The 70958-nt window shown below is 43.6% G+C and overlaps 3 protein-coding genes across 7 annotated transcripts; 2 read left to right on the plus strand and 1 right to left on the minus strand.

Annotated features, from left to right (window-relative positions):
* The first annotated feature begins 589 nt into the window (after nt 1-589).
* Nucleotides 590-40919, plus strand: tnrc6c1 (trinucleotide repeat containing adaptor 6C1). Of its 5 annotated transcripts, none has more exons than XM_075454841.1 (21): nt 590-665; nt 6497-6607; nt 7453-7474; nt 18250-18627; nt 27196-29676; nt 31475-31669; nt 32273-32442; nt 32569-32646; nt 32998-33216; nt 33596-33742; nt 33953-34072; nt 34326-34409; nt 34573-34813; nt 34897-35061; nt 35526-35702; nt 36720-36869; nt 37311-37421; nt 38151-38369; nt 39211-39284; nt 39414-39553; nt 39649-40919. In XM_075454841.1, exons 2-21 carry the CDS (start codon nt 6545-6547, stop codon nt 40043-40045), a joined length of 5631 nt encoding a protein of 1876 aa, XP_075310956.1. In that variant the 5' UTR covers nt 590-665; nt 6497-6544; the 3' UTR covers nt 40046-40919. The 5 variants fall into 5 exon arrangements, with proteins under 5 accessions (XP_075310956.1, XP_075310958.1, XP_075310959.1 ...); XM_075454843.1 differs by having other exon boundaries at nt 18250-18606; XM_075454842.1 differs by lacking the exon at nt 590-665 and adding an exon at nt 671-755.
* A 5863-nt stretch (nt 40920-46782) lies between these two features.
* LOC142371300 (uncharacterized) lies at nt 46783-51437 on the minus strand. The gene is made up of 4 exons (XM_075453943.1): nt 51225-51437; nt 49545-49901; nt 49360-49457; nt 46783-47429 (listed from the first exon to the last, which is right to left on the minus strand). Exons 1-4 carry the CDS (start codon nt 51319-51321, stop codon nt 47211-47213), a joined length of 771 nt encoding a protein of 256 aa, XP_075310058.1. The 5' UTR covers nt 51322-51437; the 3' UTR covers nt 46783-47210.
* A 3102-nt stretch (nt 51438-54539) lies between these two features.
* Nucleotides 54540-57778, plus strand: LOC142371134 (zona pellucida sperm-binding protein 3-like). Its single transcript, XM_075453745.1, has 10 exons — nt 54540-55605; nt 55722-55837; nt 55916-56019; nt 56090-56264; nt 56583-56700; nt 56785-56867; nt 56947-57095; nt 57218-57364; nt 57451-57531; nt 57603-57778. The coding sequence occupies exons 1-10, from the start codon at nt 55225-55227 to the stop codon at nt 57776-57778; spliced, it is 1530 nt and encodes a 509-aa protein (XP_075309860.1). The 5' UTR covers nt 54540-55224.
* The last annotated feature ends 13180 nt before the right edge of the window (nt 57779-70958 follow it).

Raw genomic sequence — 70958 nt, forward strand, 5'->3', positions numbered from 1 at the left:
TGTACTAACCCCTTGACAGATCAAGTCAAACTTTGGCACAGCCCTCAAGGCTTTTGGGGTCACTGTGTATATGGTGGTTATCAATGAGTTGGATATATTCTAACCCAGAACAATGAAAAAATGACAATAATAATCAGTTCCCTCTTGGATATTTGGGGGATTCAGAAGTTCTTTTAATCATCAATGTTATGGGTGGGTTTAGGACGATGCTTGCTTCATAGATTGTAGTGTATTGACAATATAAATTGTGCCCTCTGTTGGTGTTACAAGACATCACAGGTTCCATGCTGCACAAACTGCAAACAGTTACACAGCTGAAACATTTTTGCATGTTTGGGCCTTTCTCCATTGAACAATTCACTTTTCACTCGAAGTTTGTTCACTTCTATACTTGCTTACTTTCGTAATATATCTTTAGGTGGGCTGATCGCATCGGCCGCTTTGCAGTGATGGAGGGGCTGCAGTTGTTATGGAAACACCGGGGGTGGAGCGTTGTGAAGTGGGACCAGTTTGTTTTGTTATTGATGGTCACATGGCACGCTGAAGCTCCACCCACCTTCCCCCGTTACCACCGATTCAACCGTCTCGAGCTCCTGCTCCGGTCAGTTACTACAAAATGGCTGCAGAGGCTCCGCCGTCGATGAGAACCTACTGAACGCTCTGTGGTAGGAATTACATACCGCCTTGGCTGCTAAAGCACGCAAGATTTGCTCCTGTGTCGCTTTCAACTTGTGCAGATACACGATATTTTGACGGTAAATGCAGCATCCGGATTGGGGATGAAAATATTTTTAGCTCAGCCCACTTTGACATCAGTGTTGTCTTCGCCGCGGGTGCTCGGTTTTTATCGCAGTTGTTGGTGGTGTCGGGGGTTTGGTTAGCATACGGCTGCCCAGCTGAGCATGGAGGTTTTCTTCATGGCGGTGCCACAGTAGCTTGGACTGGTCGACCGCAGCGCCGCAGTTTGGATAATCCAAGCCCAGTGTTGTTGCTTGCCGAGCTGTCGTATTTGCAGCTCGGCAGACATTGGTGGGACGCTTGCCGCTTGCGCTGCCGTGCAGGAGAGGTGACATGGATGTTGTTGGCGCTCATTCCCACAAAATATGCTTTGTGCCTCAGAGAGGACTAACATGCGTCACCTGACTGGCTTTAAACGCATTAGCAAGCCGAGTTTACCTACAATGCACGAAAGCCTGCACAGTGTTACTGAGAACATTAGTGCGCTCATCCATCTCCATTCCTCACTTTGTGAACTGATAACTGCCAGCCTTCATTTTGAAATAACTGCTGGCCAGTGCATACTTCTGGCACTGAACTATTCCGTCTTCTTCGCTTTGATAAAGTCCCGATGCACGTAGCCAAGCTGCTTGATATTCCATCTGTGGGAAATCCAACTTGTCAGTTCTTTGTTTGCTGAGTGTGAGCATTAGAGAGCTGTGTAATCCCTGAGATATGATGCCTCCATCCCCTACAGCCCGGCTTGTTCTGCAGCTTGACATCATGCAGGGACACACACGCACGCACACACTCCCCTTGTGAGGGAAGTGTGTGCAGACTGGGAATGCCAGTGTCCTGATGCATGCAGAGGGCAGGCTGACTCAAGCTTTGATTCCTGCTGGTTCTACAAATGTGTCGGGCTTCCTAATTTGGGTCTGAAGGTGGTGGCGGTTAAGGGAAGGGGTCGCTTGGGTCTTCTCTGTCCCTGCTGGGTCGGGGGCCCCGAGTCAGCACCCAAGCCTCTGAAAGAGGCAGTGTGTATTCACAGAGAGGCACCAAAGGGGGCTTGATAACAAAACCAGAGCGCTAAATGCTGTGATTACTATACGGCTTAGGTCATAGCTTAACTTTCAGTTCAAAACCCTCAATGGCTCTTTGCATGCTGCTGGACTGGAGGGGGGGCATTTTGCCAGATAATGTCATTTGGTTTGGCGGGTTCTTCAGATGCTAAGCTGGATTCTTGGGTGGAAATGATGAGCGTTGATTCTATAAAAAGCCCTTTATTGCTGGAAAAATCTCTAATCTCTTTAGTGTAAAACTTAAACATTTGCTAAAAATGCCAGTTCTGCTCATCTTGCACTAATAAAGATGTTGTAACTCTTGGAGTGGTAGCTTTTGTATGCAGACTGTGCACAGTTGCTAGACTTTTATGGATCTATAAAGACAAATGCTGAAATACTGATAGAACCGCATGATTGGGTTTTAAGAAGACGCTCGTTGAGGTTGTTCTTTGATCTGTTGGACCAGATAAATTATCATCCAGCGTTGTGTACATGTTCCCATTATTTCTGATGCACACAGCTGGCTCTTGTACTGCAGATGAAGCTTTTGGAGTGTGTCCACAGAAGTTATTTAAGTGCCTTTCATAGCACCAGCAGTTGCAGCATAAGTTTCTCTTTTCCTCGCCATTAGGCCGGGTCAAAAAGCATTAACGTGACCACACTGAGAATAGCTTCAAGTAGTACAATCCTCTTTGCCGAGCACAAGGACTTTGTGAGTGCTTACCGGGCAATTTTTAAACCAAGTGAAAGGTACGTGTGACACGTTTGCTGTTTTTCTTTCTGTCTTGCTGCTGAGCTCGGTGGCGTATGCAAAGGTTTTTGATGCGTTGCCCCAAAAGCAGATGAGCAGAGGGTGCTCCATGCTCTGCCACGGCTGTAGTGGGTGTTGCTGTCCTTGCTAGTGTGCCTTTTCCCCGAATGCTTGCCGTTCTCTTGTTTGGCTTACAGCGATGGCATTCCTGGCTTCGTGCCCGGCGACTGCCGTCTACCACCCCCACCCCCCCTCTCTCACACATCCACAAACAGGCCTCATCATTCGTAGAACCCTCATCTTCCTTTTTTGTTCCAGCGTGGGGCATCGAGGCATTTACGCGTGGCTTTCGAACGTGTCAACTCCATCTACTCTTCATTTTCAACAAATTTTTACACCTGCTCATTTGAGCCTGTCCTTGATCTCTCATCAGTCTTTTTTTTTTTTTTTTTTTTTTTCCCAGCTTTCTTTGTCAGCGCAGTGAGCATCTGGTTTAAAGGGGGACACCGAGCTCTAATCCTGTTTTTCTGACAGGAGATTGTAATTCCACACAACAGAGCCGAGCTTTCTGGCCCATGTGCTTCATAATATGTACACAAGATGTGCTTTCCCACTGCAAACTTATAGCGCAGCTCTGTCCAAACTGCGGGGATTTCTCCTCCTTGTGATAACTCATTTTCAGAATTTCTTGTGTTTATATTTTGTTATCATGTTAATGCACCAATTGGCATTCGATGGTCAAGAAATGTCTAAATAGTTACAAACGGTGGTTGATAATCATAGCAATGTCTAACTTGCATATTCAGTCCACGTGCTATTATCAGAAGTGCTGCAGCATCCAGGTGAGCAGGAGTCCGAGGGTTGCTCTGTTGTCCACATGTTTGGAAATAAAATGGCAGGTCTCGCTGAAAGAGCTTCAGTGTCCTGCTCGGGGACCAAATGTCTCTTGAACTGAGATGATTTTGACGCTTTGCTCAGCGCTCACTCTCCCCGTCTAGGTCAGAGGCCTATAGCTGCTCACATTAACTGGAGCATCTCTCTTATCCTCTGATCCTGCATGACACAAGCCCCACTCATGCCCTGGAAAGGAGCAGTCCCTGCTATATTTAGCATGGCAGCTGCACCAGCAGGTTCCATATCAGCCTGCTGGATGCAAAAACAAATAAAATAAAGCGTGGTTATAAGTTGCCGGTGCCTCCCACAATTAGGGATGCAGAATTTATTGTGTCGCTCTTTTTTTAGTGTTGCTCTTTTAAAGCAATATTTTTACTGGTACAGTATTCTAAGCTGGCAGTACTTTCAGTTCGACCCGTTTGATTTTGCTGCGATAACAAGCGACTGGTTGTCTTTGTTTCGTTGCTGTGTCTTTATCCTCGTAGGCGAGAAGATGACCGTCATCTTTCAGGTTCAGCTCATTGTTCAGGAGAGTTTTTTTTTTTTTTCTTCAAATAGTTTTATTCCTCTCTCTTCATCCACCTGGGGCTATTGAGGTGAACACAGAACAAGGATGAGCTCTGTGAGGTTTAAAGTTGTCCAGATATACGTGTATTGACCGTAACTTGACACGACCGCTCCTAAGAGTTTGAAAAAGCGCATCTGATCTTCTGCTCTCGGCTCTTGGAAGACGTCTCACCTCTCATCGTAAAAGGCGTCTTCAGTTGTAAGTAGTTGATGGGGAGTTTTGGCTTATAAATTGTGGAAGGACCATTCACACTGATGGGGGATTAAGGTCACGTGTGTCCCAGACTTACCTGGCGATTAGGATTACCGTAACTTGGATGGCTGAGAATCTACAACAACACCAACCCATTCACTTTGAACGCCATTTCTGTTGGTATCTGTTGACTCTCTCACATTGAAGGTGGTGGGGCTGCACCTTTAGTTGGTCACTGAAAAATTATATAAGGACATGGATGGTCAGTGGGCGTTTAAAGTGCAGTTTATCAGCTTCATTTAACATAAAGCACACTTACAAGACACCAGACAAAAAAGACTGTAATTGTGTACATCCGATCACTTTTGAAATGAATGTAGACTGATTGATCAGGCCACAATGCTGGACCAATACATCCAGTTAATGTGAATGGGCATTGGACATCTCTTGTACAGCTCAACTTGAGTCAAATGAGCTTAGGCTGTGCACATTCTTCATCGTTCACATCCAGTACGCAGAAGAAGAAGCCGGTAACGGCTAATAATAACCACGAGGGATAACATGAATCTTTTTGTAAAAAAACAAGAAAGTGTCTATGTAAATGATATAACTGAATTCCCAATAAAGCTGCTCTCAATCACACATTTTCTTTTGTCAAATGGCTTAACGCGTCAAAAATTGGGACTGATAATCCGCTCATTAAGACCACGTTTCGACTTGCAGGTGCTTAAAGCGTTTCCACGCTGTCGCACCGCTCCAATAAAAGCCTGATTCTATAACCGCCGCGTTATCTGACAAAATCCTAATTCACATAAATAGTTAAAGACGGCGCCTGTGCATTGATTTCTGTTACGCCTGCTCGTGTGATGATCTGCCACACAGAAAGTTGGAAGCGGCACAATGTCTCGAACATTTTCTCACATGGTCCACAACAGCATGGCATCAAAACAAACTCCGGTCAGTCATATGGTGACAGTTTGAATGTATTGTGTACCCACAAAAAGGTATCCAGCTGTTAAAACACGTCTGATAATGCCTACTTGGATGGAAACCTCTGTCCAAGATGTCCATGAAATTCCTTTCCATGAAAAGAATTTCATGGACTTCATAAAAATGCATATTTGTGCCTCGTATTCAGTGATTGCAGACGCACACAAAATGCCCTCACGGATGTAGCTGACATTTGCAACAAAGGGCACGAACAGGGCAGTCAGAAGCCAGAGTAAGGACACGGTTTTTCTTCTTCACGTAAACTTTGTTGAACCCGAGCTCTCAACGATGTCACCCAGCTGTTTTAGTTGATTGATGCTTCACCGTGGACTACTTTCCCAGATTCAGCTTCACATTTTTCTTGTTCCACAGTCGGATGAAACTGATTTCAGCGCCGTGTTTAAGGGTACTGTCTGTCTCCACCTGACTGCTCGCCGGGGCCTTTGGGAGTTCCTGTTGCCAGGCAATGGCACATGTCGCCGTCGCCTGCAGCGGGATAGCCTTGGCAGGAGAACGGGCTGACGGTTTCATGTACATATCACATTTTAAGGTTGAAGGATTCAGCCGAATGTATTTTTCCAGATGTGATCTTCCTCCGTCTTTGTCCTTTTTGCTGAAAAAACACAGCTTGCGTTTAAGAAAAACAAGGATTTTTTTTAATTTTTTTTTTCAGTGGAAGCTTTGGGCTTGGGTGTAAAGCGGCTCCCAGCTGGTTGCCTTGTCATATGAAACAATGCTGTATTGTAGGGTTGCTTTCAGCTTCAGTGTGTGAATGTTGTCAACACTTTGATCCTCAGCACCGGGTGCTGAAGCTTTACGGTGCAACCAGTAGGGTTTAGAGACGTTGTCAACAATCCAGAATGCTGTCATGAATTGTGTCTCTGTGGTCTGCCCACACATTAGGTTTGTTGGGGATCCATTTCCCTGTTTGGGTGTGTCGGCTGAAGACTGGGAGCCTCGTCTCCAGGGGCCCCAGCATGCTAGACCTACCAGGCTTCCCTAATAGTTTCCAGAACCAAAGACCGCCAAAATATAGCACACACATGCTCTGTTTGCACACTTTAAACATGTTGGGAATGTTTGTGGGTTTATGTTGCACTCCGCTCCCGAGCTGCATATGTCTTTACATTGTGATGTCGAGCGGTTGTTTAATGACCGTGCGCATGATGTTCCACATGTGTTACTGACAAAGAGAATAACAATTGAACGCTATAGGCAAATAAATCACTTCGGCAGGTGCTCGCCTGCTGAGGCGAAACACTCATCACCCCCAGCAGGTGCTTGGGATTAATATTTCTCCTTCTCTCTGTTTTTATGTTCAAGCTGTGAAAAGAAGCAAAAAAAAAACAAACACGAGGAGAGAACCATTTGATGGAAGATAAGAAAAAGAAAAAACAAGAAGAGAAGAAAAAGAAAGAAGCTGCTCAGAAAAAGGTAATTTTATTTCAAAACCCACCTCCTCCCACGTTTGAAGTTGGATTGTTTCTGTCTGCCGTTCGACAAAACTCGATGCGTTAAGATAGTTTAAGCTTCTGTGATTAAAGCTGTTGTGGTCAGCTGATGAACTGGTCTTATAACCAGTTTTTAAGAAGATCAATTAAAGCTCCTTGTGTACGAAATTGGAGCTTTTCACACCAAGAAACATCTTTGCTCTTTTGTTTGATTACTACTTTACGACTTTCCGTTTAACCGAAGATTTAGTCACTGAAATGCCAAGCAGTTTATTTCATAATGGAAAAAGCTAATCAATGAATTGAGAGTACTTTCATTCTGTTATAACGCAGCACAGCTCTGCAACAGGTGCTTTCATTGCAGCTGTATTACACCCAACATGTGGATACTGAGCGCATGGATTTTGTTATGTTTCCTCAGGACACAGCTTTATGCAGTCCTCGTCCTCGTTGTGCCTTCTTCTACCTTTACTCACTACTTTAACCTTCAGTGGGTCTTCTTTTTACAGTGTTATGTCGCATCCGTCCTCAACCTTTTGTGTCAGTGCTGGTCAAGGTTTGTGTGTGTGTGTGTGTCTGTGTCTGTGTGTGTGTCCAGTAAACCCATTCACCCTCGAGCACTAAGAATGAACATGAATCTTTTTAACATTTCAAAACAAGAACAAAACTAGACCCTGAAAATTTAGTTCTGATAGTTGTCGATAGTTACTGCACAGCTGGTGACACAGCACACAAAAATCTATTTCCTGTTTAAAAAAAAAAAAAAAAAAAAGAAAAGATGCTTATTGTTGTTTTATGAATAATTTCTGTTTTTCCTTTTTTTTTCAGGCCACAGAACAGATAACCAAAGGTAAGTTTTGACTGTGTGTTTGACTTGAATCAATATATGTTGTATCTGGTTTACAAATTTCTTGCATATTCACCTTTGTCTGCATGGCTAAATGGTAAGGATCCTCTGTGCAGGCAAAAATGATTCTCTTCAAGATATGTCTACTATGTGTTTGTGGAAATTGTGCATCGACCTATTTAGATGGCTATTACCTGGTAAGCCTGAAAAGCTTCGATTTGAGCTGACAGCTGTGTGGGGACAGGAACCATTAGATTTAGTTAAAGTAAAGCACTTTTAACTGGAATTGTTAGCAGCAGCCAGGTGGTCTGAACTACCTGAGCTGAAAATGGAAGCCAGGTGCCCATACGAGACTAATAAGGAGCACAGGGAAGGTGCAGCTGCTCCTCTGGTCTCCCTATTGGCTTCTCGGGCATACCTAGGAGGGAAGAGGTGAGGAGGGGATCTCAGAAGAAAAGAGAGCAAAACAGCCAACAAACAAACACGAGAAAGATGAATGCATAAATATGACTGAAAGATTGCTTTTCTTTTGGAGAGTGGGCTTCGTTTTCAGGTCTTGATCTCCAGCTCTTATGGCAGCTGCACTCTTCAGTTTGTTTCCCCAAGCCGGTGTTCTTAATGACCTCAGAAGCCACGAAGGTTCGTCAGTTAGACGGGGCGCTGATCTGTTTGTTTGGATGAGCACATTTAAGGGGGGGGAGGTTCGGTTCAGGATATTAGAATATCTGGTGCAATGGATGCCCAGTCATGTGTGTGTCTTTGTCCAAAGTTGTGTTAAGATAATTGTTGATTACTTTTGGTGGCTAAATTTGTTTAGATGTGTAGAAAGCGGGAAGCTGACTTGCGCCGGCCGTCTTAATTCAGCTGTGAACTCTGAGCTTTGAGGAGTCAATTCTTTGACCTCCAACTCCCTCCTTGAAGGATGGGCTAATGGAACTATAATGTCAAAGACATGCTCCCTCCCACCCCCAACGCCCTATGTCAAACGAGGCTTTAATATGCACAGTTAATCCCTTTTCAGACATCAGATAAGTAACATCAGTGGCAAGCGATGACATCCAATCATTCAGATATTGACTTTTTCCTTAATGTTCCTCACCCCTCGTTCTGTGAAATTAATGAAAGGAGCAACGGCGCGTAGTATTTGCCAAATGTCAAAATGTGTCCTTTCGCTATAACGGTTCATATTAGCCAGCGACTCACACCGCTGTTGCGTAAAACATAGCAATGGTTGATGAGGTTCTAAATGTTTAAGACTGTCGGTGTTATACTTGTGAAGTGTTTCATTACGCTGGCAGTAACAGTGTAGTTGTCATCGACTTGAGTAAAAGGAGATCTTTAACCTTACTGGAGGACCGTCTCCACCGTCACGGCTGCAGAGTTACTTTTTTTTTCTCACATATCAACATATATCATTTTGCCATAAAGATTCATGTGAAGCTAACAAACACGCAGCATAATGTTAGGTGAGGCTGTGCTGCATTGCAAGCAGTTGTAACAGTATAGCTGGACAGAAAATAAGTTTCAGTTGCATCTCAAACAGCCAGACAGTTTGGACTCTGGTGTTATTTCTAACACAAGTTATAACACAATTAGTCCGATTCCTCGGAATGCTCGCCGCTACTGTTCATGTCTGGCCTAAAATGTGATTGCTTCCATGTCTAAAGTGATATGTGTATGTTGCCATGTCCGACCTCCTCACGTTGCCTTTTTAAAGCACCGGGGGGGATAATTCACACATTATGTTCAGTTGCTATCAGATAAATGGGAAGCAGTGCATGTCTGAAGGGAGTTGTAGTTTCTTGGCTGCTGCTCATAACAGGAAAAGGATGTTACCTCATTTTAATGTCAGATTTGATTGTTCAGCATGTTCTGTGAATTTTTGTGCACTGCCGTTTCAAAATCATGCTCTAATTCTGACATGTACCGCCCACTTTCTTCACATTCGGACTATTTATACAATAGTTTATCGTTTTTGTTCCTTCTCCCGCCCTCATGTTAGCATGTTAAACACGTTCACAATCAGAAAACTCTACAGATGTGAAGCTGTACAGCTTTACGGTAAAAGCCTGCTTTCATCTTATTATCAAGTTCATTTGTTGACTCCGTTTCTGTGGTGAAAGCTAGCTAAATACCAGAGCCGGCTGGACTTTTCTGTCTGTGTGTGTGTGTGTGTGTGTGTTTTGTACCACCTGTTCCTATGTGATTTGTGTCTGGTTCCTTGGGACCCACCGGATCTCAATCCCAATGCTGTTTGCAACTCCATTGTGCCCCAGCATTCAGTGACACCAGTGAAATCTAGACTAGATGATGAGTTGTAGCATTTTCGTCCACTGATTAGTTGTTGGATTAAGTGAAAATCATTAGGAAGGTGAATTTGGTCAGGGATGCAAAAGGATGTGTTTAAGTGAAGAGCTTAAACTCAATGAAAGCCTCAGCTGTCACATGTAACATGACAGTTGCGTGTTGGATTTTTTAAATTTTCGTTATCAGTCTCAGGAAACCGTAACCTCAAATAATAAATTCTAATAATTTATTGACAAATGAAAAGAAAGATGCAGATTGTCTGTGATACTGATATAAGGTGCACTGGGACCTAATTAGGAGAACAGGGCAAGTGTTGGGGCTGAATAAACATGCAGCCATACACAAGAGGTTTCCAGGAAGACCCCAAGCATCATAGTAACACTACACCACCTCCCATCATGTCTAGCAGAGAGGCCCACCATGGGACCAGAGGAGGACAGCAAAAGGTGGGCTGCAAGGAAAGAGATGGAAGGAATTGTTATGGTTACTTCTGTGCGAGGAGTGAGGGAGGGGGGCTGCTGAAACACGGGGGCCTCGGTTTGATTTGAGAGGGCTGGAAAACTGTGTGCGAGAGCAAAAGAAACAGATGGAGCCACGTGAAACTGTTAGATTGCACTCCAGTTTCCTGTTTGCCGACACAGCTGAGGGGGCCCTTTGTAGGTTATTTCTACTGGTCCATTTCTGTGAGACGCACACAAACGCACACACACATACTCCCTCTCCTTGTCCCCTCATGTAACAGTCAAACACCAGCTGCATGTTGTGCGTGCTTTTTGTGTCTGCACAAACACACAAGTTGCTGCTTCGCTCCTATTAAGTTTTATAATGGCACTCAGAAAACCACCCCGTGACTCTCTAGAAAAGAAATTCAGATTTTTATTAGCAAACATTCGCCAGCACTTCACACCGTGGCTGTTCGGTTAGTACACTATCTGGTTTCTTTAGCGGGCAGCGGCCCATCGACCTCTGCTGCAGACTACACAACTCAGCCCAGACTGCCTGAAAAGCAGGGCCTCCCTCTGTTGAAAGTAGTTCATCTGTGGTTTAAAAGCTAAATGAACTCCGCCTAAGGATTTACAAAGGGAGATTTGTAATTTATTTATTTATTTTTTTAATTGCATTGCACGATTTCAAAAGCCAAACTACTATTAAATCCATTTGCATATTATGAACTGCTAAGTAGGTGAATTAGCCATGTGTATGGAAACATTGTTAGATGTCTGCCTGAGTGAAAACAGGTGTGTTGAGCTTTCTGTACTTTAGCAGTTCATTTACAGTGAGTGAAATGTGGACCACTCTGCAAGCGCCCTCCTAATAGCAGCCCACAAGATAAGTCTTTCCATTGCATTTGTCTCCTAATCATTTTTCATAAAATTAGAGACAGTCCAGTTTAGCATGGCGTTCTCCTTTCTCTTTTTTTCTCCTGTGGGCTCATATTTCACTGATGATGCAGGACAACATCCCCCAACAGTATCCACTTGGTGGCTTACCTGTCACGACTTGTAACTTGCTGCTTACAGTAAAAATAGCTGTCTGAATGCGAAAAAAACTTAAAGGCAAGTGTCCTTTGTATGGGCCGGATGAACCGAGCTCACGGTATCTGGAGGTCTTTATCTTGCTGTAGGCAGTGAAGTAAGTTGTAACATTTTTTTTTCATGGGGTTGTGGAATGCCAGGAAACATTATACTGATATAAATGAAAAGTCCTATTGTTGTGACAGTCGACTGCATGCTGGAGGCTGTTTCAGCTGGACCCACTTGTGCCTACAATCACTGTGAAGCACGTTGTTTTTTAGTATTAACATAAATGAATAATTTTACGGTATTATATTTAATCCACCCATCTGTTTTTGTTGCTTATAGGGGTCTCGTTCCTTCACTTCATTTCGTAACCAGAAATTAGATGTACTTTAGTTTTGTTACGTTAAAGTGGAAGTAGGCTGAAATCCTGAAACTGCTAAGGCAAAATCGTCTGAAAGTATATCTTAACATAAGATGTACACATCCACTTATGCATTCGCTTAAAAAGTCAAACTCAGTTAGCGTGGATGTAGTTTTATTTCAGTTACTATTTAGATATCAGCAGTCTGAAGAAGAGCAACTGTGGTATTTGAATTTCAAATTTCGGGAAGTCCCGTTTAGAATTGAAATCCCCCTTTTTCCTGCAATGAAGATGCTGTCTGTCATGATTGCATCACATTATAGAGTCAGACCTTTCCTATGTACATGTGCCCAGCAAACAGTAACTTTAAACAGTCTGTTTGTGTGTATTGTCACCGATCAGCTGAGGCATGCTGCTGTCAACGAGCTACACTAGACTTCATTTCCAAGGGTTAATGAGCCATTGGGTTTCTATTCTTGCAGTGAATTCTCATCCCTATCAATGGCAGGGCATAACAGACGCATACATCAAGGCGCACATTTACGTAGCGTAATAAAAGATAACATTATTATAAGTAGCGTCGCCGCAGTCGTTTCATAACCAATTAATTTACCGTTTCGCATTCGCTTAATTACGCCCAGCGCTTTGTGTTGGAGAGCCATAAATTGTGGTGCGATCAGGGAGGGGGGGATTTATACCGGTGCACCTCTTGTAATCGTCACCGCCTCTTTCAGACGTCTTATCCCAAGGAGCACAGCTGAAATTAATGCAGCAGTCGTAATGATAAAGTGCATTTCAAAGCTCGAGTGGAGGAAGCGTTGGATTCAGCTGCTGCTGAATGTGCACGAGTCTCCTGCCAGCACATATTGTCACTGCAGTCATTTTTGACTCGCCATTGCCTCATCTGACATATGGGCCCGATTTCACCATGAGGGTGCAATCGGAGCACTAAAGACAAGTTAAAGAATTAAAGGATTTATCATGGAAATTGGTGTTTATGCTGTCTTTTAGGCCACGGTGTGGAGGGATGTCGCCTTTCAGACATTTAGCTGCCATCTGTGCTTTAACAGAGAATGTTTTTCACGTTGAAAAAGCTGACCATTTAAGAACAAATTAACCAAAATATTCAACCACTGGGGTCCAACGCAAGGGCCGAATGAGATTTCTCCATCGCAGACCTTCCCTGCCTCTCGCTGTTTCTGTGGCGGCCGTCTGAGTTGGTGCGGGCTCAGCAGGTGCTGCCCAGGTCAAGAGGACATGATGTTCCACGCTCTTTCACGCTTCACTTCCTCCAAGTCATAACACAGTGGAATCTGGGCTGCCTACAGCTGTTGGCACAAAAGGCCATGGGCAGGGGAGTGATGAGTCCAGGGAAATGGTTTGTTTCTGCCCTCCACCTGCCTTCTGAGACCAGCAGTCTCCCAGAAAGCTCTCCTTTAACCTCTGAGCTGTCATAGGATGAGGAAACTGTGTTTGGCCAGAGATTATAGAGGGTGAATATATCTAGTGTTACCTCACAGTGTCAAGTGTCCGATGGTGAGAAACGGTCTAATCTGCTGAGTCCTTTTCATTGTACCGTTAGATATTTAGCTCTTTTAAATTTCTAAGTGGAGTCTGATGAAGGGAGGGTTCCCTCTTAACTACAGTTTCACAATTTTTTTCATTTCTAATTAAAGCCTTTAATCGTCTCTCTTGTGAGGTTCGCAGCTCACATTTCAAAGCCTGTGGGAAGAATGAGACGGAGACCTCTGCCGACATGCCTCCCCTCTTTATCCTTCATTCGTTGATACTTTTTCTGCTACGTTTTTCAGTAGAAGTCCGATAAGTGTCCAATAGTGCCTGTATTTCCTTTTTTTTTTTAAATGTTTTTTTTAATCTAAGTTACATTGAGATTTTGAAGCAGTTTGGACACAAAGGCAGCAACACATAATACACTTGGAAATATTTTAAGATGGCATTCATCCTGAGAAATTTCTGGAAAAGAAAAAAGAAACTTGGCTTGAGGTTCAACTGGTGGAATTTTTGCCAAAGACGAGGCTCCGAGTCTAAACAAAGGAGGGGGTAGATGTTTTACCCTCCTGGTTTGGTTTAGATGCTGCACTCCTATTTGCTGACTTTTGTGCTATAAGTGTTTCTAATTGGTTTGATCAGATAGCCCAACAGATTTTTAATATTCTCTGTTCAAACTTTTAACCTCTCTGCCAGCTATTTTTCTTTCGGGCCATGTTTTTGCTCATTTCTGAATACATGAATATTTAGCATTATTTGTTTGCTATCCAAAATCTCTTGGTGGGAGATTTCACAGCCTGCAATCCTGTCAACAAGATTTTCGTTAGGTGGTTTGTAAATGCTGTAGTCATGCCTTAACTTGGACAAGGGTTAGGGTTCAAAGCCAATAATCCGTCCCAAACTGAACTTCTCTATATGGTCCGTCCAAGAGTAAGGTCACCTGAATTTGGCACAAAAATTGGCACCGGACCTCGGATAAGTTCTTTGAATAATGAGGAGGCCGCCTCTGAGGAAAGGGCTGTTGATATGCCTTTGTTTGGAAAAATCCCTGCCAAAGCCAACTGTTTCAAAGCTACAAACAGACAGTAGTTTGGATTTCAATAGCAATCCGTCACTTCTGCTTATTTCCAGACCCACACACAAACCAGGAGTTTGTAATCTGATAAAACTCACAGTTTTTACCTCTCTGTTATTTATTGTCTTTACGGTTACACAGCAGGTGTAACCGCTACACGACATCATGACTGATTAAAGTAACCTGCATGCTTTTCACATATCCTCATGCCACACATCTGTTTTCTCATGCACTGAAAACCAAATTCACAAAAGGTGAGACTGACGCTGCTGGTGTTTCTGCTACTTTTTAGATCCCTCCAGTAACCTTTTTTTCCAAAGTAGTGACAAGTGACACATCTATCAACTTCTAAGGGACATCGCCAGTGCTGCCCGACAAGGGCAACATCTCTCCACAGCTGCAGGACGACCTTTTCTTGCTTCTACTGCTCCGCTAAAGGCAACAGTACCTGTGAACTGCTTTCACATGCGCAGTGTCGTCCTCATTGTGTGACAGGAGGCTGTGGAATGCATGAGAAATACGTCAGAGACGTTATGTTGCTTCCAACATTCTCTCTAGGAGATCATTGTAAGTGTTAACATGCACAGATGCTCTCTTTAAACTATTGGATTTGTCGTTTTAACGGGATGCTTTTCAGTGACAGTTTTGGACATCTTTAGCTGTCAGAAGATTAAATATCTCGCTAAGCTGAAGTCTAGACTTGAGAACTCTGCCAGTCTGCCTGGTAAAGTGTAGGTTTCTCCTGTTGGTCCTCAATGTCGCCATCTGTGCACATCCACACATGAAGCTTGCACACAGACATATCCTCCATCTTCAAGGTCACGCGGCCGGTTTTTCAGCTTTTACCCGAGAGCCGGCGAGACCGTTGATACGTTCCACCCTCTCCCTCTCTTTCACCTACCTTCAGCTCTTTGATGTCTCCCCAGACAATCTCCCCCCAACCTTCAAGGTCTTAAACAGTCAGGCAAGCATGCTATCATCTTTTCTCTCAGAAAATTAAGATCCTTTAAAAGGGGAAAATGGGATGTCTTCCTCTGCATGGAGCACACACAGCCCCAAGGCCGACGTTTGATGTGCATCTTTGATGAACTGGGAATTCTTCTGTGCAGCCTCACAGCTGAGGACTGTGTTTTTGCAAATATGCTGTCATAGAGAGTGAGTCTGATCTCTCTTTACTCCATTTCACTTTTTCAGCAAAGTGCTGCCTTGGGAGACACATGCTCAATAAGTCACGCCTGCCAGAAGCATTTATTTGTTTTTCTGCTGATCGATCTGGCATTTTCATTAATAACTACGGCTAAGAGGAAACGTTCACTGTAATCAGTTTGGTGTCGTTTGTGTTGCTAATTGTGCGGGACTTGTGTCGTTCTTTGAAGGGCGGGGGGGGGGGAAGCAAAGCAGCGTGGCACGGTATTGACAAATAGTGGTCTAATTGTAAGCGGATTTGGAGCCAAGCTGGTTTCAGGCTGTGAGACGGGAGCTCACAGTGGAGCTCACAGTGGAGCGCGCAAGGGGGTGGAGACTTTTGTACATGCGCGCACACACGCCGGCGCACACCGTTCTCTTCATCACTTACCCTCCCTCCTCTGCCTCCTTCCCTTCCTCCTGTACGCCGGCTCTCTCTTTCGTTCCCCCTCCCTGACCCTCCTGGTTTCTTTCCTCCGATTGGCTTACAGAGCAGCCAGCCGTCTTTCCCCTTCCCCCCAGCTTCCAGAAAAATCGACGTCACACATCAGAGAGTCCTGATCGCCTCCATAACTATTATTATACATTGTGGCACAACCACAAAGTCCTCTGTTTTTACGAGGAAATCACCTCTTAAAACCAGCTGGGCGAATTGACCGGGTATTACTGCATCCATCTGCTGCCCTTAATACAGTTATAACGACAAGAGGATAATAGTAGATCACTGCGAATGAAGGAGAAGGGGAGAGGGGAAGCACAGGAAGGTGGGGAGGGATGAAGCACAAGAATGGAGAGGAAATGGAGCAGATGTAGAGAAATCTGATGAGAGGGAAGCTCCAGCACCAGAGCTACAGGGAGAGGGAGACACAAACAGATACAGGCTGTAGCCAATAGAGAGGCCGCGCAAAAATTACATAGGAAAGCCACCCCCAAGTACCCGTGTTGTCATGTTAGACACAAAAACACACAGGAGAAAAAGGGATAAGGAGCATTCGGTCATGATGTGAGAGCGAATATGTCTGTATTCACGAGGCTGTGTTGGCTGCATGTTCCACGACACCATTTTGCCCTCTCCCCTCAGCGTGGGCCTCAGCATTATATAACTCTTTGTTTTTGTATGTGACGCGCTGGCCGCATGTGCACAACTTATTCACTGCTTCAGCGCACACACTCAGGATGGCAGCCAATGGCGAAGCACTGCTCTTTGTAACTCATTTAGGCCGCAGAGAGATTTTCTCTTTCTTTTGATTGTTGATTTCCTTGCCCCCCCCACTCACCCCACCCCCAGCTAGAACCCAAATACCATTTTAGCTCAGTGCGCATTATGTCCAATCAGCTGATGTTTGGGTTTGCTCACAAACAGTCTGTGTAGGTTTTAAACACGTTTTTGCTTACTGTTTAGATTGTAGTTTACCAGCTTATTTTATTATGTAATGATGTGCGCTGAGGCGATTATCCACAGTGTGCTTTGTTTCCCATAATGCACCTCAGGCTGATCCTCCTGAATGATTTAATGATGACCCTTAACCTTATACCTTCACATTTTTTTTTCCGTTTCTTAGCGGCATTTTAATGCAGCTGCAAACGATATCTTCAGAGCAACTTGTCTAACGACAGTCGTTAACATCAGACATGACATTTTCAGAAATGTATCCGGTGCAGCCCGCCTGAGATGCACGACGTTTAAGGTTGATTTATCTCATTGTTTAGTTGTCCAAATGCAGTGTTTGTTTGCTGTTGAGCAAAAATAAAGTATTTTTCTATTCTGTTCTACCTGCTTGGCAAAATGTACAATGGTGAAATGTCACCGCACCACGTCGCACTGATTCCAAGTTGATGGTAAATTAGTTTTTCGTCGATTCAAGAGCGACATGCTGCTCTTAAGGTTGGCTGCTCCGCTGGAATATTCCGTAAAGATAAGATGCAGAACTCAGACTAAGCGCAGACCATTGGAAATGGCTGGTCAGAGCTGACAGAAAATCACTCTCTGTTGCCAGGGGTAACTAAAGCTAGTGGGACACGAGCACTCGGCTTCAGCAGCTGTGCCAGCAGTTAATATCCAACAGCTTTGGTTGAGCGCTGAGAGGTGATCATTTTGGAGGCTATAACCTGCCACAAACTATGAATAGCTTATGTTGATGGGGCTGAGCACTCTTTACATCACTGTCCTGGTTGAGACAATAATGAAGAGGCAAGTCCAAGTCCATTATCTGGTAGTTGACCTCTTTATCACTTCTAATCTGTGAACAGGCCCCATGGCAGTCTGTGCAATCCCTGAAGGCATTTTTAGGTGCCACACTGGCATTATTACAGTCCACTGTTCTCCAAAGAGCAATCATGTGTTTAGACTGATCACTGCCTAGAAAAAAAAGCTTTAGGCACTGAGTAGGGACAGCAAATCTTGTGCGTTTATAGAAGTGTCCTGACTTGCCTTTCTGTATTTAACCTTCTAAAAGTGAGCATGGGTTTGAAAAGAGGCAGCGGAGGAAATGCTCTCCAAAAAAGACTGGCGATTGCTACTTTTGTGTGTGCGCTGTGGCTGTAACTTACAGCGGTTTCATTTATGAACAGATTTCTTATTTCATGTTGTTGTTTCTTGAAAATATCAGATATAACAACGAATCCAAGTAAACAATGTTCAAGTGTTTGTTTTGTTTGTTTTTTTCAAAGTGGCGTACTTGTTGTCAACTTATCAGCCATTTATTTATGCTAGAGTGCTCTTATCAACTCTACTTGTGCCTAATACCCTCTCATCCCTGCATTTCTGCTCTGTTTTTTTTGTTTTTTTTCACCTGTCTCCTCCATCCTCCCACTTCCACAGTGCCAGACTCTGCCAACCTCGATCCCACCCCTCCTTTTCCCCCCGCCAACCCCGGTGCCATCCCATCTGTACCCCCAAGCAGTGGAAATGGCAAGCGCGTCCCCTCCGGAGGCCAGCCGCAGACAGCACAGCAGCCGCAGACTCCGCTCCAGCAGCGCTACCCGCCCAGAGAGGTGCCCCCACGCTTCCGACAGCAGGAGCACAAGCAGCTGCTGAAGAGGGGCCAGCCTCTGCCCTCCGGTACCCTCCCTCTCATCACGACAGGACATCCCGCTACTAGTGAACCTGCAGCAGCAACAGTAGCCATAAACTCCTCTCCATCCTGCTCCTCTTCCTCCACAGCCAGCTTGCCCACAGGTCAGCCTAGACACTCTGTTGGTGAGCCGCTATCTCTTATGTTTGCAAGTTTGAAAAGATTGCAAAGCGTAAAATATGCAGTTGAAAAGCTGGAGTTTGTTGTGAATTACTCATATTGCTCACAGTTTAAGAAGTATTTATCTAGGGGCCTGACATTGAATAGCTGCATGACTATACCTGTCCTGAGAAAAGTGAGTAGAGGATATTTCTAAGGATTGTACATTGTGCTTCTACTTTATTTTTTAATCCGGTTTAATGCATCTGGCTTCTGCAAAATATGTAACTTTTAAGCTCACATTGCAGGATTGACTTCATTTGCCACAGTTTCTACACAAGCTCATTTAAAATAGACAACAACAGGAAAAAAATCAAGTACTTCCTCCCATTGATAAGAAGAATAAAGCGCTGTTGGACGTGCATGACTGTGAGGTAAAAACAATAGGGTCTCCTCTGGAGTGGATTTTAGTTTTCTGTTATATTGGTCATGTACGATGCTACTCAAACATTATTAAAACCGGCTCGGCTGATAATGAATCTGTTTCCAGTATCTGCATAGGTCTGTCGGACTGTGGAACAGCCCGAACAGCACAGATAGCCACCAACCGACCAAAATTTGAACCGTCCTTCACATGAACATTATAGGACCGACAAGTTTTAGCCAAATGGAAAATAAATAGTTATATTGTTATCGGGAAACCATTTCAGGATTAGGATTGGACTCTACACAGTGTCTTCCTGACCCTTGAGAAAGAATGTTAACAAAATGCTGCAAAGAGCAACTGCAAGATTACAGGATGCAAATATTTTGCATTGACACTTGTGGATAGACTCAGATTCCCACTTGTAAGCTGCTTGGATAAGTGTCAGGAGTTTAGTTCTTTTCGCTCAGAATGCTCTGACACCGTCATCAAAACGTCTTTTTGTAGTCCGTGTTGGATCTTAATTTTTTATATCCCCAGATAGGGTACTTTTGGTACCATAGAAGAGTAAATATCATATTCCACAGTATAAGCTCTTGTGACTTTTGTGTTTTGCAACCATTTTTGAAAGATCATACCCATATCTACTCGTGTGATGTACTTGTAAAGTACTTGCATCACAGGTACAGCTGACTGTTGTTTGTTTTCACTCAGCCTGGCTGGGAATTAGAAAAGAGGATTGAGGAACACAAGGGTAGAGGATATAGAGTAAACACAGCTGGCTATCTTTGGTGTGTGTGTGTGTGTGTGTGTGTGTGTGTGTGTGTGTGTGTGCGTGTGTGTGTGTGTGTGCGTGTGTGTGTGTGTGTGCGAGCGCGTTTTCCTTCCTGCTGTTTTATGTGTTTTTCTGTGGTAATGGTCAATTACTATATTTCCCAATAAAGTATTATTTGCTGATTGATTGTTTTAGGGCATTTGGCACTTTGCGCTGTCTGAGTGGCACGGCCTTCCCAACCATAACTAAGTGTCTTAGCATCGCCCGACTCCTCTAATGCTGTTAGAGTGCAGATTTATCTCCATAGTAATGAGATGTTTATCCTGTCCTCATCTCTTTCTCTGCCTCCTCCTTCTCATCATCACCCTCCTACTCTGCTCTGAGCCTCAGTATTTCCTGTTTTTGGAGGAGGAGCAATACAGCTAGTTGGCTTGCTGCCTGAGTGGGACTGGCCTGGCATACTGTAGATAGAAAGACTGAGAGAGAGAGAAGGAAAGAAGGGAAGACGAGAGCAAGCGTGGCAGAGGTCCAGGTATGTGGGCTGAAGTGACTCATGGCTTACGGTAAAAGCTCCTGCTTCTCTCCACCCCTCTCTGGCAAACCGGCCCGGCTCTGCTTTTGCTTTTCTGTGCCTCTTTGAACTGGCGGATTGTATTTGGACGCTCATGTAGGGGGACCTTCCAGACCCTTCTCTGCCAGTTGCTAGTCTTTAAAATGTGCAATATTATTCTTCTGCACACACAGCACCACATGTAATCCCACCTCCATTTGCTGTGTCTGCACAGCCCCGTCAGCTGAGAGAAGGATTTGACCCCTCTCAGCTTTCATGCCATGCTGATAGCCAACAGTGGAAACACACTTGTTGCATTCATTGCCTTTCATTTTCCTCTTCTCTCCATCTGCAGACTGCACCTCACCTCACTCTGTAATTCATTACACGGTCACATGTGAAAAGTTGGCCTGATAAATGTGTCCTGTGTGTGTCCTTATGTACATATATGCATGCAAGTATACACAAACATTTCCTTCCCCTGCAGTCTCAACTTAATGTCTCTCCACTCAGCTTGGCAACAGCCACAGCATTACTCTGCTGGAAAGGCATGTAAACAGTGGACTGCTGATGTGTTCCGAGTTCAGATTTCATATCAATAAGGAGTATTTACCTTGCTGTAGAGAAAACCCCTCCTCATTTGGGGTTTTTGAAGACATAAGGAAGTCTTTTATTAAGCATACAGTTGCTTGTAAGTACTTGTAAGCCCTGACTTCTCTTTAGCCCCTTTCACACTGCCGAATAACCCGCGTTTAATTCGCGAATTTAGCGTGTCCGCTGTTGTGTTCACACTGCCGACCCGGGCTGCCGCGTCAACTCGACTCGCCTTTCGACCCGCGTCGGACCCTAGTCTTTTTGCCGAGCCGAGTTTGATGTGAACGCAATCGACGCGGGTCGGACGTGGGCGTGGCGTGACGTGAGGAGTTTAAAAGACAGAATGGACAGCTGATTCAGAACAACAGCGACAGGTGAGGACAAGTTTTACTCTGTTTTAGCCTACATCAAGTTGGAGACATTTTTTAATATGGCCAACTGGGGAGACAAGGAGGTCCGCGAGCTCCTCAGCCCCCGAACAGAGGACGTTATTTTCCGCCACATTTCGGGGACGGTGAAAGATGGACCTCTGCTGGAAGGGCTGGCGAGAAAGATGGGAGAGCGCGGTTTCCCACGCAGCAAGACGCACCGTAAAGTAACATCTCCATGAACTGCATTGCAAAAATTAGTTCTCAAGGTGTCCCGCCATCGTTTGTTTGAAAAATTTGATGCAGACAGGTGTATTTCACCCTACCTCCGACGCATGGCTTGTGCCTACGTCATTGTACACGCCCAGCATTTTATGTGTTTCGTGTGACGCTCTGCCACTAGGCAACTCCCCCTGAACTCGGCTTCAGGCGACACGGGTCACCCTGACACGCCAACCGTTCACATTGCTCGACGCGGGTCGAAGGTGCAATTTGGACCCGCGGGTAGCAGTGTGAAAGGGGCTTTTGACTTGTTTAGTGTGACTGTTGTAGAGCTAATTCGATAATTAACTTGTGTTAATGTGTTGGTGATGGTGTTGAAAATTCACAGCCAGTTTATTTTATTTATGTATTTTTTGCATTTGTACAACACCCTGGTTTATAGCCCATAAAATAATTATCATGGTTTTATATACCAGTAGGAAGTCGTAGACAAAACAAGACAACAAAAAGACATCGCAGTGTTAACGGGCCTTGTCAAGTGAAAGAACCAAGCTGATAAAATGCTGTTTGCTTGTCTGGTGGAGGAGAGAGAGCACATGCACGCTATTCTTGATTTGCTCTTTAAGTCTGCTGATGATGCTATAAAAGAGCCTTGGGAATCCCCTCAAAGAGGACTGGGATGTCTTGTGATGTGATTAAACATCAGCTCACTGTTAACCACAAGTGTTCAACTCTCGCTCTCTTCCTTTTGTTTTTTTCTTAAGTATTTCTATCTTGTCTGGCGTGCTCGGCGTCTTCGCTCCTCTGACTGCCTCTGCAGCACTCTGTGACGCACATGTTCTCCTCCTCCACCTCCGCTAGACCAAAAGCACAGCTCACACATTCTTGTTGGCCCTTGGGCTGTTGGGATTAGTCAGGCCGCACATACTAAATGCATGTCAGTCTTTCCATTATTGCAGCCCTATTACAGCGTTGCTTTTTTTCTTTTTTTTGCATGGCTAACAATCCATATCCCAAGGCCCTTTCATCTAGTGTAGGTATGAACGAGTGAGCTATTTTAAGACTGGCATTCTGAAGACAGGCCTTGACCTGGATTATCCTGAAGAGGAGACGGAGAATACTGACAGGCAAACATGACTGCCTTAGTTTAGTACATGAAAGAAAAAATTTTTTTCCTCTTCCTTCCTTGCTCTTAAAATAATGTTGACATCATGCTCTATTAATGCCAAATCAGCTGCAAAGAAACCAGCCATATAAAAGGTTTTCTTGCATATGTGTTTTGGTAAAATCCCTGCTTTTATGCCGCGGTTACTCATTCCAGGATAAGCAAACTATATTTGCCTCTTTGAGATTGGTCAACAGTAGATGTAATAAACTACTGACTGTTAAGTGTGCATGGCTGTGCAACAGCCTCTAATGCTTTTTTCTTTTGGTGTCGGCAAATGCAGGTCGTTGTTGTTGTGCTGCATTTCCCTGCCTCACTCACAGCCTTTCATCTGTTACACAACAGTGTCATGGCTTTGTAGATAATGATAAACTGTGTTGAAGAGTAGCATATAGATCTAAAAGGTTTTTACCTTAGATATGCACCAGTTCTAACTACTGGAAAAGCAACCCTGAATTACAAATATGTTGCCAACAGCTGCCAACCTTGATCACGATGAAACTTTCAACTCATTCACACATGTAGCTGGCACAGTTAATGTGTCGGTAAGTGGGTTTCATAGTGATGGCAATCGATCAAGTCGGTCCATCTAGGCAACAGTTTCAGCTGTTTTATTTTCACTTCTGTGCTTTTGTGTTGGCGCTTTACAGCGTATCAGATCAAAAACAGAATGTGAAGTTTGCGATCATTAAACAAAGAGGTAGCACATTCCTGGGAGGCGTGTGTGTGTATGTGTGTTTGTGTGTGTGTGTGTTTGTGTGTGTGTGTGTGTGTGTTTCTGCCGGAGAGCTTGTTCATCTAGCTGGCAGCGTGCATTGTCAGCTCTGTACCATCCAGCATCTCTGCCCCTCGGGGACTTCATTAAGCCAGGATCAGTACAGCTGCGGCCCACACAGTCCTTCTAGATCATTTCCTCTTTCTATTTTCCCAACATTCATCTCTGTCCTTCATTTTCTATCTCCTCCATCTCTGTTACTCTGGATGCCTCCTTTGTTCCACAACCATTACCTTTCCCACCACATGAACTTATGCGCATATAGTGGGCCACAAACGTTATTTGGACAAAAAAAAATACTTTCTCAAACTTGCACAAATACTATTTCAGGTTGTTTTTTGTTCATAGGAAAACAAAGCACAAATGACTTTGATTGAATGAATTTGCCCTGACGACTGTGCAACACTGTCCAAAAGTGTTGGAAAAAGTTCTAAATAACAAACTTGTGTCTGATGTATTGCACAAATGTAGCAAAATGGCAAGAACAAACGAGGTGATCTAAGAGAAAAGTTCAAGCTTCATCTGCTCAAATGAGCCAATTCATCCAAAAGCCGAATATCTGACATCTTGTTGTCTAATAAAACAAAATCCATGCACTTTTATGATCCAAATACGTTTTGTGCATGTATACGTGTTATGAATAGTGAGGCCAAAGAAGATTGTGGAAGGATGGTACACCTGCTGCTCTGAGTAGGATGTTTGTGTGTTTACCTTCTGTTTTTAAGGTTTAGATGAATGGAAACAGTCGGTTCACGGTCGGCTCTGTGTGAATGTTAACACACCAAGCGCTAGTGGCCATGACCTAAACGTGCGTTAAGTCACCACAGTGGAGAGGAACAGGAGACTGAACCTAAGCAAGAAAGGGACTCTGTTCTCCACTAAACATTGACTTATTGTTTTGTTGCGAGGGCGCTGGAATCATTTGTAAACAATAGCCGCCTTGATCCAAAGGGGGCTCTTCTCTCTTTGTCTCACCAAGCTCCATGTTCTTCTCATCCTGTCTTCTCTATCCCCTCTATCTCATGGATATGTTTCCAAGTCTGTCTGAAAGCTGTGCCTTTTCCGTAGCTCTTGTCCCGTGTTTGTAATCGAATCACCTGTCCATAATCATGTAAACGGGAGCATATCCAAACGAGCTCGCCCGTTTTGTGCCCTGTATCCACAACGTATTCCTGTAAAGGGGGATTTTCCTCTCCAAAGCTTGGTGCGTGATCTCTGTGTTTTTGGCTCGTAGACATATATTTTGTGACCCTTTTTTCGAAGGTTGTGAGGGTGTGGGGGCTAGAAGAGTTAGAAGCTAGAGGAGCAGAACCTCATGCTTTGTGAGTGCCTAAGGAAAGCCTCCAGTCTCTCATCCCCTTCTGCAGCCAGCCATGTTTCATTGCTTTTCCAAAGAGGAAGAATATCCCCCGTCAGGACAGGAATAGAGCGTGATATAAATAAAGCCAGAGGGAGGCAATAGATAGAAGAGGAGAGACCCAGCCAAAGCAGTGTTGGTGGGAGGGACAGAGCGAGAGCGGTGAGGAAGGAAGGGAGGTGTGGGGTTGGGGGGAGTTGTTCATGCCGCGCAAGAGCTGTGCAACTTCTTGGCAGCATTTCAGAAATGAGCCTCAGAAGCTTGGCGAGCAGAGCAGACATATTGAGACAAGGATGGTCGCTGCGTTGCACAAAACCTAGCTCTTTACAGGATGGTTGGGAGGCACCTCTCCACAGGTATTTCATTACGGTGTTGTACATCTCTCCTTACTCCTGTCTCTGTGTTTTTCTCCCTCGCCTGTTCTACCACATTGTTTTGGCAGCTTTTATTTACATACGCTGCTGATGAGTACTTTTCGACATTCAGGCTGCAGCAACAGTGTATTGTGAGCATGCAGCGTTGAGTTCTCACATACTGTGTTATTGTTGTGAATGAGGGGTGCGCTATCGAAGCCGCAGTCGTGGAGATACAGGCTGTAGATCAGAGGCTTTTTAGCTCTTATTCAGCACTGAGAAAATGGCGGTGCTGCACTTCTTAGCAGAGAGACGCTACAGAACGACAGCGCTGTGTGTCAGAAACACAGTGCCCTCTTTTTTTTTTTTTTTTTTCACCCCCTGCTTTCTCCCTGTGTCCTCTTTCCCTCTCATGTAGTGGCAATGAAGTAAGTTTGAAAACAGGAGGTGGCACACGAATGCTGCCACTTCCCTCATGTAGTTGTGACATACTCAGTGTACTTGTATACAAACTACATATGCACGTGACGGCGCATGTAAACAGCAGCAGTTGCAGCATGAGGGACAGCAGAAATTTGGCAGTGAGGTGGCGCTAGTCTCATTAGTGAAGTGGTCCGCTTTTGGCCTTACTATTTTTCTCTGTGGCTCCATGATAAACACTGACTCTAGCACTAGTTTTGCTCTTAGCTGTTTGGTATTAGAAGGAAATGCACTTATGATTTCTTGTGACCTGAAGTTCTTTTGCCTACCGATGTTGAACGCACTTATTGTAAGTCGCTTTGGTTAAAAGCGTCTGCAAAATGACCGTAATGTAATGTAATGAGCTTTAGTATGGGTTGTCAGAGCAATTGTACAGGCAGATGGAGGCTGATGAGAAGAGATGGGCTTCCCAGGTCTGTTGCTGGGCTATAAAGTTTTTGTACTTCATATTAAGTAAACATCCTTACTGTAGTGGCTAGGAGGTAATAAGTTAAGGATGGTCCAATGATGAAACCAATCTGCTTGAAGAAATTGTATGTGATTCAATATTGATAAGGTTCATTTCTAAAACTATTTGTTTTTTTAAATGACAGTGAAATTGCATATTATTATCGTGGAAGGTTTATTATATTTTTTCAAATCTATCTAGCAGAAGCAGGATCTCTAGAGGACCTTTTTTTCATATAAATTAATTGCTTTGCAGAGCTTTTTAGCAATTTTTTTGATACTGAGATTCAGCAGCAGTTAAACATTTTTGAACTAGCTAAAAAAAAAACATACAAACCAATTGAACTGATGGAACAAGTCCTCTGTTGCTCACTCCATTACTTTTTCACAGATTCATTGCTTGGTATTAACTATGCAAATTAACTCTGGTTGCTTCAGTTGGTCAGGTCTAGGTTCAGGAATGTTATGTGTAATTTAATGCAATTCTGGATGGAAACATTGTGTAAGCTCTTTAAAACAATTCCACAGCAAATATGCGCCATAACCAAAGCTAAAGGTGGTCCAACGAAATATTAGAGTGTGGCTTTCTTAATTTTTTTTCCTGGCCAGGCAGTGTCTTTTTGAGTACTCAAACAATAAAACGGTTATTATCATTACACTGTGGCTATCTTGTAATTTTATATTTTATTTTTTTATTTTTTAATCATTGAACAAATCAGTCTTTTCTTTACATGGCATATTTAAAAATGTATGTTTGAAAATAATATGTCACCTCTTAACTCTCTATTAGACATCATAGTGTCTAAATGTTTTATATATTTATTTAGCTAAAGCCCACTCAAATAATGTATTGGTAACTTTACTCTTTGTGATTTAATTTTCAACATAGAAATGTGTTTATTTTCCCTAATAAAGCGTCCAGTGCAGTCTTATCTTTGCACAAGTAGACGCCTAACATGTTGCTATGGTATTTCAACCTTACTAAGCTTACGTGGGTGTAATGACGTATGTAACTTTTCCCTCTCTGCATCATCCTTTTGCTCATCCTGTGCTGTTTTTCTTCTTTTTCTGTCTTCCTTTACAGAACTGCCCCTACAGAGTGGCCAGGGAGCCCAGTATGAAAATTCCCTCTGGGGACACCTGCCAGCCAACAGAAGTGCCACAACTGCTGCATCTACCACCAGTCTCAGTGGCTGGGATCAATTGATCATTGACCAGAAAGACACACAGGCTTGGCCTTCTATTACCCTCAGCCAGAGCCAGGCCCCTCCAGGAGGATGCCTATTGGACATTGACCCTGGTCACCTGACCAGCAGCAGCAGTAGTACTAGCAGTAGTTGTAGTACAGTGAGTATGGCCACGGGAGCCAATAGTCAGACAGGCCACTTCCCTGCCAACCACCTTAGCAGCAAAGCCAACAGTGGGTCTAGCCCTTCCAATCATACTGGAACGAGCATCCTCTCTAGTCAGGTTGCCACCAACCGCAGTTGGGGCTCTGGGCCTGGACCCTCCCATTGTCCCCCTCAGTCCTCCGTGGGGAGTGAAGGGAAAGGTGACAGCCTAGTGGGAGGAGGAGGGAGCAGAGGCTGGGGTTCCTCTTCATCATCCTCCTCAACCTTTAACTTGAACCTAAACCCTAATGCCAACCCCTCTGCCTGGCCCATGTTGGGACATGATGGGGGTGGCACTGGGGGAGGCAGCTCAGGGGGAGCCAACACCATTTCACCTCCTCAACCTACACCCAACCTCTGTAATCTGCCTGGCCCCCCAACAGCCCAGACCAGCACCTGTTCTGGAGCCAACACTAACAGCAAGCCGTCTGGGATTGGCAGTGCTTGGGGTACCATAATGACTTCTGATGCATCAGAGCCCCACACCACCCCGTCCACAAATGTGTCTTTCAGTTCAGAACCTCATAACCTTAAAACTGATGGACCAAATCACACTAATAAGCAGGAACCTCCCAGCCCAATCCGAAACTTGCCTGGCTGGGGTAGTGCACCTGTAGGTGTGGGTTCTATGGGACAGCCTCAGTCAGGAGGTTCACAAGTCAATGGAGAAGATGGTAATTCTGTATGGGGTAACAGTGGCAACTCAAAGCCAACTTCATCAAAGGAGGGATCTGGCTGGGATTCTGCCTGGGGCCATGCAGGAGGTGGAGCAGGGAACTCTGGAGGCTGGGGGGAGAAGTCTAGTGGAGACTGGGGGAAGCAGCACACCGAAGAAGCCAAGGGAGGCTGGGATGCACCCAGCTCTCCCCCCCAGGATGCACAGGCCAGTCCCTGGAACAGAGCTGTAAGCACAGCTGGTGCGAGTGAAGGAAGCAGTGACAGCATAGAAGGACATCCCCAGCAAAGAGGCCATTCACCTAGAGATAATCCAGTTCCTCTACTGCCTGCCCAGGATCTGGACCCCAGGGTGCTGTGCAACACTGGCTGGGGACAGACCCCTGTTCGCCAGCACACCACCTGGCACATGGACGATACTAAATGCAAGAATGATGTAGGCACTGAAACATGGGGCTCTGGCCCAACCACTTCAAGCGATGTGCAGGGGCCCTCAAACACTAATACGGGCCCCACTCAGCGGACTGACCACAGCAGCAAAAACGATGTGCCTGCATCTCAGGGAGCTTCTGGTTGGGGTGGAAGCACAGCTGCTACCAACCAGTCCAGCTCTGGTTGGGGAGAGCAACCCAACAACATTAAGCACCCTGTTGGCCCTAGTGGCTGGGGGAACCCCCCACCAGGAGTTCCCAACACCAACATACCCAAGAATGGTGGTCAGTCCTGGGGAGAGGAGAAATCAACTGGGTGGGATGATTCTCACAGCAAGTCAGTATCCAAGGGCTGGGGAGAACAACCGAAAAAATCCCACACCTGGGGCAACAGTGGAGCGAGCAATAATGCAGGGGACTGGGGAGAACCTGATGATAGCAAGAAGAGTCCCTCTAACCCCGACTGGGAAAACCAACGAGGATGGGGAATGTCTGCTTCAGGACCTGGAATATCTGCAGCTGGAGGAAGTGGGAACTGGGGTGAGTCTGCACCCCAGCGTCCCAGTGGCCCAACTCAAGGTTGGGGTGGCAAGCCTCAGGATGGGCCTTGTAGTAATAGTGGAGGAGGGGCCATGGGCTCCTGGGGTAGCTCAGGCCCAGTGAAGCAGGGTGCAAGCCGGGTTGGTAGTAAGCAGGAGCCCTCATCTGAGCCTACTGGGTGGGAAGAGCCATCTCCTCCTTCAATCCGACGCAAGATGGAGATAGATGATGGGACATCCGCTTGGGGTGACCCTGTTACCTACAATAAGTCAGTCAATTTATGGGATAGGAACAATCCAGGAATGTCCCAAGCTAAAGTTACCACAGGAGGCAATAACCCCCCAGGTTCCAGCAACAACCATCCTCACACTCACAATCACCCTTATCACGGGCCACCTGCACCTTTACAGAACCATAGCCAAAACACCCAAAACACCCAAAACACGGGCCCCGCCAGTGGTCCTATGGATCCTACAGTGCAACACCAGTCTGGGCCATCTCACAACAGGGGTCCCCTGATAGCTCAAGGTAAGGCAATATAATGCTCAGATTTTACATCATGCAGTACCACAAATGCAAAGTTGATTAGATTAATAACCCTGTGGAATATAGATAAATGTCAATGTCAGATGTTAAAGGTGATTCCTAGTTGCTCCAAGTTTCTCTTTTCACTGTTCAAAGTAAAGGTGCCAAACATGAAAGCTGGTTAGGTAGTTAGTGAAGTGCGCTATTAGGCTCCAAGCTGTTGATCCACTTAAAGGTAAAATCTTGACCTAGTTTACTGTCTTTGGATTTGCATCTAATCAACTATCTAAATCAGATAGGCAGTGCCAGCTCAGTCCCTCCAAGTGGCTCCTCACATTTCACAACACCGGACACGACTGTGTGGGTAACCCAGGCAACCTGACATGGAGACCTAAAGGAAGCACAAGAATGTTGTTTACAAAGTGCCTTGTGAAAATACTGATTCACCACAAACAGTTTGAGATGGATCGGAAGTATGTGATTATATGGAACCCACCATCTGTCAGTAGTTGAAGGGAGGAGGTGGAGCAAGCCCCCAGGCAGGAAGAGAGGGCAGACGCCCCCTGCTGTCCCTCATTTGACCCTGCATGCTGTGTCCATGTTGGATTGGATAAAACCTGATAACTGACCTTGGTAGCTGCTGACCATGAAGTGGGTTACAAACAAAGAAGAACATCTCCTTAGTGTTTATCACAAATTAACTTTGTTTGTCCCACTATTTCTTGTTTAGATGAGTGTAGCTTTCAGGCCGGTCATACCAGAAGGTTGAACGCTAACTATAATTTTGGAGCAGCCTTTAGGACTTGACCTTTCCCTGGTGGGAGAGCTAAGCTGAGCCTGGCAGTGCTGCAGACGTAGAGACAGCACTCTGTCTCTCATGCCAAAGAGGACTGGAATGCGCCAAATCTTAAATGGGCACCTCCTCCCTCTATCAACAATCCTGCTCAGCCAAGCCCAGGATTCTGCCACCCTGCATGGCTGGCATTACACACTCCAAAACAGAAGGGTAAATGGTGTGGTGGCATTCAGCAGACACTCAAATGTAATTTTTATTCATAGAAACGAATAAGAAACAAAAAAGGAGAACACAATTTTAAAAGAACATGTACACAGTATTTAATAGAACACTGAATTCATTGTCACTTGGGTATGAATGCCAATGTATGGCTAATAAATTCAGGCCTCTCCAGTGGACTAAACTGTTGATCCAAAATGACAAATTAAATGTGAAGTGATTAAAGCACTCAGATTAATTATTTTGGGGGGAAATATGACGGTTGTGAAACAGGCAGAAACTAAGACACAGACGATTTATGTATGAAGTTTTGGCTGAATATGTCAGACTGACTAATTTATGGTTATCCTGGCTCACTTGCTAAGTGTTTACGAGGTTATACACCACAGTCGTGATGCTATAGGAATCCAGGAATTGAGCAAAACTAAGCAAAAAAGTGGAGTGAGAGAAGTGTCTTTCTTCCGAACTTTATTTGAAGGGAGGCTTACTGTCTTAGACTTTGAACACTTGCATCAAACTCACAAAACATTTTGAAATGTAAAACGAGAGAGCGGTAACTTGGAGGAGGCACTTTGTCAGATTGTCACCAAAAAGCGACTTTTACGTGCGTTTAGTAGATCATCTAAAATTTCATGATCTCATCCCTGAATGAGCGTAAAATTTTGTTGAGCATTGAATTAAATAAATTAAAATGCAGGATATATGTATGTATGTTTTTTTATATATATATATAGTTTTCTCTGCTTGGAAAGTTTTATATTGAGGGGCCACTGTCCTTGTGTCCAGGTTGGGGAGAGATACCCAGCACCCACACAAAATCAGACGGCTCTTGGGGAGAACCTGCACAGTCTCCAGTCAGCCTGGATAATGGCACGTCTGCCTGGGGCAAACCTACAGGGAGCTCTGGAGGATGGGCGGATGGTAACGTGGACAACTATGGCAGGGGCAACCCAACAATGGCACCTGCATCTTGCAAACCTGGTAGATGGTTTAATCCTGTACCTCTAGTGTTGTTTGATTGTGAATGCTGTTGAGGAATAATGATTCAGCACTGGTTCTGCACTGCTGAAAGTTCAGTATTTCTCTCCTGATGAGTCAACTCAAGGACATCATAATGGCACAAGGAAATATCTTTAAATTCCATTCCTAGATCCACACTGACCCCTAGTGGCGGCATTCTTTAGTTTGACTTTTTATTGTTTATTTTTAGAAAGGCCAGATGGATAACTGATCATCTGTAATACATGTACATGTAGTTTTAACACTTTATAAATCCAGTTTCCAGCTTTTTTTATCAGGCTAAATCCAAACCTGTTCTTCCAGTTCTGTGCTTTCAAATCTGCACTATGAATTGTTGGTCACAAATACTACTAGTCCTAAAGCTATGGTTAGAAAACTAACCAGCTTAACACATTTGAGATATTGATTTGTGATATCTTTCGGTGTATTTTTCTTTATTTGTGAGATATTAGTAACTCATTCTTATGACAAAGTAAATGTAGACACACCAAAGTTGATCTCATAAGGCAACAGCTTCGTCCATCATTGCAGCTTGGTTTACATTTTCTGCTGTGCGTTTTCCAGCCCCTAAACCTATGCAAGACGGATGGGGGGGGGGAGGAGGCGAAGAGCTCAGCCTGTCGGGTGGTCAGTGGGATGCAGAGGAAGGAGACATGTGGAACAACACTGCGTCCCAGGAGAGCAACTCTTCCTGTAACTCGTGGGGAAATGCGTCCAAAAAAGGCCCGCAGAAGGTGTGAGGCAGCTAAATATGCAATGAAGAGTCCTTTTTTTAATTCCCTTAATTGATTCCCCTTAGTTTTATGGTGAAATATTTTCATGTAAGCATGCTGACCTTTTGTACCAATCATCTCTGTCAGGTGAAGATCCCTGGGAAGCAGGAAGATGCCTGGATCATGAATCGCCTCATCAAACAGCTGACAGACATGGGTTTCCCTGTGAGTTAAATTGACAATAATTGCTGCTAATAACTTCTCCAAAATGTGAAAAAATATAGTATTTTTTTATTTAGTGTATACATGAATTCATCACTCATTTAATTTAGAATATATTTTGGTTTCTGACACAACAAACCATGATGCTGGGTTCACTCTTGTAAACCATAATGGGCGTTTTTCACAGTTAACTCGCATTTTCTAAATTAATTAGGGACTTGAATGTGTAATTGACTTCAGGCTAACCACCATTCTTAATTAGTTGTGACAAGCTTTCAGCGGCACATGTTTCATCATCAGCAGTTTGGTGTTGACTTATGGCTGCTTTACAGATAGTTTCTGGTTAATTTGCAGAAGGATCCAGCAGAGGAGGCTTTGAAGAGCAACAACATGAACTTGGATCAGGCCATGAGTGCCCTGCTGGAGAAGAAGACCGAGCTGGACAAGCGTGGGATGGGGATAGGCGGCCACGACTACAACAATGGTCTCATCAACAAGCCCGTGAGCTGCTCTCGACCTCCGCTTCTTTCCAAAGATCCCTCAGCAGATCCCCGCCTGCCCTTCATGGAAAAGGTAACTCCTTGATTCATGAATCTAGATTAGATGTGCTGTGAATAAATTAGCTTTGACGAGTGTTTAAAGGGCGTCTAAAGGGAGAAGGGGCTGTGGAAAGTAATTTTAACTGCTGTCTTATTTTGGAGCATGCACTTACTGAGTAGCAACTGAAAAAACCAACAACATGTACTACAACAACTTTAATTGCAGCTAAGTTCTTCACATGCACAATCTGAATTAATCTGTCACAACTTGAAGGAGAACATTTTTGACATTCATGTAAACATGAATGGTTTAAAGGATTTTCAAAATGTCAAGTTCACATGGTTGAAGTATATTCTAAGGAAATGAATGCCCAAAACGACTGACTTCTCTTGACTCCTCCTCCGTCCTGCAGATGCAGAGTGGAATGTTTGGCGGTGGTGGAGCAGCACAAGCCCGGGCCATGCAGCAGCCGCAGCCGCCTCCTCAGCCGCCAGTGCCGCCTCTCAGCTCTTCTCAGCCTAGTCTACGTGCTCAAGTGCCTCAGTTTCTCTCCCCTCAGGTATACTCATGCTCACCTGTTGCCTAACTGTTTCTTGATTTATAAAGAGACTAGTTTGGTAAAGCATTTTAATATTTGCAATGATACATACTCTGTATTGAGATTAGTCTTTAAAAGCAGCTTGAGGAGAATTTTCATGCATCAGTTCAACGTGTGCTCGCATCTGCAACAAGAAGCTAACAAATGTTCGAATGTATTTAAAACCCGCAGGTTCAAGCACAGCTCTTACAGTTTGCAGCAAAAAATATTGGTCTGAATCCTGCACTTTTAACCTCACCAATAAACCCTCAACATATGACCCTTCTGAATCAACTTTACCAGCTGCAACTGGTGAGTCCCCATAAGCCTCATCTGCTTCAGCTTTGTTAGGTACGTCAGATATCATTCCCACAGTTCTTTGAGTACTTTCCCCAAAAGGCCCCAGCTTTATCAACAGCATTTTTTATGTTGTTCTAATGCACGTAGGCTATGCCACTTTATCACACGCTGATTTGATTATTTTGCATACCGTTAAGTTCTAACCGGTGTTTCTGACCCAGCGGCATTTGTTGACATTTTCATCGTGCTCATTTCTCATGCACAGGCATACCAGCGTTTACAAATTCAACAGCAGATGTTGCAGGCACAGCGCAATGTTTCTGGCCCCATTCGACAACAAGAGCAGCAAGTAAGTTTCCTTCTTAATGTGTTTTTTTTCTTCTGTCCTGATCACAGAAATATACAATATTTACCATGATATTGCCTTCTATGAATAATGAAGTTGAAAAAAATATTATGTGTTACAACTGTACATTTTAGATCCTAAATATGTATCCATTGTGATGTTCCAGGTTGCACGTACAATCAATAACATGCAGCAGCAGATCCAGCAGCACCAGCGTCAGCTGGCCCAGGCTCTGCTGATGAAACAGCAGCAACAGCAGCAGCCCCCTTCCCACTCGGGCCTCCATCCTGGTGGAGCCAAATCCACCCTGGATTCATTTCCAGGTCATCCCCAGACTCAAGGCCTCCCTGACCTGCAGACCAAAGAGCCGCAGTCATCACCTAATACCTACAGCCCGTATGCTCTCTGTGAGTGGCACAATCTTTATTCAGTAGGTAAAAAAAAGAGATGGCTTTCAGTTTCAACCAAGGTAACATCTTTCTGTCTTCAGCTGGACTGAATCCAAACATGAATGTAAACTGCATGGATGTTGGAAGTCTGTCAATGAAGGAACCTCCCCAACCCCAGTCGCGTCTGTCACAGTGGACACACCCCAACTCCATCGAAAGTCTCTCTGGAAACTCCTCTCCTCTGGAGTCCAACCTGGGAAAGCATGGTGAGCAAAGATTAATTAAAAATGAGAAATCACTGCTACTAGGAACCTTTTCATATCTGAGTTAAAGTAGTGTACTTATCGTGATTGTATAATTTTCCCTAAAGCCACTGTAGACTAAGCATGTGGGGTCACCCTGCAAAGTGCAGACTTGCAATTGGAGCAGGAAGTTGTACTATACAGGCACAATAATATAACAGAGGAAGGAGTTCTGCTCAGATCAGCAACATCAGTCCATCTGGCACAGACCCAGATCTTGGTAGCTACTGGCCCTCCTGACCTGAACCTCTTTTCATTTATAATGCAGCCATCACATGTTACACTGGTGATTTGAAAATTGGCACTAAAAACCAAGTTGAAATTTTAGACCATCATTTATTTTTTAGAATGTGAGAAGAAAATTCAACATTTCCAAGTCTCTCGAATACTAACCTCTTAACCTTCTTGTTTCATTTTGCATCTCCTAGGCTCCAACCTGGGTCCTCCCGGGAAGCCCCCTCAGATGGACGACTCCTACAGCCCCTACAACCTGATGTCCAGCTCAGAGTCTCCTACCAGCCCCCTCGTCCCTCAAGACAGCTGGGGACAGGGCAAGAGCAGCAGTGACAAGATGGCCAACGGGACCAATATCAACTGGCCACCAGGTTATAAACACTCACTTATCTTCTCTTTGTTAATCTTGTTGTTTCATACTGTTTGCCATCTTGTTAGTTGGCAGCCATTCGGTTGCTGCTTCTTCCCTCCCTCTGTTTAAAGCTCTGTAGCAAACTTATTATCAGTAAATAGATGCGAGGGAAAGGATTTTGCAAAGCTGCAATATATGCTATAGGTCTATAAGCAATTAATCGACAAATGTGTCTTTTTCTTGCTTCATCACTGTATTATTAATAGGCGCATTCCCACTGTTGGAACCTTTGGCAGTTCTAATAACCTTTTAATCCGCTGGGCCGTTTTTTCCCGCATTCGCACATACAGGAACTCGGGACCATCTCCCTCAGTTCCTATAACCATTTTAGCTCCTTCTCCTCAGCTGGGTCTTTTCAGGGTTCTATAGGAACACATGTGACGGAGGTGTTTGGTGGTTGGTAGCTACGCCCCATGTCATGTTGTTACGGCTGAAATGTTTACTCATACAACGCAGACACAACCGGCGGGTCTTTAATAAGTTAAACTTACACGTCGTCTCCTTTGTCTGCGGCGCTCTCCTTCCTTTATGAAACGAAGAAGTATCGCCTGCGCTCGATCCTGACTCTCTCTGTGTGCTCTTCCAGCCTCGATGTTAGACGCCCGATGTGATCGTCCATGATTAATATCACCATCATGCAGACCATGAACACGGTGGCCTCCCCACTCTCCATATTAGCTTCTTTCTGGTGTTTTTTTCTTCTCTCCTCATTTTTTGCGGGTTTTGTTTTGTTGTTGAGTGTGGCACTAAAGTAACACGTCACTATCGCAGACGGTTGTGTCGCATCAGTCCCTATCAAGGTCCCGATACATGTGAGACTGCAAACTGAAACACTTCCCCTGGGGAAAGGGCAGTTATTAGAACGAAATTCGAGGTGGACCGTTCTTAGAACGCCGTTCTTAGAACTGCTCTGTCCGAATGCGGCTTATGTTCTACTGACAAGCTGTTGATATTCTATTTTGCTTTTAAATTTCAGAGTTCTGTCCTGGGGTACCGTGGAAGGGCCTCCAGAATATCGACCCTGAGAATGACCCCAACATGACTCCGGGCAGCGTCCCCAGTGGGCCCACCATCAACACCAACATCCAAGATGTCAACCGCTACCTGCTGCGTGACAGGAGTGGTGGTAAGATCAAAGAAAAATATTCCATATGGGTAAAAGCATGTTATGCAGCCTCCTTTTGACGAAAGCCACACGAGACGCTTTTGTATATCATCCTGGCATATACATCGCATAGTGTGAACCGCACAATATTTCCCCCGTGGTTTGGGTGAGATATTCAATTGAACACGCTGCGTCCAAATGTATTCCAAGTGTACTAGAACAGAATGTGCATCTGCTGCTATCACAATCCTGCTACTTATTATTTTGTTCTTCATTTTCCTACGTTTAACTGTGGCGATATTCATTTTCACTCGCCAGTTTATACTCCACTGAATAATTTTACTATCCTCATTTGTTGTGTGTATGTGTGTTTTTGTGTTTTTTCTTTACTCCATCTTCTCTCTACTTTTTCCTTATTTGTTCTTGTTTGTCTGTTTGTTTGCGTTGCTGGCATCGGCTTAGGCTCCTCTCCCACTTCATCTCAGAATGAGGCTCTGCCTCCGTCCACTGATTGGCCAGTCAGTGCCTACACTAGCTCGTTCAGTCTTTCGTCCCCGGAGATGGACGATGCAGGTACATGGTTTATCCATAATCCACCCCTCCCCCACACAGTGCAATGGCTGAATCACCAGAGCCCCAACCATTCACAGGAAAAGCCCATTTCTCCTGCATCATTCAAGTTCCTGCTCCCAACTGAACATGACCTTCATTTGAGCTCTCCTGTTAGATTTGTATCTCATGCAGTGCATATTCCCTCAGCAGCGTTACCCGTGAATCTTTTTGCCCTTGAATGTTGCCTGGAAAGTGTGGAACAGAGGAGAGTGTCGATAGTTTTCCCTGGTTTGCACCAAGTCTTACTCGTCTGGTCCAGTGAGGCAGTTGTCCTTCTTTGTTGTTGTCTGTCTCTCAAACTTACCTCACATACACTGTTTGCTCTCACATTGCGTGGTGGGATGGAATCTATTAAAAATTAAATGCTACTTTCGAAAATAATGAAACACAGGAAGTGAGGATAGATTAGGATGCTTGTGAGCATGTTTGTAAGCTATCTTAATCCGATATTTTATTATTTGAACATAACTAGAGTTTTGGGCGGAGATTTGAATAATCTATGAAATATGTTGTTATTTTTTAAAAAAAAAAAAGGGTTTCGCTGTTATTCTATCCTCCACATCCGATGTTGAGATACCCTTTGGAGACTTTGAAAACAAACTTTCTGCAGGCCTCCCCCCTGCTGGAGCAGCTGTCGATCAGCTATCTGGTTCTGCACACCAACCGTCCCTTTCCCCGCTCTCCATCCAGGTAAACTGTCAGAGATGAAATCTACCTGGTCTCCTGGGCCCATCTCTCACAGCCAGGCTTCTTTGTCCCACGAGCTGTGGAAGGTCCCCCAGGGCCCACGGAGCAGCAACACAGCTCCCTCCCGCCCCCCGCCTGGGCTCACCAACACAAAGCCTTCCTCCACCTGGGGAGGAAACTCTCTGGGCCTGGCCCAGGGCTGGAGCAGCTCTTACACCACAGGTAGTGTCACAGTGATGTGTTTTTACCAAACCATTTTCAAGGCTTTCCTCCTCACTTGCTTCCATCTGGAAAAGCAGCCTTCAGCAGCTGATGGACTGAATTTTAGAACATATACAACCATTTATTTAATCTGCCTCTGCCAGAGGTATAAAATGTTCCTCTTGATGATTATTATTATCATCAAATGTTGGCACTGCAATACAGACAGATGTAACGGTGTTGACACAAAAAGTCGATACAAGTTCCATCATGAGTCAAAGATTTATGTTTTAAAGCTGTGTGGAGATGAAGACGAATCCAGCATAAGCAGTCCGGTCCAACAGCAGTTTTCATTTTGGGCAATTCTCAGCTGAAAAGCCCCTTTTTTATTTCCTTATTATTCTATTAGGGGCTTTTTGCTAATTATTGCACATCAAAGGCATGAAGGCAAATGACTTATGAGCTAATTTGGCATGTAAAAAAACATAACAAAGACATCGGGGTCAAGGCAAGTCTGACTCTGTTGTGAACCGTGTCTAAAGGTTGTATTCTGCAGGTGAGGCATGGCGTGTCTCAGTACAGTTGTGAAATGCAGTGAGAGCATGATTGAAGAGCAGCAGGCACTTTGATGTTTCTTACAACCACATACCAGCTGTGAATCCACAGTAGAGGCGGGATTAACCTACTTTAAGATCCTGTGGTTGAACATGTCAACTGACTTGAGTGCTTTTTCTTTTTTCATGGTAAAAATCAGCTCCACCCTTTCAGCTAAAGTAACTGACTTTAGTTTCAGGTGAGCGTAGGAAGTGTGAACTTCTCTCAACAGACTTCTGCTTTTGACTCCCGTCCTTCTCGTTCACAGCAGGCACCACTTGGAGTACAGACAGCTCCACCAGGACGAGCAGTTGGCTGGTTCTGAGGAACCTCACTCCACAGGTGCAGTTTCCACTCAGCTGTTTCTGTTCTCTGCCCTCCATTATTTGGGATTCACAGAGAATTAGCTGTGTCTGTGCTTTGCAGGCACAGTGGGGGTCTAACTCACTATGTTGGCCTGTTTTTCCCCAGATTGATGGTTCGACTCTGCGTACGCTGTGCATGCAGCACGGCCCTCTCATCACATTCCACCTCAACCTGACACAGGGAAACGCTGTGGTGCGCTACAGCTCAAAGGATGAAGCTGCCAAAGCTCAGAAGTCCCTGCACATGTACGTCCACAAAGTTTGAAACTAATAGGCAGAGTTATTATTTCAGGCTGTTTTAAGAATTGCTCATCCGCGTTTTTCTTTCCGTCTTCGTTTAGGTGTGTGCTTGGGAACACCACCATCCTTGCAGAGTTTGCAGGGGAAGAGGAAGTGAACCGCTTCTTTGCACAGGGCCAGTCACTTGGCGGAACAACCAGCTGGCAGGCCACTCCAGGCACCAATCAGACGAGGATGGGCGGGTCTGGGTCCGGAGCCTCTCATCCCATTGGTCACTCACCCCACTGGAACAACAACAATAACAGCGCCAGCAGCGGCAGTAGCAGCGGCCTTGGAGCAGGTGGAACGAAAAGTGGAGGGGAGTTGCTTTGGGGCGGCGTTCAGCAGTATTCCAGCCTGTGGGGTCCCCCGAGTGGAGAGGACGGTCGGGTCATGGGGAGCCCCACACCAATCAATACGCTGCTGCCTGGTGACCTGCTGAGTGGAGAGTCAATGTAGGGAAGAAAAAAAAAACACAAAAAGGAGCAAAAATCTTGCAAATCAGTGTGGAGATAATCAGCGTGGTTGTGAAGTTACCGAGGAGAGACGAGAGGGGGGACGAGGCTACATCTTTGCTGCTTGCCTTGTCAGCCTCCTCTTCTCCCGTTGTGTTTAATGACTTTTCAGTTGCAGTTCTTTTGTGAATCTCGGAAAGAGATTTTGGTCACAGTGTTCAGCTTTTGCATCTGGAGACGCAAGAAGAAGTCTTTCATTCATTAAAGAAATAGAGACTTTACAGGAATGAACTCTGGAGAAGTCGCGGTGTGAAACGTACTTTAGTCAAACTGACACGGTGACGAGCTGCCATCTTAAACTTGCGTAATCCCTCACTGCCTTTTGAGGCAATCATACTGCACCTCAGAGATCCATGAAAAGGCATCATTCCCAAAGTAAAAAAACCCTTCAATCAGAGTGGTTGTCGAACTTTCAGCTGGTCCAGACTCGACATTTGTTTCTCTCAGCACTAATATTAGCCTTAAACTATTTCCTGCCCTGCTATCCTCACTCACTCTGTACTCGGTGAAGAAGCATACGGACACTTGCACACCCTTATTTCTGAGCCAGTGAAACCTGAGTGGAAAGTACATGCTGCTGCGGCTTAACATAAGCAACCACAGCTCACAACTTCAGTGCATTTTTGCAGGCAGACTGAGTTCCCCACACAACGCTCAAAGGGAATGATGCAACTCTGTTCGCCTTGTTCAAGCCATTTATTTTTGTAGTCATTTTTTTTATCATTACTTTTTCTTCTCGAACCATTGCAAACAAAACTAAGAAATGATATTATTCAAACATGTCTGTCCATCTTGTCCGGTGGGCGAGGGGGAGGGGGGGGGGAGGGGGGAGTTTGGGGGAGGTCACATGTACAGTTAATGGACGACAAAATGAACCACTGCTATTACTATGGAACTGTAAAGACAAACACTTCAATGCACCTCAGCCCATCTGCGGGCTACTCGCAGTTTGGTCTCAGCCTCTTGACGCTCTCGCTGACGTTGTGGAACAACCTCAAATCGTGCCGCCGCCCCCCCCTCCTGCCGCCGCGCCCACTCCACCTGCAAACACACCATTTCAAGTGACGTGCAATATAAGCCACAGACTCTACCGTCCAAGCACCCTATGACAGAGAGCAGACTGTAAGGAATGAGTGAACTGCGGAAGCTTTTCTCTGCCCCGCACCCCCACCACAAAATAAAAACTGCCACTACTTCACCTTCCCTAAGAGAGTGTGTGAACTCAGGAGAGTAGCAAGCTGGTCTTCAACCATCTTCTGTCCGAGAAACGAGGACGTACATACAAAGCACTTCTTCAGCCAGCCACCTCTCCACAATTATGTTCGAGACTGAGTTTGAGGAGAGGAAGGGACGCGTGTGTGTGTGTGTGTGTCTGTGTGTGTGTGTGTGTGTGTGTGTGCGTGCGTGCGCACGAGTGTGTGTGTCTGAGCACGCTTTGGTCAAAGGCGACAAACCAAAATAAGAGGAACCTGTTTTACTTATCACCCAGAAGACCAGAATATCTTTTTTTTTTTTTTCTTCTTCTTTGTCCACATTTGTAGAAACATTCTGACGCAAAGATTTGTGAAAAGGTGGTCTATCATAGCACTTAGCAAGAGCGCCGCTGCTCAATATACCCTCAATGCCGACGCTTAGAAGCAAGGAGAAGCAACACTGGCAAATAAAAACTGAAAAAGCAAAGACAAAAAAGCAATCTGCTTAGTGAGCTTCTCTATATACTTATTTTTTAACTTAATGTGGATGTGAAAATGTTGGGTTTTTTTCTTTTTGGAATCCTTCTTCCCTCAAGTCAGTGGGACCAGAGGATGTCGAACACGGTAGCAAAGGGAAGGGAAATGCAAAGAAAAACTGACTCAACCGTTGTTGGGTGTGGCATGGAAAGACCCCAAAGCACTCATCCTCAGTCCTCTTTTATCAAAGTAAATATCACTGTTACATGTTACAACTTTGACATCTCTAGCCTTGGTGTCTGGAAACGCTCGCTGTGTGTGTGTGTGTGTGCGTGTGTGTGTGTGTGTGTTTTATCGGGTCCAGCAGGGAGGATCGTCATCTCGTCTGTTCTTTTTGTTTTTTGTGCTATTGGAGGCCCTGCCAACCTGTGTGTGTGATAGTGTGGCCACTGAGTGCCTGCCTGCTGCAGAGTGCAGTGCTGCAGCAGCGCTCACCCCACCCACCCCGCCGCTGTCCCGCTCGCCTGCCTCCCTGCTGATCCCCGGTGACTGGCATCTCTCCTCTTCCTCCTCCACAAGAGCAGCTCTTTCAGAACTGGCCCCCACCTGTATTAAATTTACTACTACTGCTACGCCAGAGTCTGTCCTCAGCAACCTCCACTTCCACTCTCTCTCTGTCTCTCCTGCAAGGATCACTTTAGTCAGAGATGGAGTCATTTGATGCGTGTTTTTTTTTTTGTTTGTTTTTTTTTTTGTTTGTTTTTTGTTTTTCTGGTTTGTACTTATGGAATTTGCCAGTGTGCATTTTTATTTTGTTGTTGTCACAAGTTTGCTGATTATTGTTGCTGTTCTCATTGATGATGTAGTTGATGATTGTTTATGATGATGATTTCATGGCTTTTAAATATTGGTCTTTATGCAGTGTTCAGCTTCTCTCCTGCCCCTCCCACTGCCTCCGAGGCAGAACCAGTGTGTAGTTTAGAGGTACGCCTCAGCCATGCAGCAAGGCCATACGAAACACTGCGCATCTCAATGTGTCGCTCGGTTATTTGAGTAATACGGGGTGAAAATAAGGAGTCGAATCAGGTGGGTTATCCTCCAGGATCGTGAGCCAACTTCCTCTGTCCATCCTGGAGAGTGCACCCTGCGTCCTCACCCCCTCTTTTTAGTGTCAATGGGCCTCACTCACACTGGTGCTTTAACTGTGGGAGCACTCAGTCACACTTATAGAACCACCTCAACTGACAACAGCCTTCCATTTCTATGCAAAGACGAGGAGGTGTTTGTTCGCAGCCATCCCCTAAATCTGCCACTTATCTCGCAACCTTTACTACCAGGCAGCTTCTCCTGAAACCTCATCTGGATAAAAACGTAGGGGACACTGAAAGAGCTTCTGGTCGCCCATCACGCAGACAGAGCTTTTAGATGACACTAACTGACCTGCTGGAGGCACTACTTGTTGGCAGTCACTTTTATTCAGTCTCATGCCAACTGATTTGCGAATATCTACTTCCACTGTTCCACACCGTAGTTTATCTTTAATGTAAAGAGAGCCGGGGGTTTCTGCTGCAGGGGCGTACCCCACAAGCTCCAGCTGCAGGAGGCTTGAGGAGCACATGGGCAGGACAGATGAATGGTGATGGTCTTTCACCAACAGGGGACTGGAAGTGTCAGTGGATCACTGGGCTGCAGTAGGGGGAGGTGGGGTGGTGGGGGTGGTGGTGGTGGTGGTGGTGGTGGGGGGGGGGGGGGGGGTTTATGGGGGCAGGGGTCCCTGTATGTGTCTGTGCACTGTTTATGGTTCACATCGGGTACATCTCTTTAAAAACCAAAAACATTATCTTTTTCTTTATCATCAAGGTTTTCACAAAACTATAAACTACAAAAAAAAAAAAAAAAAAAGGAGTATTGTTTGAGCTGCGCACTCCGAGACTGAGATGCCTGTGTTCTGTTTCACAAGGACCCAACATGTCGGCAGAGACAGGGACACACCTCAAGTTCGGTACCAAGTCTTACAACTTCGGGGACTTGCCCTCTTCCAGAGTCGCCTTAGACTCGCATCATCCAACAAAACAATCACTTTTGCCTGTGCTGTTTGTGTGAGATTGTTCCTGAAAACCTGCATTAACTCCACACTGGACTTGAATCAAGGAGCTGGTGTTGAAGTGGGAGTGTGGGGGGGATGGAGTGGGTGAGTGGGACCAAGGTCGAGTCTCAGATGTGGATTTCATGGCGCAACACCAGCACTGAGAGCCACGCCCTCTCCCACACCCTCATCTGCATTCTTATCTACCTGATAAGTGTTGGAAATCACATCCTCTCACTTTTTTATTTTTATTTTATTTTTTTAAAATGTAAATTCCTGTTTCGTTTTTTGTTTTTCAAAGTGGACGTCGAAAGCAACTGGAGCTCAAATAAAATCCACTTCTCAATCATGGATCAGACAAGGGGTCTGGGAAGGGACCCCAGAAAGAGCTGAATTAGCAAACCTCTCTTAAAAAACAAAAGGCCCGGGTTGAATATGCACATGCTAGCTCATATACACCATACAAACAAAGAGTACATGATGTGTGTGTACGTGCGTATATGGGCTACATCTCTGTTTTCCCACGTAGCCGAAGCCCTTCCCCCTGTGTATCCAACATTATATTTCCCAGAAAAACCCGATCATAAACATATCAGAGTAATACGAAATAATGAAAACAAATACTTGAATCAAAAGAAGCGCCAATAATGTAATGTGAACACTTTTTGTAGTGGGTTGTTGTTTTTTTCTTTTCTTTCTTTCTTTTGGTTTTTTGTCTCATTCATACACTTCAGAGATTTTTAATAGCGACGGTTCAGAGTGAGTCAAAATTTGAAATGTTGAAAACAAAGATCGATATAAAGGCAAATTTACATCTGTCGTATTCGAGTGTTTGCACAAGGCTGCTTGTACTGTATGAATGAATGTTCGCTGTATGGGGTGAAAACGTGTATGAGAGCTCGTGATTACAGCGGAGGAACCTCCGCCTCGTGTTTCTGTTCAATTCAGTATACTTTATTTTCTTTTTTTGTTTGTTTGTTTTTTTTTTGCTTGTCAAATCTATATTCTAATGTTGTAACTAGCCTCTAGCGTTGCACTGAGTGTCGGCCTCACCCCTCATCCAGCTATATGAACAACAATGATACAAGTACCGAGGGGGAGACGGGGACAGTTCACGTGTAAATGTTTACTCAAGGACTAAAATAAGTGTGTTTTTAAAAATGTAATGTTTTATCTACCTTAGTGGCTTTCATTGTGGAATAATCCAAGAAAGTATGGATCATAATTGAGTATTGCACCATTTTTTTCAGACTGTAAACCTTAAAAAAAAAAAAAAGGAAAAAAACTAAAAATTCAACAAAAAAAATCACATATGTATAAAAACAAAAAAAATGCAGCAAAAAAAAAAGAGTATTTTGAAGAACTGTGGCCATAGATTGGGTAGAAGGACTTCAGCTCTCCCAAATCTGAGCAAACGGGGAGCGAAGGACGAGACATCAGACCGAGCCTTGACTTCTAGGGCTCACCTCAGAGGTGCCTACCTTTTTGTTTTTTGTTTTGTTTTCTGGTATATAGCTTCAGTTCTCTTTTAGTTCACTCATGTCGTCATCGATTTGTTTTTCTGTGAGGCCACTGACAGTTTACAGTTTTGTTTTTTTGGTTTTGTTTTTGGAGGGGGGTGGGGGGGTTTGGAGTTAAAAAAATATAAAAATCAGCAAATCAAAGAGAAACAAAACCGCGTGAAAGTTGGGGAAAAAGAGAAAATTTAAGAAGAAGAAAAAGGACAAATGCTTCCATTCAAGAAAGAAAAAGACAAAAAAAAGAGTGCAACACTTCGCAGAAAGAAGATTTATTGTGCTACTTTCAGAACTCTGGGATTGAACAGTGTTGTCTTTGTTCTGTTTAACCTTCTTTTGTCCTGTGTTCATGTTGATTTCACGGACTATTTGAAGCCTGATTGTTTCATGTCGATTATATATATTTTTTCCTTTGTAGAAAAAGAAAAGAGAAAAAAAAAGAAGTCATAAATGCTCTTGCACACACACGAAAAAGTGGATCTTGTCTCAGGAAAGGCCAGGGTTCCAGAGTACCAACTCCACGCCATTTTAATGTACATTTTTACGACGAGATGATTAAAAAGAAAAAGAAAAAAAAAGGATGACTTAAAAGAAACGATTTTAAGCACTGAAAGTTATGGATTTCAGAAGAAAATACCTTTTTTTTTGTTTGTTTGTTTGTTTCTAAATCCGTAGCAGTTACGTAATAACCAAATAATGGACTTTAAATGAAAATGGAGTGCTTTATATATAAAAAAAATCTATATATTAAAAATTGCTTTACATTTAAAAACGAAAGTGGTCGACAAGTTTGTTTAAAGAGGAAGAAGGAAGAAAAAAGACATGCAAAATGCTGTATGTTTGAGTCTTTGTTGTGCTTTCTTAATGAGGTCCCGTCCTGACTGAATCAGGAACATTGTGCATTACTCTTTCTTTCTCTCGTTCTCCCGCTGCGGGTATTGTCGATAGATTTAATCAGACCTTTTTCTGGAGCATTTTTCACATTTTGGAGGATGTTTGTAAAACATGAACTGGTTGTAAAGGATCATGAAACTATGCACAAGTGTTGGGGTGGGGCAGAAGATTTTTTTTGGGGGGGGGGGTTATTGGCCGACTTCTTCTAAGTGGCGGATCTATTGCAGGGGTTTTTTGGGGATCCAATGTGTGTTTTTAAATCGTTTTGGTTCTTCTTTTTTTTTTTGTCGTAAAGGGGGATAGGGTGGCGGGGTGGAGCGGTGTTTCGTGTCAAGCCCTCCATCCTCCGCCTTCTTTTTTCTTTCAGATTGACCTAGCGCTACATCGCCATGCTGTGTATTCCTAAAACCAATGAGCGTCTCACTCTTTAGCACTGTGGGATTCTAGCCTGTCACCCTCAAGGGGTTGTTTTGGGGGGTTTTTTGTCAGATGTTAAGGTTTTACGAAGGGGGGAGGGAGGGTGTGGGTTTGGGGCTGCTTGTTTTTCTTTTCTTTTTTTTTCTTTTTTTTGCCTTTTCTGTTTTTGAGATATTAAGTAAAAATGTCTGTATTGAGAGTTAATGAGAAGTCAGTGGCTTGTAATGTTTTATTTTCTCTCTCTGTATATCTCTTTCTCCTCATAGAATGTGATTGTTAAATGACATGCACCGAAACAAAGGTTTTCATGAACTATGGAGCTTCTTTCAAATATTAATAAAAATAGCATTTTTCTTGGCTGTTAAACTGTCCTCTTGGTTATTCGGAATGTCTGCAGGGAACGGCGTCGCTCCTTGCAAGCGGGCGGCTTCCTGACTCTCGCTCGCGCGCAGCGGGTCGGATACTCCACAGCTCTCGCGTGTTTTTGCAGCAGAGCCGATATGTCGTTTCCTGCCGGGGGGGAGGTCAAGCTCTGAGGGCGAGCTGTCTGGGACAGGCGTAGTAGTTGTCCTGAGGTTGTCGGATGTTTGGGTTGGCGTACACGGGGAAGTTGACTTCCTCCAGGTGTGAGGAGGCCTCGTGGTTATTTTGGGGGCTTTCAGGGGCCTGCTGCTGCTGCTTCCTGTTCATTTCCTCATAGATGGGCGAGTGAGGATGTGGTGTGTGATGATGCCTCGCCCTCACCTACAACACAACACAACATTTGTTTTTCCCATAAGGCAGCTGAGATCCCAGTATTTTACTGCTGCTTATTTTAACATTTCACTGTATTTTATGTTTAATTAGGTCAACAATTCAACCCCAATTCCTAAAAAAAAAAAAAGGTTAAAAATTGGGATGCTTTGCGAGATGTAAATAAATAAAGTAGAGCATAGAAAACGCCAAATGTTGAATGTGAGACATTTGACTTTTTCACGAAAAATATCAGCTCATCTTGAATTTGATGGCAGCAGCACGTCTCAGAAAAAGTTGGGACCCCGTGCAGCTGTGCAGCATCTCATCTTTTCACAGCAGTCTGTAAACATCTGGGAACTGAGGAGACCAGCTGCTGGGAGAAGAACGTTGACCCATTCTTGGCTGATTTGGGATTCTGGCTGCTCCACAATCCTGGGACTTCGTTGTTGCTTTGCACGACGCTTAAACGTTTTCAGCCGTTCCTTTTTTTGAGTACCAGTAAACTCTTTCAGTAGATGTAGTTACCATTAAGCTACTGTTCTGTGAAGCCACTTATTTCTTCAGATACCAGAAAATTAAGGCAGTGAATTATTGAAGAATTAATTACAATTCTAATGAGCTTAAAATTGGTATGAGCACCTTTATTCTTCAACACATCCCAAACATTCTTAGACAAGCTTTCTTGTCATTTCTGTAGTCTTCAGGAATAGTTCTCCAGGCTTCTTGAAGGACATTCAAAGCTCTTCTTTCTCTGTTTTGTTCCGTTCTCTGTCAACATGATCCCATACTGCTTCAACAATGTTGAGGTCCGGGCTCTGGGGAGGATTCATGCCTCCATCAGACCTGCTGCCACTGATTTTCAGTCCACTTCTTGTGTCATTTGGCACAGCTCAGCCTTTTCTCCCTGTTTCCCTTCCTTAAGAATGGCTTCCAGCCACCCTTCCATGGAGACCGTTTCCGATGCAGCTTCAATGAACAGTAGATGGATCAAGTGATCAGATGCATCTCTCAGGTCCTGTCTCTCAAAGACATCCCTTTCAGGCACTTGTCCAGTTTCCTCAAACTTTTTAAGGACGCACTGCCACCATATACAAAGTTTTCAGCAAATATCTCTTTTGGAATCATTTGTTGGTGCTAAAATACAATTTTGTCTGTGTGTTACATTGACTTTTTTTCTTTTTTTGTAGGTACATCTTAAGATATGCAAACAATTTATGTATCTCCTGCAGTAGGATGCTAGTATCAAAGTGACTAAAGATCCATCTATCTATTTTATCTTTCTAATCACTCTGCCATTGTGGAACTTAACTTGTGGACTTTTTGGTGAATTTGCTTTAAAGAAAAAAAAAGAAACTAGTATATCTGGCACAGTGTGCTATATCCTCCAGTGCGGCAACCTTGTGTCATAATTAAACAAATACCCTACAAATGATGAAGATTAATGATCATTTTACACATGCAGTTCACTTTCTACCAGTGAGACAGACACGGAGCACCTTGTTGGAGCAACGAGTAATCCACGTTATTAACATAATGTGACGTCAAATCTGCACTTCATGACAAAATATTGTATTTTTCTTATGTTTTAACATTATTTCTGACTAGAAATTTAAAAGGGCCGTTGTTTGTCACAGATATGCTGCTCATTGGTGTCCATCTGACGTCGGTTTGGGTAGCCATCACAATGCGTCGGGTGCCAAAAAATCCTGCATACTACAAAAAATGTATGTCGAGCCTCTGGTGCATATAAATTTGTATTTATATTCACTTGTGCTTGGAGTTTTGGAGTTCGGATTTACAGCAACACAAAAGGATGAGAGAGTAGATCTGGGAAGATGTGAGACAAAGACCCTCAGCAACATTCACTCAGCAATAGAACCTCAGAATGACCCGCAGAGCTAAATCTGCATCTATGGACTCTAAAATATTCTTTACTCACACATTTCTCAATGGCCGTCCAGCCGAGTGCCAGCAAGAGAAGCCCTGCCGCTGTGGAGATGGTCAAGAGCAGAGGGATGTAACCGTGGCATGACCCCCCTGGACCAAAGAACACATCGATATACATTAAGTCTGAACAGAGGCATTGATTTTAAACTGCAGCACAGGTTCAGAGCTCCACCGTACCTGCTTCTTCAACCAGCAGGAAAACCTTCTGCGCACCGAGGATGATCTGGCTCGAGCTGTTCTCCTCCCTGTAGCTCATCTCCCACACGTAGAGTCCCGTGTCGCTCAGCTGTAAGCGAGAGATGCTCACATTGATCTCAAGAGAGTTCAGTCCTCCACGGTGCTGAAGACGCGCCCGGCGCTCCGAGTCAACCTTGACCTCCCCGCCCTCAGCCATGGACAGCAACGTGGTCTGGCTCTGGCCGCCGCGGTGGTACAGGTGGAGGCTAGCAAGGCGGTTTTGGTCCTGCTGAGGGATGAACGAGAGCCCCAGAGACTGACCCTCTTTGAGACGCTCAAAGACCAACTCTGCATAGGCTGAGGGAGGAAATGCACACATCATTCTGCTCCATCTCTTTGATACAGCGGGACAAATTACATCAGCTACTGTGCTGAGTGAACTGCCGTCAGTTTAAAAGGAATCATTTTCTGATACATTTTCACTTTTTTTTTTTTAACCCACTTCTATTAGACCGTTGGGCTTTTTTCAAAGAAATGCAGTTACCTCAAGATCAACGAATGTTTTTTTTGCCGATGACAATGACTTTAGTGCCACCTTCAGGTTCAAATGTTCGTTTGTGTTTTATGACTTTTACCTGGCTGAAGTCATGTTTGTTTAGGAGGAAATGGTCCTCCTCCAGGTTTAAAGACTTTACTGCCAATAAAAGTGAATTTAAATTAAATCAAACCTTTAATATTTGGAAATTGATCAGTGAAAGAAATATTGCTGGAAGTGTTGGGAAAATACATTTTTGGTAGTAGCAACTGACCACAAATTGTGTTCAGACAAAAATGTCAAAGTCGATATCAATATTACAGAAAGTCGAGTACATCATAAACCTGAATTCTTTGCATGAACTATATCAGTCCTTATTAGTTCCATACGTTAGGCCTCCCAGTTGTTCAGAGCTTTGGGAAATTAAAAACAGTCCCAAATCTGATTTCATTAAAAAGGGAAAACCAAGTAAACAAACATGCACACATGCACCCACTTTTCATTCATACAAATGTCATATTTTGTTAACGGACTTGGTAGAGTTCAATACTGCTCAAATCATGTTGAAAGTTATACATGATATCCTTGCTAACTGTGTCCACACGTTGTTCCAAATCAGATACGACAAATACAAACTAAGTTTGTTTCCAACGACAAAGACGCAGGTCAGTCACAGGAGCTTCATATATTCAGAATACTATGGGGGAATTTTTTTTTCAAAAATCAATAAATAAGGGATATGAGATATGACCATCATTAGGAGTAGGACTTCTGTTTGAAATAACTGGAAATTGTACAGTCGCTTGTTTGAATTTCTTTTTTTCTAAACTTTTCTCTCTCTTGTCAGTGCATAGCCTTAAAGATCTGCACATATAGTTTATTTTAATAGAGAAGGTGTTATATACTGATGCTTCAACCCGTCATTTCAAACTCGTGCATTATTACGATTATCATTTCTGTATGTATGTTCTGTATGTATAGATTTCTTCTCTTCACCTGTAAACATTTCTGGAAACGTAGTCTTCACACGCATATGTCTGTTGCATTTTTGTAAATAGTTGGAATAAACTGAACTGCTCTTACTGACCTCACCAGCATTAGTTGAGATGAAGCGTTACTGTAAGAAAAGGGTCAAATATTCTTACCTTCAAAGAGCTGAATGAACAGGAAAATGCACGCCAGCCGTGTCTTCATCGCCTTTTCAGTTATAAAAAGCAAAGAGATGTACCAGAGGTAAGTCATAATGTAGCCTTCCTCTGCCCCTCCCTCTCATGTGAAACTTTGCTGACAACCCCGCTGTGCTTTTGTTGTTCTTCAGCTCAAGCAGGAAGACGACCTCAAAGCGAGAGCAACCGTTAAGACGCTGCGGGCGGCCTGCTCAAGCCATTCTGACTGGCAGTGATTTATTTGTGTAGCTTTAAAGCCTCAGACATGAAAGCCACCAGCCTATGAAAGCCTTCACTCTGTATGCAATGTAAGAATAAATAAATTAAACTCAACAAATACGTACTTTTTTTTTTTTATAGATATTGGTCCACCATCTCTCAACATCAAGATATAATTGAATAAGGTCCATTCCAAAGAATATACTGGCTGTGTAGCTCAGGGTGAAGGAGCAATCACAGGGATAATGTGACAAAAGCCACAATGCCTGACAGCTACTTCTCTCAGCTAGTGGAAATACAGAAAACACAAAATATTACCATTACAGCAGCTTATATGTTATACTATGGTGTGTTTTAAGCTCCTACAAAGAAAAAGTAAACCATACATTATATACAATAATTCTCCACAATTATCCACGAAGGATTTGTGTGTCCACTTTGGAGATGATAAGAAAAAGAAATGTGAGAAATTAGTCAATATCAGTAGACTGTATAAATGTGTTGGATTATTCAATCAATTATTCACATGCACGAGTACAAAACAAAAGCTGCATGTGGGTGGAAGGTTTGTCCTCCTTTTGCTCTTTGGCTCCCCCTACAAAGGTGGGCTGTAACGCCACTGTCGCAAAATGCAAATCTCAGTGTGTGCACTGTGGGGGACTGCACTAATGCTGCCATCATTCGAGATAAGTACAAAAAATAATTAGACATGGCTAAATAAATAAGTTTATATGATGGTAAATGCCACTGAAAATGAATGGAAAAAATCATTCATGATTCAACAATGATTGAATAGAACGTGACATAATTCACAGTTTCTGCTTTAACTTCAAAGCACCGAAACTTGAAAGCGAAGCAGTTACACTTGTGTTACTGTTGCTGTTTGTTGACTTTGCCATTCAGATTTCAATTTAGATACATTTTCTAAATTGGAGTCTATTTTATTTCATTCTTTGTTAATTTGTTACTCCTGTATTTGATTTCTGTATTATTTTCCTTTACATAAAATTGATGTATTTATCCCCTCCAAATGATTTGGTCTTTATTCAATTTTGATTTCACCAATTTTTGTAATTCATTTTATTCCTAGATGTTTTTACTTCTCCGTCATTTCCCCCTTTGCATTTTCTCACCCTATCTATTTCCCCCAAACTCATCTATTTCCATGTTTTCTTTTTACATTTCCCTGACCACATTTTTACAGTCATGTGTACATTTTTGCCTCATATAAATGAGGGGAACGGTCTTAAGTATGAGCCATACATATGAATTTTCTGCTGTGCTGAAGGCCACAAAGATGCCACCAAAAGGCCACAAAATCTTCAAATGATTTTGTGAAGCAACAAGCACAATGGTGTGGTGCGGGGCTGGAAACCAAAGTTCTTAAGTGTTGTTTACCACAAATCTGCTTTAGGGCAGTTTCAGGCCTGGGAATGTGCATATCAAAGGTCAGAAGCTCATACTCCATCATTCACAAACTTATCTCGTGTTGCTTTAAGATGGATGAAGACTGCGTTTCATTTTCATATGTGTTGGTTTCACTGTTCTTTATTTTCTGTTTCTTTACCTTGTCACCAAACTAGTGGTGGGCCGTTATCGGCGTTAACGTGCTGCGATAATTTGAGAGTCTTAGCGGGCGATATAAAAAATATCGCCGTTAATCTATTCTCAAAGTTGGGTTGGGAACTGGGTCAAAATAGGTAGCCTAAGCAAACTGTGATGACTTTTACCTTGATATTTTAGCTCGGGTGTGGGCTGATGTACTTTGTCTGCCGTTAGGTGTGATTAAAACAGAAGAACGCCACTTTGCAGAAGCCTGTGCTAGGCAGTTTATGGAGGTCGCTAATCTGAGGGGGATAGTTGACAAAATCTGCTCTGTTGGAACAGACAGCGCTCCTAATATGGTGGCCGCAGGGAGGATACTGCGCGTGTGGCGCAACAGAGACGCACTGCACACAACGCTATCTCAACAGCAGCACCACCTGGCCCTCCCACAAAGTGCTGAATATGAGAAGTTGGCGAAGCTAGAGAAACTGCTGGAGCCATGCATGTGAATAAGCTGGTCTGCCCTAATGCTGCGTGTACACCAAGAGCGACCTCCGCTGTCGCTGGAGAAGCTTCGCTTAAAGGGGAACTCCGGGGCATTTGAAGCGTGTTTCCATTGCTAGAGGTTGTCAAATACTGATAGTATGACACAGAGAGGTGCGTATCTGCGCTCCCTGTGTGAAGATCGCTCTGTCCGCACAGCATGTCATGCGAGGCTAATACGTGGTGGCTAAGGGGCAAGCGCTAACCCTTCCACATAAAACAACAACTTGCACACAGCAGAAACGTCACACCACTTTATAAACCATCCGAGAATAAAGTCACAAGCCTTACCATCAAAACCATATGCATGGTTCTCGCATTACTGGCATGGGGACGTTACAAAACAACTTTATAAACAGCATGTAACTCACCGGCTGGTTGTAGGCTCGCGCATGTGAAAGCCCAAAAGAGTCGATGGAGAATAATCCCATATACAAAACAATTATCTTCTCTAGAAAAACTGCGTTCAAGTATTTAAAACATTACAAGAATATTACTGGGCATGTATTGTTGTAATGTTTTAAATACTTGAACGCAGTTTTTCTAGAGAAGATAATTGTTTTGTATATGGGATTATCCTCCATGACTCTTCTGGGCTTTCACATGCGCGAGCCTACAACCAGCCGGTAAGTGACATGCTGTTTATAAAGTTGTTTTGTAACGTCCCCATGCCAGTAATGTGAGAACCATGCATATGGTTTTGATGGTAAGGCTTGTGACTTTATTGTCGGATGGTTCATAAAGTGGTGTGACGTTTCTGCTGTGTGCAAGTTGTTGTTTTATGTGGAAGGGTTAGCGCTTGCCCCTTAGCCACCACGTATTAGCCTCGCATGACATGCTGTGCGGACAGAGCGATCTTCACACAGGGAGCGCAGATACGCACCTCTCTGTGTCATACTATCATTATTTGACAACCTCTAGCAATGGAAACATGCTTCAAATGCCCCGGAGTTCCCCTTTAATTGGCTTTGGTAGCTTTGGTAGCTGGTGACGTCACATTTAGAATGTTAAATTCTTAAAGGCACCGCGGCTGTGCAGCACCTCCGCGGAAAAAAACATGAAGAAAGAGAGGGCAGGGACACGAATAAACGTTTTGTTATTTACAATTTGTTATACAAGATATACATCACGTTACAAATTATGTAAAACTACATTAGGTACACCTGAGAAGAGCAGGAATAGCAGAGGCAGCTGTGAAAAGGAAACTAAATTCGAAATAAAATCCGAAATAAATCCGAAATAAAACTTAATTGCAGTGAGAAAGGTATGCGTGGGGTTACTACACTATTGTATTGAAGCACTCGACACGGCAATTGCAACAGTCTCAGGATTAAACGACTATTGTTTGGATAGGAACTAAAGTTTGCACGTCTGTTTCCGCGAACCCCGCGGATTGTGGGACCCCTGAATGAGCCATTCTAATCTAGATTAATCTAGATTAATTTCAAGATTTCAGTGAGATTAATCTAGATTAAAAAAATTAATCTATGCCCACCACTACACCAAACCAAAGCTCAGTGGGGCTGCAGCCAATTTCAACCTGATTAGCAGATAAGTGGACTCAGGTGTGCCGAGCTCCTGTGTTGGGGTTCAAATAGCTGCTCTGCTCAGTTTGGTTCACTGTCTTGTGGGTCAGAGCGCTTGCAGTCTTAACTTGTTTGGAGCAACAGCTATGGGCACGGCTTGGTTTTGGGTTAACCTCCTTTTCGGGGTCTTGCTGTCAGGACTCTGTGGTCGGTCAGGTTTTGCTTTTCCTAATACACCTTCCACGCAGCTTGAGACTCTTAAAGATCCCTGGGAGAGCCCGGTTTCTTCACAGGATGTGTCCCAGCAACAAGAAGAGCGAGAGCAGGTGAACACTGTGAGTGTGCTCTGCCACCCAGACTCCCTGGAGGTTGTGATCAGTGCTGACATGTTTGCCATCGGAGCTCCTGTTGACAGCCATGAGTTGCGCCTCGGAGTGGAGCACGATGACTTTTGCACATCTACAGCTTCTTCAATTGATGAGTATAGAATCCATGTTGGACTAGGAGACTGCGGCACCAAACACTGGGTAACTTGCGTGTGTGCATTTTTTTTTTTTTTTTTTTTTTTTTTTAATTATTATTATTTTTTTTTTTAATACTTTGTCTCCTCACAACTACTTGAAATCATGATTATTCTCCACAGATGACTGAAGACTCCCTGGTTTACACAAACCTCCTCATCTACTCTCCAACTAGCTCTCCTGATGGGATCATTCGGATGGATGATGCTGTCATTCCACTTGAATGCCACTATAAAAGGTCTCTTTCCTCTTTAAAATGTCTTGCGCATGATGTTGCGGCGCTTCACTTGTATTAAAAGTGAGTTCCATCTTTCAGGAAGTACAGTTTGTCCAGTTCTTCACTCGTGCCAACTTGGATCCCCTTCACTGCGACACAAGCGGCAGTCGAAACCCTGGAGTTTAAACTGAGGCTCATGACAAGTGAGTTGAGTTTTCCAAAAAATGAAGTACCAAAGTCTGTTCATTACTTGAGATTTTTCTTTTTGTCCAGATGACTGGATGTATGAAAGGGGCGCCAATGTGTTTTTCTTGGGTGAACCCATCAATCTCGAGGCCTCTGTCCGAGTTGGTCATCACACGGGGCTTCGAGTGTTTTTGAGCAGCTGTGTGGCTACACTTGAACCAAACATCCACGCTAATCCCAAATACATCTTTATTGAAAATGGGTAAGCTAAACTCTAATGGCAATTCTATACTTGAATAATGTATTGATGCTTTGACTGTTGCAGGCTCAATGCCAGCAGTCAATTTTACTTTTAAAGTTCTCTTGCTGTAAGGGGCAATATGCTGTCTTTGAGAAGATGCATGTGGTGCAGTTTTCTGCATGGCCTAAATGTATCAGACTACATTTTTCTTCACAATTTAAAAGGAACCTCGCTAATCTGAGGCTATAGATGTGGTAGTTATAGCCACTAGGCTATACTGCTGCCTCTTCTGCTAGTTTGTGTACTGAAAACTTAAATGAGTCTCCCCTGCCTCCATAGGTGCTTGGTTGACTCCCAGGTTCCTGACTCCAACGCTCAATTCTTGCCTAGAACCCAGGATGACAAGCTGCAGTTGGTCATTGATGCCTTTAAATTCCACCATCATGATAGAGCAGAGGTGAAGCTGTGTCCAATTTTAAAATTCCAGTTTCAAATACATTTCATCACTTTTTTTTTTTCTCTTTATTAAACACCCCACCAGCTCTACATCACATGCCACTTAACTGCTGCACCAGTGATTGATATTGAGGCACCAAACAAGGCCTGCACTTTTCTAAATGGAAGGCAAGTATGAAGCCTTACAAATTTTAACTGGAGGCCTGAGAAGAACTGGAAACTAAAGACTAATGTTTTAATTTTAAAGATGGCGTTCAGCTGATGGCAATGACTACCTTTGTGGCTATTGTAAAAGCCAAGATGAAGGTGTCTTAAAGTCCACTATTCCTGGCAGCTTTGGCCCTCGAGGATTTGTAAAGGCAGAAGAACCCATGTGGCAACGTGGATCAACTAAAGGTTCTAAATCTGTCATACATCCACCCCTTCACTCTGGACTAACATTTTTTTTTCACTCTTTGTCAGTGTTTAACAGTTTTTTGGACCAGTAGTAAAACCTCTTATGGGTATCTTCTGTGTAGCCTGGGAGCATGAAGCAAGAGTGGGTCCAGTGACTGTTCTGGCATCACAGAAAAGTGGACCCCTGCCTGCAGAAGAGCTGCCCTTAGTGCTCCATAAACTCCATAGACCAACTCTGTATGGTAGCCAGTGGAGAGCTGGAAATATTGGTGGGTCAGAAACTAAATCAAGCTGGCATTCTTGGCTGTATCACCACTTCTAACGCTATGCTTTACTACAAAATGTTTCCCTCTAGATCTGGCAAAAGGCCTACATCCTGCCCCCTCTACACCAGAACTGGATGAGGAGGAAGATGAGAATGATACTGGACTGAAAGGTAACGTAACACTAAAAATCCTAGAATATCTGCCTCCTACCTGAAATGTAATGGCTTGTCTCCTTCTACAGGGGAAGATCAACTTAAAGACCTGGTCGCCAAGTTCAAGGTCAAGTCACTGGTGCTGGACAAGAACAGCACTGCAGCCTCTTTTGACATCGACACTGCCTCTCAGTTTAAACTGACTCCAACTAATGAAACTATTGGTGACTCTGACCTTGTGGATGCAATTGAGCCAAAGAAATAAAGTGTTAAAAATGTGACGCTGAGTGTGTGACTGTAATTTCTAATCTTAAACCCACATTGCCAAAAATCTTCACTCACCCAAATTAAATTGAGGTGTTCCAATCACTTCCATGGCCACAGGTGTATAAATTCAAGCACCTAGGCATGCAGACTGCTTCTACAAACATTTGTGAATGGGTTGCTCTTAGGAGCTCAGTGAATTCCAGCATGGTACCATGATGGGATAGCCTAGAAATCTAGACGCCCCTAGCGACCTCAAATGGAATTTGCTCCGGGGCTAAAAACCCTGTACAGCTTTTTGCTGTGCGGCTCTGGCTTGCTAGGCTAATGATGGGGTGCAACAAGTCCAGTTGTGAAATTTCCTCGCTACTAAATATCTGTTAACCATCAGTATAACAAAGTGTAAGCAATTGGAAACGACAGCAACTCAGCCACAAAGTGGTGGGACACGTAAAATGACAGCGGATGCTGAGGCGCATAGTTTGCTGACGTTACCAACTTTCTGCAGTCAATCACTATTCAATTTTTTTTATTTATATAGCGCCAAAAGTCATCTCAAGGCACTTGGATAATAAAGTCCAATTGTAATCATTCATAAAATCCAATTCGTTCATATAGAGCCAATTCAAAAACAATTTCCTAGCTAAGGAAACCAACAGATTGCACTGAAACTTTGTTTTCGGTCCAATCTCCCGTCCTGAGGCGACTGGAGAGAAACGACTCCCTTTTAACAGGAAAAAACCTCTGGCAGAATCAGACTCGGGAAGGGTGGCCATCCGCCTCGACCAGCTGGGGTTTGAGAAGACAGAAAAAGGGGGGAGGGGGGGGGGGGGGGGGGGCAAAACGAGGCTTTTTGAACCATAGTCAGAAAGTGGTTCACTACCTGAAGCTTCATTCATTTCTCTTGGGTGACATCTGCTGGCAGTAGCAATTGTTAAACCATACAAAGCCCTGCGAATGTGATGTATAATAACACTTATGTGTGTTGTAGATATGGATTTGTAGTACCTCATTAAAGATTGATTAATTTACCCATGAAATAATAATTTGCCCTCTCCGGGTGGGGAATGAGATCCTTCCCAAAGTGGAGGAGTTCAAGTTCACGAGTGAGACGACGCGCTATCAACATCTCTCGAGACATTCATCTCGATCATGCCTCCCAAGAAGCAATCGTCGTTTGCCCGGGCTCTGGGCCGAGGAAAACGCAAAAAAAACACAAGAATCATTCTCACCCAAACCTGCTGAAATGCCTGATGCACATGCGGCTGATGAGTTACATGCTTCTGAGCAATCAAGATCCCCAACTCCTCCTCCTGACCGCTCCCGTGAATCGTCGGTTGCCTGCCGCCTCCATCTCCGCCCGTCTTGCGGAGATGGAGGCGGCAGACGGGCGGAGGCTATAAATACGCTAGCTGTACGGTACACCTTCATGGCAACATATGGCAATTTATGTCCAGCGTTCTCGACCTATCAGTAACATACCTATATCGTACCTCTAGCGTATTCAGCGTATGCCTAGTGTATGCTTAGCGTATTAACCCTACGCACAAAAGTTTTGAGCATGTTCAAAAATTTATTTCTGCCTCAGCGTATGCCAACGTATGCCAACGTATGCCAACGTATGCCAGCGTGCTTGAAACGTATACAACCTATGCCTAACGTTCCCCTGGCGTATGTCAGCGTATACCAGCGTATGAGTGATAATTTTCATACGCAACTCATATGTTTCTCTCATACGCAACAGTGTGGCAGGGCCATTAGAGATAGGGTGAGAAGCTCGGTCATCAAGGAGGGGCTCAGAGTAGAACTGCTGCTCCTCCGCATCGAGAGGAGTCAGATGAGGTGGCTCGGGCATCTGGTTAGGATGCCTCCTGGATGCCTGGTGAGACACGTCCCACTGGGAGGAGACCCCGGGGAAGACCCCGGCCACGTTGGATCTTGGCTGGCCTGGGAACACCTCGGGGTCCCCCCAGAAGAGCTGGAGGAAGTGGCCGGGGACAGAGACGTCTGGGTTTAAAAAATAAAAATTCTTCAAAATAATTCCTTCGTTAATAATTGGTCACACAGAACTTTATTGTATTAACCCATAAGAACCCAGACCCATTTCTACTTAAATGAAAATTAAAGGGGTTATAACACAGACTAAATAGACCACATAGCACCCAGAATTTTTTTCCAGAATACCACCCCCCACTGTCAGAGATCTGTAATGTAACATATATATATCACATTGGGACTTAAGAACCTGGATAATTTCTCCATCAAGGAAAATGATGGGGGACGTAAGGATGTGTGACACCTGTGTCACGGTGGGTGACACAGGTGCGGTTTATCTGCAGATTTTCACATCTTCTTGTAAACAAATGAATAACATAGCTAATTACACTGGTCGGACTGTTCAGCTGATTCAGACTGATACCTCCGGTTCAGGCTGCTCCTCATCCTCAACACGCATGTCTCTCTTTCAATCGCGGAAAAGATTTTTCAATACTCATCTGGATTGAAGCAGCAAACATTCAGTGTAAGAGTTTAAAAAAACTACTTTATTTGATTCACAGCTGCTAGTGTTTTGACCTCAACAACCCAACTACATTATTATTATTTTTTCTTTTACGAAAAACTTGTGACTAGTTAACTTTATAAAGAAGGCGTAATCGCGTGTTTGCTATGGGACGGGACGGGACAACATTGTATTCAAAATATAAAATATTTTTATAGAACTTGTGTGATATTATAAAGGTGCACGTGATACCAACCTTTTGTGAATTTCGCCAGCCGTCTTCTTTTGGTTGAGCCAGAGCTATAGAGCTAATCTAACGCGACGCTGAAGCTTGCAAGCTTCCAGGAAAGCACGGAGGGGAGGGGCTGTGTGTGTGTGTATGTGTGTGTGTGTGTGTGTGTGTGGGCTATGCGAGAGAGACGCGAGGGACAGAGAGACTGAGGGAAAGCAGGGAAAGGAAATGCAGCTTAACGAATACAAGTATTTTTTTAAATAGCGTAAAAAAAAAAAAAATAATAATAACGAAACGCAATATGTGGCGGCCGGTGTTTAATCTGTGGCGCACCGCCACGAATGTGTGGGAAACACTCGGAGCGGACAGCTCCACAGCACAGAAGGAAAATCAGAGTGGCGAAATCTTGTTCATTTAGGTTCTACAGCATTAACTCGAGAAATTCGATATGTCAAAATCTTTCTCGATTTCATAAAACATCTCGAGAAATCGTAAAACTCGATTAATCGCCCAGTCCTAGGGGTAAGGTACCTTGTTTTCTTTTATATTGTCCGGTTGTGGCGAAGCAGCCATCTGGTTTAAGGCTACACCGTACCCGAATTTCATCCAGGCCTTTCATACCAGAACGGTATATTGAAACAGTGGTTTAATTTTATTGCCGGCTTTTTATTTTCATGTGGCCCATGAAAGTGTCATATATTTGATGTGGTTTGCATTCTGAAAAGGTATGAACAGAAAGTGTGGATCTGTTGAGTGCATATTCTGATTTCATCAAGGTGATTAAGAATATTTTGAAGTTAAAAACAAAGTGTAGGAGTATTTGATGTAGCGTCCCGGTTGAAAAGATGGCCTCTCAAACTGATGGTTTACAGTCCTTTATTGAACAGCCTTGCATGTGAACACACCGTAAGAGCTACAAACATACAGAATAAATACATTATTAGTAACTCTGACAGTATATTACCTTTATTGGTTAATATTGTCTTCAATATTTTACTGTACTGTGAAATAAAACAAAATACACAAAGATAAAACCGTTTGTGACCTTACATAGCATATCACATTGAAACTTATAAACCTATATATGCTAAACATGACTGACTTACCAACATAAAACATGAGTGCCCTCTACTGGGAAAAACATTACTGCTAAGCTTGATAGCAACCTGTATGCTCCGTGAAATATAATTAAATTTACATTTATACAATAAAACACTACTACCAACCTTGTTCCTCCATCAACCAGGTGCTAAAGGACCTTTTCAATCCACAATAATACTGTAGTAATATGTTCCGTTCAACTGTGGAGCACATCGCCTCTCTTTTTCCTGGAGTTCGCCACAGCCCTTTTACAGATAACTTTTACTCATAATAGAGACTCTCTGAGTTCGCGCTACTACCGCAGTTTGCGACAATCGATTTACGACACCTTCCTGTTCTAAGCGTTTCAAAATAAAAGCATTGGCTGTGCAACAGCTGCAGCAGAAGGACAAACACATATGAATAAATTTATAATACAGAACATATTAGTAGTCCTTTACATTTGATTTGGTATTTGTTTTTGGTTTGACATGTGGTTTGTTGTCATTTGGTTTTTTGGTGGAATTGTGACACCTGCTGCCGGACATTTGTACCTTCATGTTGGAATTTGTTTAACCTGGCTGGTGATTCACCTGGCTTATTTGGCCCAGGTGAATAATCAGGCCACAGCTTTGGAACAAAGAGAGCTCTCAGTGAGCATTAGGCCTTTGGAAAGGAACAAAGACGCCAGCAGGCAAATGATTTTCAATGTAGCACAATTATTTATGTTGTTTTCTGGACGTTTTTTTGTTTATGGAAACTTGGAAAATGGAAACATTTATGATTTAGTGATGGACTTTGAAACTGGAAGAATCTTGAGTTTTGGAACAATGGAATAAAACCGTTTGTAAACAATTGAAATCACCTTTGGCGTCACGATGCAAGTGCTTATAAGAGGACACTTCATAGTTTGAAAATCTTTCTGCATTGGAAGCATAGTTTGGACATACTCTTGCGTTTGGACTGGAACCTGGATTCATGAACTTTTTCTGTGGAATCATTGGAAATTGGAAACTTGAGTTTGGAAGATTGGATTAATTGACTCTAGCAGAACTGGACTGCAAACATTTCACTTTCATTTGGATATCATCTTCAAAGAGAAAGACTGCACTCATCTCTTGCAACGGTGGAGTGAGTATAAAAAAAAAAGCATTGCACACAACGGGCCGCCGCGCTCGCAAAGACTGCGCTTTAAGTTTGGAATATTGCCATATTTGAGTTTGGGACTTACAGAAACATTGAACTGATTTAGAACCCTTTTTGAGTTGATTATAAAGTGAATACCTTTTTGAGTTTGAATTGAAAATGGCAGAGACAGTGGAAGAGGAACCGAACACAGAAGAAGAGAACTTAGTAGAGCGGCAGCACATGGAAGCTGAAAGGAAACTTTTACAGTTAATAGGCAGCCGTAGGGGAAAACTTGGATACTTGACAAAGAAAAGAAACCAAATTGATGCTTTAATTACGACTGGAGAAGACAAGGACAATGTGCTAAAGCAAATTAACATTCTTGAAAGAAACTTTAATGAGTTTAAAGAATTACAAGACACAGTGCAAAGTTTGATGAAAGATGAATACGAGAGAGGCTGATCAAGCTGATTGGTTTATCCCGAAATATACCAGTTTCAGCACATTTCTGGAAGACGTTACGAAATGGGCAATGAGCAGCGAAGAAGTAGTTCTACAGGAGGGAGAAGATCTGGTAGTCCCAGGAGACAGCGTATCTCAAACTGGCCGAAAGGCAATGAGCAAAGCACCTAGTGAATATGGGAGTGTTACATCCAGACAGCCATCTAACGCGCAAGTAGTGGCAGACTGGCAGCGCGCAGAGGCAGACTGCGCAGCATTGAAAGCAAAAAGTAAAGCGTTAAATGAAAAGTTACAACTGGACATTGAGGAGGTCAGGTTAAAGGCACGCAAAGAAAAACTTGAAATGGAAATTGAGCTGGCTGCTGCAAAGGCATTGCGTGAGTCGGAGGAAAGACGCTCACTGATTGGCGCCTATCCATATGATACACCGACCGAATATAAAATTCCCACAACAGCGCAGAGGCCAGTGAAACCACCAGCTCAGACACCACTAACTCAACAAAGTCAAACAATTCATGTACAAAGGTCTGTTCCTGCTGCTGATGGCAACAAACAAACTGCTGATGTTTTGAAAAGGCAGACGGAAATAACTGAATTACTTGTTAAACAACAAACACTGTCTTTGTTGCCAGATAGGAATGTCCCAATTTTTGATGGCGATGCACTTGAATTTAGAACGTTCATCAAGGCATTCGAACAGTGTGTAGAAAGGCATGCAACTAGCTTGGCAGACTGTCTTTACTACCTACAGCAATATACCAAGGGCCAACCTAGAGATCTTGTAAGCAGTTTCTTGCACATGAACCTAAATGTAGGATTCAAAGAAGCAAAAAGGCAACTGGAAAAACAGTTTGGAAACTGCCACAATATGGCATCTGCTTTCATGTTGTAGCAGTCACAGTGTGTGGATTAAGAGTTCTTCAATCTCTGACGATACCAACATTCCTATCGGGGATGTTTACGTATGTGGATAAAAACCAGATATTCATTTTCTTTCCACAAAGGAAAAAGAGACAGAAACTGCCTAAATTACAACAACCTTCGGCCCTTTAAAAGCTTTTGGGAGTGGAAATAAGCAACAGACACTTGCCATAAAATTGGAATAAGCTCAAACTAACAACGAACCCTTCTTTTGGAAAAGTGTCTTATCTGGACCATAAATCGAATTTGACACTTTAACTTCCTTTTCACCTAAATAAAGAACCAGATGGCTAAACACGAACTGAAAAGACTGTACTAATACTTACTTTTAGTCAAATCTTAAAACTGTATTAAATGTGTTTGATAACCTTATACAAGTTCTTTCAGGTTTCCAGCTAGATCACAAGACGCATCTAGAGACAATTTGTACGATTCTGGCTTAAATATTGACTGAGAAATAATCTTGTTGGGAAAAGACAAACTCGCCGATGGAACAACATTGCCCCCTGGTGGTCTGTAGTGTTGAACATTTAAATCCCCACAGACCCAGTCAACCGGACAAGATATATGCAACAATTTAACTTTTAACGATGTCCCTTCAGTATCTATTTGGTATTTGTTTGGTATCCCCATTGTTAACACAGAAAATTAACATTGTGTGGTTTGCTATCCATATGTCACGACTTTATAGATACTCATCTGAATTTTGAGACTCTAATCGTCTGTATCATGTTGTGTTTTTTGATGTCTTTATATCGCAAGTCTATGTTATATCTTTAATCTGCATATCTTAACAACATGTGGTGTTTTCAGAATCACAGAGACAAATGTTCTATGAGACAGAGTAATGGAGAGATAGAATTTCTTTGTCTCATCCAAAAATCCCCACATAAAATGCTGAATAGATCGTCTTACACAAAGACACACAGGCAGACGTCACCACAGTTCAGGCATATCATTGGCTGAAAGAGTAGTGTAAGCTTACGTCATGCCCCGCCTCCGAGAGTCAAACCACAAACCCCGCGAAACTTACACTCAGTTTCAACACAGAGTTTCAGAAGAGAGTTTTTCAGAGAGAGAACAGGACAGAGAAGAACAATGGAGAATTGATCAGATCAGTTGCTCAGAGATATTTGAAGAGAGCGGAAAGATGAGAGGATGAGCCGTGCAGAAGACGACAAAAGGGAGGAAGGAGATGGCAGAAGGACCCAAGGAAGAAAGACTCGAAGAAAGAAACAGAATGAAGTCTGAAGATGCACGTTTTTCGTGTTTTTGTTCGTCCATCGTCATCCTTGTCCTTTTTACGTCGCACGCTCTAACCTCCGCCGTTACACGCCACCATCACCTTTTCCTACCAAGAAGCCAACTCCAAGCAACCTTTTATTAATCTTCTGTGAACTTAAGTTCGCTTCATCAGAGAAAGCAGCAACGGACCAACTCTGACACTCGGAGGATTTGATCATCCCACAGTAAAGCCCTCGGCACCATCGTTCCCGGTGAAAAGAGGCAACTGAGAAGTCCGCTAAAGTCAGCCACCACAACCAGGAAGGCCCAGAGAGCGGAAGAGAAATCCCCTCGGACCCCGCGTGGCCGCTGCCGTGTTCCGAGCTGACTAAGCAGAACTTCAGCACAGTAAGACCGACCCGTTTTCATCTTAAAGTGGGTTTGATGGATGTCTCGAGGCTTTCACAGAATGATAAATTAATCCAAAATGTCAGTGTTTAGCGTCAAATAGTCAGCCAACCTGAACTATTTGAATGAATCCAGTATCTCTCCATTCCCATATTTTATTTTCCATTCACCAAGTGTTTTATATAATCACCCATATTCAATGCATCTACTGTTTGTTTAAGGTTCATGTCTTTGGTCATATCATTTTAATAAATAGTTCATATATCTATAAATAAATGTTATAATCACAGATTGTGTCGTATGCTTTCTTTACGTAATGTCTGTCCAACCAAACGAGAACTTTCACGAAAGTAGCGAGATATGAGACTAATTATTAATTGATTATTAAATTGATAATTAATTTAACATACCAGGATCGTAAGATTTTAACAGTTTTCCTCCCTGACTGTAACTTAAAACAAGTTAAAACAAAGGAAGGTGGTGCCCTATATTCGAGGTTTAAGATTTATTGAGACAGTGAGAACGTCTTATAAATCCTTATATTTGATGCATATATAAATGCCCAATAACGCTACAATGTCCAAAATATTAAATTGGCCAGACATAAAACCTGAAGATGGCAATGGGCTGAGGTCTTATGCTCTGTTTTTAAACAGCTGCTACCATACCATGCAGGACATAGATGGCCTAGAGGAATTGGAGAACTCCACCAACCTCAGACAATTAGTGTCTAAACTCCCCTACAGAATGAGAGACAAATGGCGTGGGCATGTGAGTGCCTTACATGACAAAGACCAACAAGTGATATTTAAAGACCTAGTGGACTTTGTTGACAAGCAGTGCAGGGCAATGCTAGACCCGGTTTTTGGAGACATAAGTAGCACAGTGGAGGCTAAAAGGGCCCCTAGAACAAAACAAACTGTGACCAGCAAATCCAATGCCAGATCCAGCTTTGCAACCACCGTCGATCATGTACCTGCCAACAACAATGACCCACCTGGGGGGTTTTACTAGAAGCTGGCTTAGCGGAAAGCCTGGCTTTTCTCGCTACTTCTGGCTAAAGTTAGCGAGAGTTCCGTTCCATAAAGGTGGCTTATTTGAACTCCCGCTGAGTAACCATGGTAGTTTATGCTGCTGAACTAGCCTGGTCGCGGGCAGGCTAAAGTTGAAGCTTAGCTTAGCTGCAACTCAAAAAATGTCCGACCGGCTGAAACGGATTCCGGAAAGAAATGTTCACCAAGAATTCTGCGCTCCCGCAACTCATGTCTTGTCTAAAAAACGATGGTTATCATATCACCACTTTCACTGTCTCGAAAAATCAATCAGTCGGTGCCAGTGCAACTAAAGAAACGCAACTATACACACGTATTGAACATGAAATTAAATGAGAGAGAACATGGTATTCATTAAAACTAATCAATACCTAACAAACATCCGATCTACACCCACGTAGGACCAGACTCAGAAAAATGGGGGACAGGTAATAATGTTAATGATACAATTTATTGACAGCTCCTTTCAAACAGTCAAGGACACTGTACAAACAAGATATTAGATAAAACGCAGGAATTAAAACATCTTACCATATTACAAATACACAGAACGGAGCAATCACTGTAGGTAAGCAAAGTTAAACGGATGAGTTTTGAGTTTAGACTTGAACAGAGGGAGAGTGTCATTATTGCGAATGTCGGGGGGGGGCGTACTGTACCCATGTACGCATCCAAGGCAAATTGTGGAGCACAATTCGTACACAAGGCAATTCAAAGTGCTTTACAGCTACATAAAATCACAAGAAGGCAATGAAATCATTCCAAAAAACAAAAAAAATCATTAATTAATTAATTTAAAAGTGATGAGTGCAGATAAAATACTTTCAGGTGTCATATGCACATCTAAATAGAACTGTTTTCAGTCTGGATTTAAACATTATCACATTGTCCAGGCCCCTGCTGGACCCGTGGAGGCGGACTATGTAAACCGAACATTTTTCCATATCCTAAATGTACAGGTACACTTGGGGATAATTGTCCATAGACTCTGAACTGGATTTCTCATTTTGAAAAATACCACATCAACCCCTTTTTGAGTAATGCTGAGCAATGTGACATTTATGCCCTGTGAAACCTCATCATTGACTCCTATCCTCCGTGCATTCAGATGATCTGTGATGGAGGTCATTTAATTTCCAACATTGAGGCTAAATGGACGGGATCAGTTCATGATTCTAGGATCTTCCGAGCATCCTCACTGGCACAGAGGTTTGCACAAGGCGCGAGAATTTTACTAACCCGAAGGAGTGCACTTTTGAAGTAAGGTGTAGCATAGGCAGAATTTTGGTAATGTAATGAGAGGTCAGGTGTAGAGGTCATCTTAAGGAATTTAAAGTGCTCATCATACTTTATTATAGATGGCCATATAAGGCACATATTGCATCAAATTGCCTAAAGTCTTAACACATGTACATCCATCCAACATTTCTCTTATTCTGCAGGAGAGTTCAATGGTGTCCTGCTTGGGGACAGAGGCTATGCATGCTGGCCGTACCTCCTCACGCCATATCCTGATCCAGGAACAAGGGCATGCACAAAAAATGTATTTATTTTTTTTTAAATAAACGATACTTGGCGTCCAGAATCGATGCAGTAGATCGCGAAAATTAGAATCGCGATGCATCGTCATGACGATTATTTTGCACACCCCTACCGCATTATAACATTAAATACAGTTTCAGTATAACGCTGTGCTTTGTGTAACAAACCTACCATGGGCTCAATCCTCGTGCACTGGCTGCGCCTACATCACAGCCCATATTTAAGTGCTGAGGAGAGCCCTGCCAACCAGTGAGCGTCCATGATACACGAATAAAGAAAAATGATTGGCAGTCACTGTGGAAGTGGAATCAACACCCAACCCGTTACATAAGGACATAATTAGCGATCTACGAGTGGGCTGTCAAAGCTAGCATCATCTGTTTACATTGGCAAACTACTTCCGGCGGAAATTAAGTGCATTGTGGAGAGTAATGGGGCCGCCCAGGGTTTGTCGCGTAAAGTTGTCTATAGGGGCACACGATAAGAGAAATGACCGAAGTCAAACAGTGGAGACACATTGAGACAAAACTCAACCCAGCAGACTGTGCATCTCGTGGTTATAAAGCCATTGCACTTACCCAGTCCACCACATGGCTTAGTGGCCCACACTTTCTTAGGAAACAAAACTCTGAATGGCCAAAGTCTGATATTGACACACAGACATGTAACGATGGTGATGTTGGGGTGAAGAGATATGTTGTAGTCATGGCAACCACAACCAACCAGAATCCAACCCACGATTTCATTCATCACCACTCAAATTGGAACAAACTCAAGAGAGCGGTCACATGGCTACTGAAGCTAAAAGACCTACTGTTGAGTCTAAGTCAGAAAAGAAAGGAAATACTTACCGGGATTAGTCCCACACCTGAAAGGGAAGACCTGTTGGAAAGAAAAATGAAGACAGTGAAAAAATGCATGATCACACAACCTGTGACCTTGAATGACCTTAAAAGAGCAGAAAATGCAATCATCCACGACACCCAACTAGAAGTGTTTCCTGAGGAAATGGAAGCCCTGCAAAGGAAAAATGCACACCTAAGCCGAAAGAGCCACATTCGCATGCTCGATCCTATACTGCAAAATGGACTGCTGCTTACAGGAGGAAGGCTGAGCAGAATGGCCATGCCGTAACGTCAGAAACATCCAGTCATCCTCCTAAAGGACCACCATGTGTCCAAAGTGATACTAAGAAACATTCATGAACAACTAGGACACTGTGGACGGAATCACATGCTGGCCAGATTAAGACAGCAGTACTGGATACCAGCAGCAAACGCTCTGGCCAGAAAAATCCGATCTGAGTGCGTGTTCTGTAGAAGACAGCATGCACGCTTAGGAGAGCAAAAGATGGCAGACCTGCCAAAGGAGAGAGTGACACCTGACTTACCACCTTTCACCTATGTAGGAGCTGATTACTTTGGCCCAATAATGGTAAAAAGGGGACGAAGCGAAGTTAAAAGGTATGGCGTTATATTCACATGCCTCACAACTAGAGCAGTGCACTTAGAAATAGCAAATTCCCTTGACACTGACTAGTGCATACACGCAATTCGTAGGTTTGTCAGCAGAAGAGGTCAGGTTCTGCAGATAAGATCAGACAACGGAACAAATTTGATTTCCGCCGACCGTGAGCTTCGAAACGCCATAAAAGAATGGAACAAAAGCCACAAACTACACATTGCTCTACAGCAGAAGGGCATTGATTGGGTCTACAACCCACCTGCCGCCTCACATTATGGAGGAGTCTGGGAAAGGTTAATAAAACAAGTCAAACTAGCACTCGTGGCCTTAACCAAAGCCCAAACACTGGATGACGAGTCCCTTCATATGTTCCTTTGCGAAGTAGAGGCAATCATTAATAGTCGCCCACTTACCACCATCTCAGATAGTTCTGATGACCTTGAACCCTTAACACCCAACCACCTTTTACTTCTTAAAGGTCAGCCCACATTATCACCTGGGTTGTTTCAGAAATCAGACACATACAGTAGACGCAGATGGAAACAAGTACAATACTTGGCTGACACATTCTGGAAGCAATGGGTTAGGGAGTATCTTCCAACCTTACAAGCAAGACAAAAATGGTTAAGAATAAAACGCAATTACATGTGTGGGGATGTTGTGTTAATTGCCGACCCTACAGCCCCTAGGGCATCTTGGATGTTGGGGAGGGTTATTGACACAAAGAAGGATTCAAAGGGGGTGGTACGTAGTGTAACACTGAAAACTAAGACAAGTGTCTTAGAGACACCAATTACAAAGATTTGTTTGTTGTTGGAGAATGACGTATGACTGAATGAGTGACACTGTCATATATGAACAGGTACTTTGAATTACTGTTTTGTGTGAATCTCACATACACTGATGGTTCCAGTCTTCACATGCGCACACATGGACCATGGACATCCGAAGATCTATACGTGCACACATGAGCATCGTATCCATACACAGACACTATGCACAACCTACACCACTTTATGGACTCTTGAGTGAGCAAAGCCTGCAATGGCAAACGGACTCTATGGACTGAACACTGAAATGATTTTTGGAAAAAAAAAAAAAAAGGGGTACACCTTCTGATGCCTTTATTTGTGAATTATGATTGATGATGTGAATTATGATTGATTGA

This window comes from Odontesthes bonariensis, chromosome 21 (genome assembly GCF_027942865.1).
Source record: "Odontesthes bonariensis isolate fOdoBon6 chromosome 21, fOdoBon6.hap1, whole genome shotgun sequence".
Classification (NCBI taxonomy): Eukaryota; Metazoa; Chordata; class Actinopteri; order Atheriniformes; family Atherinopsidae; genus Odontesthes; species Odontesthes bonariensis.

What these genes read in the sequence shown, in the direction of transcription:
- tnrc6c1 (XM_075454841.1), top strand. Translation starts at nt 6,545, where the DNA reads ATGGAAGATAAGAAAAAGAAAAAACAAGAAGAGAAGAAAAAGAAAGAA. An exon ending in TCAGCCTAGACACTCTGTTG is followed by an intron (nt 18,628 to 27,195) that starts GTGAGCCGCTAT and finishes CTTCCTTTACAG; the next exon opens with AACTGCCCCTACAGAGTGGC. An exon ending in GCTGCGTGACAGGAGTGGTG is followed by an intron (nt 36,870 to 37,310) that starts GTAAGATCAAAG and finishes GCATCGGCTTAG; the next exon opens with GCTCCTCTCCCACTTCATCT.
- LOC142371134 (XM_075453745.1), top strand. Translation starts at nt 55,225, where the DNA reads ATGGGCACGGCTTGGTTTTGGGTTAACCTCCTTTTCGGGGTCTTGCTG. An exon ending in TACATCTTTATTGAAAATGG is followed by an intron (nt 56,265 to 56,582) that starts GTAAGCTAAACT and finishes CTGCCTCCATAG; the next exon opens with GTGCTTGGTTGACTCCCAGG. An exon ending in GCAACGTGGATCAACTAAAG is followed by an intron (nt 57,096 to 57,217) that starts GTTCTAAATCTG and finishes TCTTCTGTGTAG; the next exon opens with CCTGGGAGCATGAAGCAAGA.
- LOC142371300 (XM_075453943.1), bottom strand. Translation starts at nt 51,321, where the DNA reads ATGACTTACCTCTGGTACATCTCTTTGCTTTTTATAACTGAAAAGGCG. An exon ending in GTTCATTCAGCTCTTTGAAG is followed by an intron (nt 49,902 to 51,224) that starts GTAAGAATATTT and finishes TTCCTCCCTCAG; the next exon opens with CCTATGCAGAGTTGGTCTTT. An exon ending in CCTGCTGGTTGAAGAAGCAG is followed by an intron (nt 49,458 to 49,544) that starts GTACGGTGGAGC and finishes TCTTTGGTCCAG; the next exon opens with GGGGGTCATGCCACGGTTAC.